At 42.7% G+C, this 70,589-nt stretch overlaps 3 protein-coding genes across 9 annotated transcripts in view; 2 read left to right on the forward strand and 1 right to left on the reverse strand.

Annotated features, from left to right (window-relative positions):
• The first annotated feature begins 16,383 nt into the window (after window positions 1-16,383).
• On the forward strand, window positions 16,384-50,623 carry ZNF318 (zinc finger protein 318). Of its 3 annotated transcripts, XM_032862114.1 has the most exons (10): window positions 16,388-16,949; window positions 19,848-19,999; window positions 25,662-26,301; window positions 27,277-28,719; window positions 30,919-31,018; window positions 33,593-33,897; window positions 38,884-39,087; window positions 39,544-39,643; window positions 40,632-40,750; window positions 41,040-45,481. In XM_032862114.1, the coding sequence occupies exons 1-10, from the start codon at window positions 16,494-16,496 to the stop codon at window positions 44,367-44,369; spliced, it is 6,849 nt and encodes a 2,282-aa protein (XP_032718005.1). In that variant the 5' UTR covers window positions 16,388-16,493; the 3' UTR covers window positions 44,370-45,481. The 3 variants fall into 3 exon arrangements, with proteins under 3 accessions (XP_032718006.1, XP_032718007.1, XP_032718005.1); XM_032862115.1 differs by lacking the exons at window positions 40,632-40,750; window positions 41,040-45,481 and adding an exon at window positions 39,197-39,294 and having other exon boundaries at window positions 16,384-16,949; window positions 39,544-39,636; XM_032862116.1 differs by lacking the exons at window positions 39,544-39,643; window positions 40,632-40,750; window positions 41,040-45,481 and adding an exon at window positions 49,687-50,623 and having other exon boundaries at window positions 16,384-16,949.
• A 14,779-nt stretch (window positions 50,624-65,402) lies between these two features.
• CRIP3 (cysteine rich protein 3) lies at window positions 65,403-68,162 on the forward strand. Of its 4 annotated transcripts, XM_032862117.1 has the most exons (8): window positions 65,479-65,599; window positions 65,854-65,948; window positions 66,359-66,416; window positions 66,513-66,644; window positions 67,399-67,470; window positions 67,594-67,688; window positions 67,788-67,845; window positions 68,008-68,162. In XM_032862117.1, the coding sequence occupies exons 1-8, from the start codon at window positions 65,557-65,559 to the stop codon at window positions 68,067-68,069; spliced, it is 615 nt and encodes a 204-aa protein (XP_032718008.1). In that variant the 5' UTR covers window positions 65,479-65,556; the 3' UTR covers window positions 68,070-68,162. The 4 variants fall into 4 exon arrangements, with proteins under 4 accessions (XP_032718009.1, XP_032718008.1, XP_032718011.1 ...); XM_032862118.1 differs by lacking the exon at window positions 67,788-67,845 and having other exon boundaries at window positions 65,403-65,599; window positions 68,008-68,145; XM_032862119.1 differs by lacking the exon at window positions 66,359-66,416 and having other exon boundaries at window positions 65,482-65,599; window positions 67,371-67,470.
• A 198-nt stretch (window positions 68,163-68,360) lies between these two features.
• SLC22A7 (solute carrier family 22 member 7) overlaps window positions 68,361-70,589 on the reverse strand; it is a 6,759-nt gene continuing 4,530 nt past the window's right edge. For both annotated transcript variants that reach the window (XM_032862122.1, XM_032862121.1), the window contains 2 exons: window positions 69,593-69,796; window positions 68,361-69,201 (listed from right to left, as the gene is read on the reverse strand). In XM_032862122.1, coding sequence (XP_032718013.1) covers window positions 69,147-69,201; window positions 69,593-69,796 — 259 coding nt within the window. In that variant the 3' untranslated portion in view covers window positions 68,361-69,146. The remainder of the gene's footprint in view (window positions 69,202-69,592; window positions 69,797-70,589) is intronic.

The raw sequence follows: 70,589 nt of genomic DNA on the forward strand, positions 1-70,589 counted from the left end.
TTCCTGAACTGATCATCTAATCATTTAAAGTTTTCTTTTTCCTCAATGTCCATCTCTTTGGCATTTATTCACTCTCTAAGAGATTTCCTTAAGTTCCACTCTTCAATTAAAATTTTTGTTTTTCCCATTATGGTTTTTTTGAATGGTTTATTTTATTTCTTTTTCAGAGAGAGAAAGAGAGTGCCCATGAGTGGGGAGAAGAGCAGAGGAAGAGAATCTTCAAACAAAGTCTCTGCTGAGCATAGCCCAGTGTGAGGCTCAATCTCATTCACAACCTTGAGATTATGACCTGAGCAAAACCAAGATTCAGAAGCTCAACCAACTGAGCCACCCAGGCACCCCATTGCCCATTATAGTTCTAATTTCCAAACAACCTTTCTGATTTCATTTTTATAGCCTATTTCTCTTGTTTCATGGTCAAAATACCATCTCATGTCTTTTTGAAGATATTTTTACTTTCATTTTTTATTTTTTAAAGATTTTATTTACTTATTTGAGAGAGAGAGAAACAGACCACAAGCAGGGGGAGCAGCAGAGGAAGAGGGAGAAGCAGACTCCCCACTAAGCAGGGAGCCTGATGAGGGGCTCAATCCCAGGACCCTGGGGTCATGACCTGAGCTGAAGGCAGACGTTTCATAGACTGAGCCACCCAGGCGCCCTGAGAATATTATTACTATTGGTTTTAATGTTATTTTGGCTTTCTTTCTTTGTTTCTCTGAGTTTCTTTTTCCTTTATTTTTCTTTTTAAGTATTTATTTATTTAAGTAATCTCAACACCCAATGTGAGGCTTGAACTCATGACCCCCAAGATCAAGAGTTGCACACTCTTCTGATTGAACAAGCTAGGTGACCCCCCCCCACACCATTTTAAAAATGTCTGATGTTCAGGTTACAGGCAGTTCTCAGCTGGTGATCCTTGGCTGTTACTTGTATTTAAAAAAAGAGGCACTAGGAAGCTGAGTAGCTCTAGGTGCATGGTTTGGGCTTGTGGGCAAGTGGGCATCATTGCAGAGTTCCCCAAATGTTGGTGTATATAGACCTTTTCTCTGGGGGGGGGGGGTGATTCTGTTTCTTCAAGGGAGAGTCTTTTCAGTCTCCTGACTAGGAATATAGGGTTGCCTGCCTGTATTCTAGAAGCAGGTTAAAAAAAGGATTGGACAGTCTTGCCAGACTGTTGTCCTGTTTTTTAGTATGATATCTCATCACCATGCTCTGCTGTGGAGACTGCTCTAGAAATAACCTCCCATCTGTTGGGGAAGGAATGGGGCAGTCATCTGGTTACATGGGCTAGAGGAAGAGGCCAAGGGGTCCAACTACTCCTTATACCAACTTAAAACCCAATTCTACTGTTTCAACACCACCTCCAGTCCCAATGTCAGAGGTACCTGGGGGTCTCTGAGCTCATCAGAGTTCTGTGTATGAATCATCTGGTCTCTTTTTGGCTACCTCCCTGCATGCCTGTTTCTGCTTTGCTGAGTCAGTTAAGCATCGCCATTTGCTTTCTGTTTTCCTGAATTTTGTCAGCATCTCTTGTCTGTTCTCATTATTCCTCTTACTTCCTTTGTCCTTGAATATTTGCCTTTTTTCTTGATCATCTTTTTTCTTTTTAAATTGAAGTAACATTGACATAACCAAAAAATTAACCATTTTATTTAATTTTTTTAAAGATTTTATTCATTTAGATAGAAACAGAGCATGAGTGGGGTGGAGGGGCAGAGGGAGAGGTAGAAGCATACTCCCCATTGAGCAGGGAGCCCAACACAGGGCTTGATCCCCAGATCCCGAGATCATGACCTGAGCCGAAAGCATCTGCCAACTGAGTCACCTAGGTGCCCCCAAATTAACCATTTTTTTAAAGATTTTATTTATTTATTTGACAAAGAGTGACAGTGAGAGAGGGAACACAAGCAGAGAGAGTAAGAGAGGGAGAAGCAGGCTTCCTGCTCAGCAGGAAGCCTGATGCAGGTGTCAATCCCAGAACTCTGGGATCATGCCCCAAGCCAAAGGCAGATGTTGAATGACTAAGCCACCCAGGCACCCCACAACCATTTTTTAAAAGATTTTATTTATTTATTTGACAGAGAGAGAGATCACAAGTAGGCAGAGAGGCAGGCAGAGAGAGGGGGGGAAGCAGGCTCCCTGATGAACAAACAGCCTGACGCGGAGCTTGATCCCAGGACCCTGAGATCATGACCTGAGCTGAAGGCAGAGGCTTAACCCACTGAGCCACCCAGGCACCCCAAGAATGTCATTTTTATTGTGGGAAAACACAGAATATTTAGCCTTTTAACCATTTTTTAAAAGATTTTATTTATTCATTTGACAGAGAGAGACACAGCAAGAGAGGGAACACAAGTAACAGTGGGAGAGGGAGAAGCAGCCTTCTCACCAAGTAGGAGCCCAATGTGGGGTTTGATCACAGGACCCCAAGATTGTAACCTGAGCCGATTGTAACCCACTGAGCCACCAAGGCACCCAGCCTTTTAACCATTTTTAAGTGTAGGATTCAGAGGCATTAAGTATACTCACATTGTTGTGCAACTATCACCACCATCCATTTCCAGAACTTTTTCTTTACCTGTCTTTTTGATGAACATATGTGCTTATTTTTGATGGGCATATATCTCAGAAAGGCTGGGTCATAGTATATGTTCAACTGCAGTGAATACTGCCAAACAGTTTTCCAAAGTGGTTGTACCAATTTATATGCCCACTAGCCCTATATGAGGGTTCTCATGGGTCTATGCCCTTGTTTACACTTGGTATTATTAATCTTTTAATTATTCTTTTTTCCCCCTTTCTCCTTCAGAGAGAAAGTGTGTGTGTGTGTGTGTGTGTGTGTGTGTGTGTGTGTGTGTATGCATGTGAGCAGAGGTGGGGAGAGTGGGGGTGGGGGTAGGGTAGAGAGGAGGGACAGAGGGAGAGGGAGAGAGAACACCATGTAGGCTCCATGCCCAATGCAGAGCCCAACTTCGGGCTCCATCTCACAACCTGAGATCATGATGCAAGCCAAAATCAAGTCAGAAACTTAACCCAGGCACCCTTGTCTATTAATTATTCTAGCAAATGTTTAGTGTAGTGTATCTTTTTCCATTTCTGTGATAACAAAGGTGATTTAGCACCTTTTAGCTTTTTTTTTTTTTAAGAGGGAGAAGGTGGGGAGGAGCAGAGGGAGAATCTTAAGCGGGTTCCTTGCCCAGTACAGAGCCAGACATGGCCTTGATCTCATAACCCTGAGATCATGACCCAAACCCAAATCAAGAGTTAAGCACTTAACTGACTAAGCCACCCAGGCATCCCATAACTTTTCACATATTTAATAGTCATTGGATAGCTGCTTTTGTTAAATGACTGTTCAAGTCCTTTGCCCATTTTTAATTGGATTGCCTATATTTTTCTTATTGATGTACAAGTTATATATTCTACTGCAAGCACTTTGTTGGTTAAATGTTTTGCAAATATCATCCCTCATTCCATGACTTATGTTTTCACCTCCTTAATGGTGCCTTTTGATAGATCAGTTTCTAATCTTGAATATAATATGTATTCATTTATTTTAGAGAGTTGGGGAGGGGCAGAGGGGGAGAGAGAGAGAGAGAGAATCCTGAGTGGGGAGCCCAACATGGGTCTCAATCCCAGGATCCTGAGATCATGACCTGAGCCAAAATCAAGAGTCAGCCACTTAACCAACTGGGCCATCCAGGTGCCCCCAAAGTTTCTAATTAATACAGTCTTATTTACCAGTTCTTTCATTTACAGTTAGTGTTTTTGTGTCCTATTTAAGAAATCTTTCTTATTGAAAGTATGAAGACTGTCTCTTATGTTAGCTTCCAGAAACTTAATTGTTTTATCTTTCACAATCTAAAATTTATATGTAGATAATCAATATGGAATTAATTTTTGTGTATGGTACTAGGTAAAGGTCAAGATTCATTTTTTTTTTCCCTGTAGTTATATGCCCAGTAAACCCCACACCATTCATTGAAAATATCTTCTGTTCCCCTGTGCACTGCAGTGTCACTTTTGTCTTAAATCAAGCATAGATTTGTTCCTGGACTCTGAATTGTACTCATTGGTCTGTTTGTCTCATTGTGCCAATGTCACATAGTTTTACTTTATAGCTTTCTAATAATCTTTTTCTTTCTTTCTTTCTTTCTCTCTCTCTTTCTCTCTTTTAGTAATTCTCCACATCCAATGTGGGGCTCAAACTCACAACCCCACATGCTCTACTGACTGAGCCATTCTGGTGCCCCCGTAGATTTCCAATAAGACTTAATAGCTGGTAGCATTCTTCTTGCAGAGTGCTTTTACTATTCTTAGACTTTTGCATTTCCATACACATTTTAGAATCAAGTTGTTGATTTCTATCAAAAAACACATTAGGATTACATTGACTCTATAGATCAGTTTGGGGGAAAATTAACATTTTTACAATATTGAGTCTTTCAGTCCATGAGTATGGTATATCCCTCCAGTTACTTAGATTTTCCATAATTAGTTTTGTTAATGTTTTATAGTTTTCTATTTAGAGATTTTATACTTCATTTATTAGATTTATTCTGAAGTATTTAGCATGGGCCTGTTTTTCCAATTTTCTTTTCTTTTCATAGATATATAGAAATACAACTGATTTTTGTATATTGACCTTACTTTCAATGACTTTGATAAATCCAACTAGTATTAAAATAATTTATTTGTATATTCTTTTTTTAATTATTTTTTTGTCCATGAGATTTTGCTCACCGTTTTATTCACTCAGTCTAGCACAGTGACTACAGATTGGTATTTCCCAATCCTTTTTTTTTTTTAAGATTTTATTTTATTTATTTGACATACAGAGATCACAAGAAGGCAGAGAGGCAGACAGAGAGAGAGAGAGAGAGGAGGAGGAAGCAGGCTGCTCACTGAGCAGAGAGCCCGATATGGGGCTTGATCCCAGGACCCTGAGATCATGACCTGAGCCGAAGACAGAGGCTTTAACCCACTGAGCCACCCAAGCACCCCTATTTGTTTGTTTGTTTGTTTGTTTAAGATTTTATTTATTTATTTGAGAGGGAGACAGCATGAGTTGGTGGAAGGGGCAGAGGGAGAGGGAGTGGGAGAAGCAGACTCTCTGCTGAGTGGGGAGCCAAACAGGGGCTTGATCCCAGGACCCTGAGATCATGACCTGAGCCAAAGGCAGATGCTCAGCTGACTGAGCCACCAAGGCACCCCTCCCAATCCTTATATATTTGAATTGCACCTTCATGATTTTTCCTATAAGAATACTACTGATACTATAGTTTCCTTAACATTATTAAAAGTCAACTTTAGGGGCACCTGACTGGCTCAGTTGGAAGAGCATGCTCTCTCTCTTGCTATCTCTGTCTCTGTCTCTGTCTCTCAAGTAAATAAATAAAAATATTTTTAGAAATGACTTGCAATATATAAATATATATATATACACATATGTGTGTATACATATACATATGTCTATATGTCTATATATATATATACATATATATATATATATATATATATATATATATATATATATCCCCAACATGGGTCTCGAGCTCACAATCCCAAGACTGAGAGTTGCATGCTTTACAGATTGAGCCAGCCAGGTACTCCTGTTAGTGTTAGTTTTTAAATTATTTTGTAAGCAGGGGTGCCTGGATGGCTCAATTGGTTAAAAGTCTGCCAGCTCAGGTCACGATCTCAGAGTCCTGGGATCAAGTCCCAGATTGGGCTCCTTGCTCAGCAGAGAGCCTGCTTCTCCCTCTGCCTGCTGCTCCCCCTGCTTGCGTGCTTGCTTTCTCTCTCTCTCTCTTTCTCTGGCAAATAAATAAATAAAGACTTTGAAAAATTATTTTATAAGCAGTCTTTTTTTTTCCTCATATAAGCAGTCTTTTCTATTGGTCACACAGACCAACCCTGCCACCATATAGGAAGGGACTATACAAGGGTGTGAATATCAAGAGACAGATCATAGGGGACATTTTGGGGGCTGGCTGCCATATCCTAGGAACATAAATTGCTTGCTAGCACACAAATAATGCCACCTGGATTTCAAATTTCATAGGCTTCCCTTACGTTATAAAAATTTAACCCTTTTATATTGTAAAAATGTTCATACCGTACATAAACGTGCTTAAAACATAAATGTGCAGTTTACTAGGTTATGAAAAAGCTGTTATCTGTGGACAGTCACCCAAGTAAAGATAGGGAACAATGTGAATACCCCAGAAACCCCTCCCCATTCTCCTGAATCACACCACCCTCCCTACCACACTTAGGATGATCACCATGCTGATTTTTATGGTTTTCAGGTTGATTTTCTTTATAATGTACCACCTAAGAATGTACTCCTAGTCACTACAGTTGGGTTTTGCCAGTTTAAAAATGTTTTATAAATGGAATCATGCAGTATGTAGTAGTTTTGTAACTATTTTCTTTGGCTCAGTGTTATGTTCTTTAGATTTATTTACGTTATTGAATTAAGCAGTTTGTTAATTTTCAACTCTGTACAGTATGCCATACTATAAACATGCGAAAATGTATCCATTTTACTGTTGAAGACTATGTGGACTGTTTGTCTATTACAAATAAAGTTTCTGTGAGCATTTTTAAAGATTTATTTATTTATTTATTTATTTGAGAGAGAGTGAGAGAATGTGCAAGCAGTGTGCAGGGGCAGAGAGAGAGCGAGAGAGAAAATCCCAAGTAGATTCCCCACTGAGCATGGAACCCAATCCCACAACTCTGAGATCATGACCTGAGCCGAAATCTAGAGTGGGACACTCAACTGTCTGAGCCCCCCAGGTGCCCCTTATGTGAGCATTCTTTTTTTTTTTTAAGATTTTATTTATTTATTTGACAGACAGAGATCACAAGTAGGTAGAGAGGCAGGCAGGAGAGAGAGGCGGGGTGGGGGGGGGAAGCAGGCTCCCGCTGAGCAGAGAGCCCGATGTGGGGCTCAATCCCAGGACCCTGGGACCATGACCTGAGCAGAAGGCAGAGGCTTATCCCACTGAGCCACCCAGGTGCCCCATTATGTGACCATTCTTGTATACATCTCCCAGTACAGACCTGCATATGCATTTCTTAGGATATATACTTAGAAAAAGGATTATATAGTCATTTTCAGCTTTAGTAGATAATGCCAAACTGTTTTCCAAAGTGGCTGTGCCAACTTACACTTCCATCTGCAGCATATGTGAATGTCACTTGTTCCACATCCTCCCCAACATCTGGAATTTAGCTCTGTAAGTATAAAGTGGTATTTTATTATGATTTACTTTGCAGTCTCATGATTATTTGTGAGCTTTTTCATGTTCACTCGCCATTTGGATTTCCACTTTTGGTCAGTTACTCAAGTATTTTGTCCATACTTTGATCAAAGTATCTGTCTTTTCCTTATATTACAATTGTTGTTTATATAGTGTGGCTATGAGTCCTTTTTATGTGCAGCATATCTTTTCTGACTCCATTCTCTTAATGGCGTCTTTTGAGAAGCAGGAATTCTTTTTTTTTTTTTTAAAGATTTTATTTATTTATTTGACAGACCGAGATCACAAGTAGGCAGAGAAGCAGGCAGAGAGAGAGAGAGAGAGAGAGGAGGAAGCAGGCCCCCTGCTGAGTAGAGAGCCCAACGTGGGGCTCGTCCCAGAACCCTGGGATCATGACCTGAGCCGAAGGCAGAGGCTTAACCCACTGAGCCACCCAGGCACCCCTAGAAGCAGGAATTCTTAATGGCAATGAAGTCAAATATATCAATCTTTTCCTTGTCAGTTGTGTTAGCCTGGTTCCCTAGAAACCAGAACCTCACTGTATTATTAGGGAGTCCAGGGAGCAGGTGTGAGGGACAAGGAGAGTGACGCAGGAAAGAAAGGAGAACCAACAGGAGGATGGTTTCACCAACTCGGCCACTAAATCAAAGTGATTGCTGGATCTGGGGACTGTGTCCTCAATAAATAAATTGCTTCTCAAGACCATCCTGGGAGAAGTGAGCTAATGGGAGAAGTGGAAGAAAATTACTCATTGGCTCTTGTCTTTCGCTGATCAAAATTTCACCACTGGGCATTATCTCCCTCACACTTACAGGTGGCATATATGAGGGTATGCCTTAAAAATCAGACAGGTGAAACCCTTTACTGTCATTTTAGAGGAGTTTAGGGACCTAACAGTGACAATGCATGGATTGAATCCACCATGCTTAACACAAAATCGTATTTTCTAATTAGCTATTGCTAATATATAGAAAGTAGTGATACTAAGGTCCTGCCATTCCATTCACTGAGCAGTGAGAGCCTAGGCTCAGTTCTCAGCTAAGGACTGTCAACATTTGTCCTCGCACCCACTTTGCACATAGCTTCCGATAAAGTTATAAACCCAAGCAGAAAATGGACAATAGTTGCGTTCAGCTTGCATGTCAGGGTGGGACTGTCCTTGGCTTCAAGCTGAAAACCTGTCCCAGGTCCTCCACCTCCCGGGAGGCACTTACATCTCCATACACAGGAGTGAAATCTCTGACTGCTACCCTTACTTCTAGACTTATCTCAATGCCTAGGGGGTCTGTGGGAATGGCACATAATCATAGGGGCTCATTGGGCAGATTTATCTTGTTTTAAAGCCGAGGTCTCTTTTCTTTTTCAAGTTTTGAAAAATTATTTATTTCTTTGAGAGAGAGTGGGGGAGAGGGGCAGAGGGAGAGAGAGAGTCTTTTTTTTTTTTTTTTTTTTGAGAGAGAAAAAGAAACTTAAGCAGACTCCACACTGAACACAGAACCTCATGGGGGACTTGATCTCACAACCATGAATCCTGACCTGAATGGAAACCAAGAGTTGGACACTTAACTGAATGAGCCAACCAGGTGCCCCTTCCCTTTTCAAATTTTTTCTGTCATTGCTATTTGTCTGCTACAGTGTGTGTGTGTGTGTGTGTGTGTGTGTGTAAACCCATCTCACCATTTTCATCAGAACTAAAGTTAGAGGAGCACCTGGGTGGCTCAGTTGGTTAAGCATCCAACTCTTAGTCTGGCTCAATTCTTGATCTCGGGGTCATGAGTTCAAATCCCACATTGGGCTCCACACTGGGCTTAGAGCCTAGTTGAGAAAAAAAAAAATGTCTAGTAAGAGTTTCTTGAATTGATGACAGACAACAATTGTGACAGGATGTTAATTAGATACTTCCTGTTGTCTTTGGAGTTTCAGCAAAGGCCTCAAAAGCAGAAAGAAACAACAGATGCCAGGTACCCCTCACCCCCACCTCAGAGATGGGAAGAGATTGTTACCAAGTGTTCCAGCTTTACTAATGTTCTACAGTTTGTATAAGAGAATGAGAATTGTGTTGCAGAGTTATGCATGTTTTGAATTTTCTCTTCTGGAGGGAGTGGGGTTGTTCCCTTTACCTAAAGCCAGGTGAGTTAGAAGCCTCCACTGGCACCTCTCAGAATGTTTGGCTTATATTTCCTGGGGTGGGGTTGGCAGTCCATAGGGACTGATATCCTAACTCCAACCTTATGAAGTGTGAAAGCAGGATGCAGGCTGACTGGCTTTCCTGGGATGGCAAGTAAGGTGTGTGGCATGAAGAATGAGCTGTATTGCTCTTGTCAGCAGGGCAAAGATGCAAAAGTTGTCCTGGGGGCCAAGTGCACCTAGAAGGAAACCAACCTAGAATCATTTTAAAAGGATCCTGTCAGGATGGCTAAAGTCAACCACATGAGAAACAACAGGTGTTAGTAAGGATGTGGAGAAAGGAGAACCCTCTTGAACTGTTAGTAGGAATGCAAACTGGTATAGCCACTGTGGATAAGAGTACAGAGTTTCCTCAGAAAGTTAAAAATAGAGCTACCCTATGACCCAACAATTGCACTACTAGGTATTTACTCAAAGAATACAAAAACTCTAATTCAAAGGGATACACGCACCCCAGTGTTTATAGCAACATTAGCAACAGTAGCCAAATTATGGAAACAGCCCAAATGTCCATCGACTGATGAATGGATAAAGAAGATGTGGTGTGAATATAAGTATATACAATGGAATATTACTCATCCATAAAAAAAGAATGAAATCTTGCCATTTGCAACAACGTGGATGGAGTTAGTATTATGCCAAGCAAAATCAGTCAGAGAAGGACAACCATATGATCTCACTCATATGTGGAATTTAAGAAACAAAACAAACGGGGTGCCTGGGTGGCTCAGTCAGTTAAGCATCTGCCTTTGGCTCATGTCGTGATCCCAGGGTACTGGGATTGAGCCCCACCTTGAGCTCCTGCTCAGCAGGGAGTCTGCTTCTCCCTTTCCCTCTGCCCCTCCCCTCCACTTGTGCTCTCTCTTGCTCTCTCTCTCAGATAAATAAGAGAAATCTTAAACACACACACACACAAGCAAAGAGGGGAAGAAGAGAGAGAGGCAAACCAAGAAACAGACTCTTAACTATAGACAACAAACTGATGGTTACCAGAGGGAAGGGGGTGGGGGGAATGGGGTGGGGGGAATGGGGGAAATAGGTGATGAGGATTAAGGAGGGCACGTACTGTGATGAGCACCAGGTGTTGTATGTAAATGCTGAAGCACTAAATTGTATGCCTGAAACTAATATCACACTATATGTTAACTAAGTGGAATTTAAATAAAAACTTAAAATCGATTGATCGATCAATCAAGCCTTCCCATGATGTATGCCTGGAGAGGAAAGGGACTCCAGCAGAATGAGTTTTATGTGGGCAGTCATCTAGAGAAGAGACATTATCTAGGTCCCAGCAGAAGAGTCATAAAAAAGCCCACAAATGTGACATAGGAGCAAAAGAGTCAACATTTGTGTATCCCCCATGTCCATAGGGAACCAACTTTTGAAGATGACAGTCTGCATCACCCAGGAAAGACTGCCCTTTCCCACTAATCCCTTCTTTTCCTGCACCAAATGCTGGGGGAGGACAGTTCAGAAATAGCAGCTGGCCAGCGAGAGAGGATGAATATACACTGAGGAGTAAAGGCTGGAATGTGGAGAAGCCTGGCACACCTCCCTTCAGCACAGTAAGTTTCACATTCGTAGCAGGCAAGAGCTGGGGAAGGAGAGAACCTTCAGCTTGAATGAAGTTTAGAGTTGAACTTGTTACCATGGACAAGGTATTTTCACTACTGCGGTAAGACTACTCTTGTGACTGAAAAATACTTAACAAGTGAAGGGATCCGCAAGAGGTTTCGTGCAGGGCATGGAAAGAACTACGCAGAAGGCAGATGTGAAGGGGAACTAGGAAAGTTTTCCAATTTTATCAGATGGAGGCCAAATCCCTTGATAAAAATCATTATTCCGTATTACAGAAGGATTGAAGAGGAGAGGTTTTTTTGTTAAGGGTTTATTTACTTATTCGACAGAGAGAGGACAGAGAGAGAGCACAGGCAAGGGGATCGGCAGGCAGAGGAAGAGGGAGAAGCAGGCTTCCCACTGAGTAGGAAGCCCAACCCTGGGATCACGACCAGAACCAAAGGCAGACATTTAACCATCTGAGCCACCCAGGTGCCCCGAGCACGCAGCTCTTGATCTCGGGGTTGTGAATTTGAGCCCCACATTGGATATAGAGGTTACTAAAAAATAAATAAATTTTTAAAAAATTTTTAAATGTATGGACCCCAAGTATCTGTAAATACCTATTAACATTTTCTTCAGCATGGGTAACCAAAATTCACATATAAGCTAATAAAAATAGGGTATACCCCTCTGGCAGATTTTTTATTTTTTAAAATTTTATTTTTTAAGTAATCTCTACACCCAACATGGGACATTGTTAGAGTACGGAGTCGACCACCCCTCAATTAGACAGAGAACACTCTCGATAATGCAAGTCACACAGCGAGGTTTATTTGACAAGCTTAAGCTTGGGCCCAAGTATACCCGACACAGCAGAGTAGGGACTTGGACCCCGACACTAGTTAAGGCAGGGGTTTTTATGGGTCATTACAAGAGGACGGGGCGGGGGGAGGAGGAGAAGTTCAGACTTTTCTGCAGTAAGCTGATTAGCTGTTGCTGGGGTGTTGCAGGGTGGGGTACTTTCTTGGAACTAAAGCAGGGTGGGGGTCCCTGGAACTAAAATAAAGTAGGGAAAAGTTCAGCCCTTGGTCACAGGGGCCTGAGATGGCTGCCGAAGCTAAGATGGCTGTACTTATGCTAAGGCTAAACCTGAGGTGGGATGACTTTAATTTTTCTCGGCCTCCACAACATGAACTCATGGAATGTGATCAAGAGTAGCATGAGCCAGCCAGGTGCCCCCATACTTTAAATTATTTTTTCATCAAAATAATTTAATGGGTTTTTTATTTTATATAAGATCTATAAATAACCCAAAAGTCAAAAAATACAAATAAGAAAAAAACAAAACCACCAAAAACACCTTCATAATAGTCACATTTGGGAGGTTTTACTATGGTAGGAAATTATCCGTCAAAATCTCAGTGTTTTACACAACAAAGCTTTATTTCATGCTCATGGTATATGTTCTACTCAACATAGCATGTGGTACTCTGCTCTACGCAGTCACTCAGGGACTCAAATTGATAGGCTGTACCATCTGGAAAATGTGGCTTCCTCAGTTGTCCCAGCAAGGGAGGAGAGAGCATGGAAGTCTTTTAACTGTTCTTTCCTGATTGGGCCTGGAAGTGCTTCCATTCACAGTCTGTAGTGGATAGAAATAGTCACATTCCTTTCTGAAAGAGGGAATGGAGTAGCCTTCTTTGTGCCCCAAATGAGAGGAAACACAGATGTCAATGTGCCTGGCTAAGGTCTGTCAGATTCCCAGATCTCCTGATCTCACTAAGCCAGAGATGACTAAAATCATCTTATCCAGACTATTTTATTATTTTGGATTTATTTATTTATTTGAGAGAGAGAGCAGCAGGAGGGGCAGAGGGAGAGGGAGAAGGAGTCTCAGGCAGATTCTGCTCTGAGCAGAGAGCCCCAGGCTGGGCTGGATCTCACCGTCCTGACCTAAAATCCAAAAGTCAGATGCTCAACCAAGTGCGCTACGCAGGCACTCCTAGACTATTTTATATGGCAGCTCAGCTTACATACACTGTGACCCTTTAATTGTTACTGTAAGGTTTTACAGGCGAGATATACACCACACCAGGCGAGATAGGCACAAGGCAAGGTTTATTAAAGGCGCCCTCGGGCGAGGTTCTCCCACTCAGGAGAAGAGAGTTGGGGAAGTCGTGCCCGGGAAGGGGTCGAGTGGGTCTGTTATTTGGGTTAAGACAGGGCATAGGTTCACAGCCATATAAAGTAAGGTATTCGGGGCGTTGGTTCACAACTATATATGGTAAGGTATTTGGTGGTTGGAGGGTAGGGGGAGTCCTGACGTTCCTGTTCCTTGCACAGGTATCGGTTTACTTACGGTGACGTGTCCTCGGCATATGTCCTTCTGGCGGGAGAGTCATAAGGGAAGAGGTCGGCCATTTTATTGTTCCTCCTGCATTCCCAGAGCCGCCGACCCAACAGTTACCTAACCAGGTTCATTTTGCCCCATGTACAGCAAGCCAATCACTGAGACTTGCAGGTAGATGGCAGAGAAAGGAATTTATTTGCAAGGCAGCCAAGCATGGAGATGGGAGAACCAGTCTCAAAGCTCCCTTCCTGTGCGAAGGAGTCTTGAGCATTTATGGGATTTTAGGGAGAACATGGGTGAATGGGATTGGAAGTTAGAAAGGGTGATTAAAGGTCAAGGAATTGTTGATCTACGCAGGCACAGTGCATCGTCATGCTTTTTCATTCGTTGCCTGTTCAGAGATGGTGTATTGACATGATCAGAGGGCGGAGATTTCCGTCTCTTCCATGTCAAAAGGTCACCTGTGGACATTTGCGCAGGCCCAGTAAGAAGTTCTTGACAACTGAAGCAACTATCATGTGACTTGTACATCAGGGAGCTTTCCTCATAGAAGCAGTCCTCCATCCTTACAATGTGTTCCGTGGGCTGCCTGCTGTTTGGAAGCAGGCAGTTAGAAAGTTCATTGTTTGAAAAAATGGGTCATAGGTGATGGTTTGACCAGGATTTTCCCCATTTCACTCTGACAGGCCTTTTAGAACGTGACTTAGCTTGTGTGCCGAGTGGAGGTCTCTGTTGCGTAGGACACATTATGAAATATGTTCTAAACTATACAGAAACCTTACATAAAACTCATATGTTCTGGTTAAGAGCCATCACTTTATCAGTGATCGATGTCCATCATTGATACTGGTATTTTATTTTTTCACAAAGAAATCCCATTAACAAAATCTCTTTTAAGATTTTATTTATTTATTTGACAGAGATCACAAGTAGGCAGAGAAGCAGGCAAACAGAGAGAGGGGGAAGCAGGCTCCCCACTGAGCAGAGAGCCTGATGCCAGGCTCAATCCCAGGACCCTGAGATCATGACCTGAGCAGAAGGCAGAGGCTTAACCCAGTGAACCACCCGGGCACCCCAACGAAATCTCTTTACTGTTAAATTACACAACTAAAAGAACAACAGAAGTGGACTGAGATGTGAATGATAAGCATTTGCCAAGTTTCTTTCATTCCCTCACTGTTGCAGTATACACTATACTGGTAATACCAATTCATGTTTGAACAAAATTGACTATCCATCCACGAAAAGTGATTTTAGATTTTAACTTAATAGAATGATTATGTAAGGATTCACACATAAATTCCAGATAAACTAACCTGGGAAAACAAAATCATTCAAGTGTTAAAACATACATGGAATATATTGATAATTTTGACATGATGAAGATTAAGACGTGAAACCCAAAAGTCAAGGATCAAAAATGCAAACGCTGGGGGTGCCTGGATGGATCAGTTAGTTGTCTGCCTTTGGATCAGGTCATGATCTTCCGGTCCTAGGATCCAGTCCTGCCTTTGGCTTCTTGCTCAGCAGGGATTCAGCGTCTCTGTCTGCCTGCTGCTCCCCCACTTGTCCTTTCTCTCTCTCTCTCTCTCTCTCTCTCTCTGGCAGATAAATAGATAAAATTTTTTTTAAAATGTACTTTGTTGTTACTGAGCTATGTTATAAGCAAATGTCATTATACAAACACATAATATTGGATATATTTCAGATTTAATATGGAAACATAAATTATGGGGCGCCTGGGTGGCTAAGTTGATTGGGCAACTGCCTTCAGCTCAGGTCATGAGCCCAGAGTCCCAGGATCAAGTCCCGCATGGGGCTCCCAGCTCCACTGGGAGGCTGCTGCTCCCTCTGACCTCCCCTCTCACACTCTCTCTTTCTCTCTCTCTCTCTCAAATAAATAGAAATTTTAAAAAGAAAAGAAACATAAATTAGAAAATGGAAATTTTGTGGTTAAAAAAAATTTGTTCTGCCTTTGCTTTGGAATTAGAAACTTTTCTTACCAATTTCGAATTTTGTGTTTCTAGTTGAGAGATGAAAATTATCAAGGGACTGTTTTGTTTGGAAGAGTTTGATTAGGGTCAACTTTTTTTCATGTTTTTGACCACTGTTTTTCTTCTTTCATGTGTTGACTTTTTCTTGACTTTTGCAGGCTAAAACTGGGGACTACTACAGCCAGGCGTCCAGGGAAATTCTGGTCATAGACTGAGGTTCCGAATCGCTCACAAAAACTCTCTAGGCCTCCTGTCATGCTACAGAGCCTTTGGCAGTGAGTGACTTCCCCCACGACCAGAAGTATTCTGGTTGAGAGAGCCAACAATTCACTCTGATGTCTGCTCTGGGTTTGACTCTTCGCCCCTCAACCCATCCCCATTCTGCATTATCCTGTCCTCGATTTCAGTCGCCAGAATTCAGGAGAAATGGAAAGTAAAATGATGGCTGAGGCTCCTGTGGGGGCCGAGGCGTTGGTGGTCATTCTTGCTATACTTGCGCCATACCTAATGTTTTGGGGGTTATTCGTATCCCATAACTTATAACCACTTATTGTCCCCACGTAAATTAGCAGGTTTAGGGGACAGGGACAGGGCGAAGATGCTCCCGCGACGTCCCCAGGCTTCGAGCACCCCCGGAAAAGACTGTTTAGCTCCCGCTAATCCCATCTCTTCCGCCAGGCCCTGCCCGCGCGGAGGCCCTCGAGGTCACGTGGCCACCGGGGGAGGGGAAGTGGGCGGCCTTCCCGCCGCCATCTTGCCGACTTGGGGCGGAGCGTGCGGGGTGCAGGTCGCGCGCTCCGCTTCCCCTCCCCTCGGCCTGCCTCGCTCCGGCTTCTGCGCTCCTCCCCACTTCTGGCTTCTGTGGCCGCTCCCTGAGTGGAGGAGCGGGGAGCCCCGGAGGGCGGGGGGGTGTGTCGGACGCGTGCTCGCGCGTCCAACCGCCAGCCGCGGCCGCGCGCTTGGCCGGGCCCCAGGGGCGGCGCGGGGCCGAGGGGAGGGGGCGGCTCCGGCTGCGGGGGCGGCGCGTGGCGGCCGTGGCCGCCGAGGCTGCAGCTGCAGCGGCGCGCTGGGGCCCCGCGTCCCGGGTGCCCCTGGGTCGGAGCTGCTGCCGTGGCCGCTGCTGCCGGAGCCATGTACCGCAGCGGCGCCCGCTCCTCCGTCTCTTCGCACCGGCCTAAAGAGAGCGGCGGGGGCGGCCCGCGCACCGGCCGCAGCTCCGGCTCCTCCTCAGGCCCGGCTCGCCGCACCTCGCCGCCGCCCTCCGGCTCCTCCTCGTCGCGGAACCCCGCTCGCCGGCCCCGCTCGCCTTCAGGGCACCGCGGCCGCCGGGCCTCTCCGTCCCCGCCGCGGGGTCGCCGCGGCTCTCCGTCCCCGCCCCGCGGCCGCCGGGCCTCGCCTTCCCCGCCGCGGGGTCGTCGCGTTTCCCCCTCCCCGCCGCGGGCCCGTCGTGGCTCCCCATCGCCGCCGCGGGGCCGACGACTCTTCCCGCCGGGCTCGGCCGGTTTCCGAGGCAGCAGCCGGGGGGAGTCCCGCGCCGAGTTCGCCCGGGACGGCCGCGGAGACCATCCAGGCGACAGCGGCAGCCGGGTAATCCCACCCCTCGACCGAGACTCCCTGTATACCCTAGCCCCCTCACCCGGGCTTCCCGCCTCCAGAAACGCCCGCAGCACAGGCGCCCCGAGGCCTCCAGGCCAGAGTCCCAGGATCGAGGGCCCTCCACCCCACCCCCCCGCCACGGGCTCCCTCAGCGACGCCCGAACCTGGAGGTTCCCTGTCAGCCCCGGGATCCCTTTTTGCACAATAACGGGCTCGGGACCCAAACGGGCGCCTGGTCGGAAGGCAGCGCACCGTTTCTGGAATAGGCTGTTTCTCTCACTCTAGGTGAGATGCGGAAAAGTTTGCCAGGGCGAGGGGAATGCCCTCCAAACCGTGTGCCTGGTACTTGTGCAGTTTCCTCAGAGTTCAGTGGTTTGGTATCCCCTTAGACCTGAGCTGCTCCAGAGGTCTTGGAAAAGAAGCTGGAATGTCTTTGTGGCCAGTTAGGGTTGCCTAAACCCCATCCGCATAGACCCCTCGGGTGTAAACTTAGCAAACGGGAGGTGCTTCTCCGAAATGAACTGTGCGTCCACAGTCATTGTAATAACTGCCACCACTTACTGAGTTATGTGGCAGGATTATAACTAGCCCTTCACTTTACACATTCTCTTTGAACAGTCACAGCCTTGTGAGCCGATGCAGTGAAAATCGCGTTATTGACTAGCTGAGGTATTCAGAGAGGTTTGAGCAACTTAATGTCACATGGCTAAGAAGTGGTGTAGCTGTGATTCAATCCATATCTACCTGGTTCCTGGCACCCGTGATTTTCACGGTTTTGTTCTCCTGCTCAAGGAACAGAACATGAGGTTAAGAAGTTTAGGGGGGCCTGTCCAGCTTAAGTTGGTAGACTGTGTGACTTTTGATCTCAGGATTGTGAGTTCAAGCCCCAGGTTGGGTGGAGAGATTACTTAAAACATGAAATCTTTCTTTTTTTCTGTGTTTCTCTCCCTCTTTCTGTTTGTCTTCCTGCCTGTCTTTCTTAGAAGTAGGCTCCATGCCTAGTGTGGGTCTTGAACTCATGACCATGAGATCAAGAGTTGCGTGCTCCATCAACTGAGCCATCTAGGTGCTCCCCCAAAATAAAATCTTAAAAAAAAAAATTAGATGTAATATTAACCTTTCCCCATAACCACCTCTGGCCTGGGGCTGGTGTTTTGGAATTTGTTTTTATTTTCAGTTCACCAATCTTTTTTTAAAAACCCAATGACAGAGTTTCTGTTTTCTTGGGTGGGGTGGCTTTCTAAAAATATTGGAGTCAAGGTATTCTAAGTACTCTGCTCATAGGTGAATTGACTTGTCACTATGCTAAGATTTTCATAGCTGAGCAGGTATAGTCTGAGGAATCAAGCACTTCTACAGAGGAAGCAAAGAAAGTTGAATACTAGTTTCCATAACCTCTCTCTTCTCCAGTGCTCTGGGCTTTTCTGTCTCAGTAAAAGACCTCATCCGTTGCTCGCCAGAAACAGTGATTGTCTCCCCTTTCCAAGTGCAGGCTGTCAATCACTTCATCTAATTTGTCAGCTCTCACTCCAGGATACATTCCCCAAACTGTCCTCCTACCATCTCTCTAGTCTAAGTCCTATTACTTCCCATCTGTTAGGATCCTTTATATTCTTGTTACCACCCAGTTTATTCTGCACCCATCAATCAAAATCATTTTTTAAATCGTCATTATATACATTTGAGAAGTATTTATTAAACGTCTAGCATTTATTAGGCACTGTTCTGGGCACTGGGGTTACAACATGAACAGTCAAAAAACCCCTGCCCTCATAGAGCTTATATTCTACCAGAGGGAGTCAGATAATGAATAAGATGGAGAAGTAAATTATTTTGGCATGTTAAATAGAACTAAGTACTAAGAACAAACAAGAACGGAGAAAGGAGTTAATACTTTTTAATAGGGTAGCCAGGGAAGGCCTGGGAAGGTGACTTTAACAAAGACCTGAAGGAGATGAGAGGATGGGCAATGCAAGCATCTAGAGGAAGAATGTAGTCAGATCATATCACTCTTGTGCTGGAAATCTTTCTGTGGCTTCTTACTGCAATAAGAATAAAATCCAAATTTCCTAACTGGCTTTTGCCTGTCTTCTGTCACTTTGCTGCCGTCACACTAGCTGCCTTTCTGTTACCCAGAACACACTAAGCGTATTACAGAGCTTGTTCTTTTTGCCTGAAACATCCTTCCATCTGTTTGCAAGGCTGACATCTCATCATTCAAGTGTAAAGTTAAATAGTATCACCTCAGGAAAGCCACCTTTAACCGTTCTCTCTGAAGTAGCTCCTTTTCCCTAATCTCTTTCATGTTATCATGTTTTAATAATTTTATAGCACTTTCCGCTATCAGAGGTACTTAAAAAAAAAAAGTTTTTTGCTTGCTTGCTTCGCTGTAATGAAGAGTGAGTGTATGTAGAGATTCTGAGAAGAGACTTAATTTACTCTTCTCGTCCCATGCCCAGTACTAGTAAATGAAAGAATGAAAGGGCACTGGTGGGGAGGGTTGGAAGTGTGGCCTTTCATCTAAGAAAATGATTTGTTGGGGCACCTGGGTGGCTCAGTTTTTAAGCATCTGCCTTAAGCTCGGGTCATGATTTCAAGGTCCTGGGATCAAGTCCCACATAGAACTCCCTGCTCAGCAGGAAGCTTCTTATCCCTTTCCCCATTCCTCCTGCTTGTGTTCCCTCTCTTGCTGTGTCTCTGTGTCAAATTTTAAAAATCTTTAAAAAAAAAAAAAAAGATTTTTTTAAAATGTGCTTTATTCTGGGGATAGGATCTTACCATAGCCATTTCTCTCCGTGTTGGGCTACTTTATAACTAAGGAGGAGTACATTTTTGGGTATAGGGATATCTTGATCTTATGGACTATTACATTATCTTTTACTTTTGTAGAGGCGCTCTCCTGGTCTGCGTTCTGACTCTTCTTTGGAACAGAGCTTAAGGATCACTGTTGGCAATGACCATTTCTGTGTTGGCATACCAGAACGGCGGCGGCTTAGTGATCGACTGGGGTCACCAGTGGATAATCTGGAAGACGTGGACAGGTAGGCTTCATTTGAGGAAGGTAGAAAAGTTGCTCTTTTCTGCATGATGTATTTGAAAGAGTGGTGCCAACACTGAAATTATGTCCTATATCCAGTACAAAGTACTGCATTGGAAAAGGCTTTCTGAGTGGGGGTAGTGTATTGATGTAGACTCTGTTGCTGAAAGAGTTATGTAGAAGACTTCAGAATGTCATCCTAGTCCATCTGGAAAGCTGAAGGGACATAAGCAGAGTTCCCCAGATTAAAAACAGTTGAGATGATAAGGATTCTAAGATACTGGAACTAGGATCCTTTCTACAAAGGAAAGTTCTGGACAAAATAGGAAATCTTTTAGTGGTGTTGTTTTTCAGCTTGATCAGGTTGAAATACAGGTTCAGAAAGGGCTTAGATAAATTTATGTCTAATGTATGCATCTAAATATGTAAACATTAATGGAAAGTTAAAGGTCTTTAAAAATGTTTAATTTCAGTTACTACTTTATAATTGTTGGAATGCTGAGAAAGGACAGACATACTCCACAGAGTGTAATAGGTCCCAGGTATTAGGAACTTAACTCTATATGGGAAGTAATCACATTAGGTATGTCTCACCTCAGGAAAGTAAATAAATAAGAATGGGAGTACAGGGAAAGCACTCTTTCTGAGAGCTGAGAGCCATGTCTCTTACAGTCTCTGCCCAGTATACTGGGAGTTTTCACAATGATTAGCAGTAGCAACAAATCAATGTGATAGTCTTACAAACCAAGACTGTTCATGCAGTGGTACACTGACCATAGGCAGACAGGTGGGGGACAACTGGGCAGGAAGTCTGAAGACCAGTGCTACACTTTGGTAACATTTTCTTCAAAGCCGTAGTGGCAATTTGATGTGGCAAAGCAAGGCAGGACTGTTGTAGGTCATACAACATAAGCTTCTGAAGATAGGGCTTCAAGGTATGTGACTGTGTCCCTTAATTGAGGCAAAAGCCCTTGCCCTTCTGACTGCTTCTATTTTGGGAGATGATTGAGTAGGTGGTGCATGGTGTGACTCTCTTCCTTCCTTGTTAAGGTTTTGAGGTAACTCGCATTTCCTCTTAGGTCTAGGCTTTCACCTCCCCTTTCCATAGCTTCGTTATGCACGTGTGCTTCAGAGAGCTAATTGTCTTTTTTTAAGTTGTAAAAATTAAAATTTTCCTTTTAGGGAGTTTGGGACACTAGTTTTCTTTCCAGAATCATGTGTTTCAGAGAGACAAGTCTATTTTAGAGAAAATGAGATTAAGGTTCTAAAAGGAGCTACCAGTGGGGCACGTGGCTGGGGCAGTTGGTAGAGCATACATCTCTTGATCTCATGGTTATGAGTTTGAGCCCCATGTTGGATATAAAGATTATTTAAGGAAGAAGAATAGAAGGAGGTACCAGTCCATTATTTTGATGTTTGTTCTGTGTACTTTTGCTCAATATGGTTTGTGTGGATAATTACGGTCTACTAAAATTGGGTCATAGGACCATTGGCATTCTCAGGATGTCACCTCACAGCGTGTCTAGTCTTCAGCCTGACCATTTCTAGGTCCAGGCCATTTTTGTACTTTGTATGTAGGTGTTTTACATTTTTTCCTGGGCACACCTGGCTGGCTCAGTCACTAGGGCATTTGACTCTTGTTCTTGAGGTTGTAAGTTCAAGCCCAATATGGGATATAGAGATTACCCAAAAATAAAATCTTTAGTTTTTTGGTTTTTTTTTTAAGATTTTATTTATTTATTTGTCAGAGAAAGAACAAGAGAGCAAGCACAAGCAGGGAGAGCAGCAGGCAGAGGCAGAGGCAATCTCCCTACTGAGCAAGGAGCCCAATGTGGGACTCCATCCAAGGACCCTGGGATCATGACCTGAGCCAAAGGCAGACACTTAACCGACTGAGCCACCCAGGCATCCAAAAATAAAATCTTTAAAAATAAATAAATAAATATTTTCCTGGGACCCTGGTATTCTTTCTCTTCCCTTATTGAATATATTAAACTTTATATCCAGTTTGGATTACAGCCAAATTGCCAGAGTTGTCTGTGTTCTCACCTTGGCATCCCTCTGGAAAGGGAACGTGAGCAGGTTGTATGAAAACAGTCAGCTTTTGAAGATTTGTGGACATGAGGTCAGTTTCCCGTGTTAACAAAGTACTCTGCACACACATTGTGTGTTCCATTCATGGAATTCTTAACCCTTCTTGCCTTAACATAGGTTGAAGGAGCAGGATTTTTTCCCTCCAGTTTGCCATAGGGAAAAGACAGAAGCACACAGTTTTCTTCCAGCATTTTGGGGAATCAGCAGAGGAAAAGAATGGGCTGTTTGGGCTCTGGAGGATCTTTTTCCTTTTTTTATCATATATATTTTTTAATAGCTTTATTGAGCCATAATTCACATACCATAAAATACACCCATGTAAAGTGTACAGTTCAGTGACTTTTAGTATATTCTTAGAGTTGTGAATTCACTACTATGATCAGTTTTAGAATAGTTTTATTACCTCTACTCTTAGCCATTTATTAGTTAACCCCACCACCTGCCCTAGTTTATCACTAATCTACTTTCTGTCTCTATAGATTTGCCTATTCTGGACATTTCATATGTGACTTGCCTCTTTCACTTAGCATAATAGTTTTCTTTTTTTTTTTTTTTTAAGATTTTATTTATTTATTTGACAGAGAGTGAGATCACAAGTAGGCAGAAAGGCAGGCAGAGAGAGAGGAGGAAGCAGGCTCCCTGCTGAGCAGAGATCCTGATGTGGGGTTCAATCCCAGAACCCTGGGATCATGACCTGAGCCAAAGGCAGAGGCTTTAACCCATTGAACCACCCAAGCGCCCCAGCATAATATTTTTCAAGACTCACTCATGTAGTAGCATATAATAGTACTTCTTTCCTTTTTACTGCCAGTAATACTTCATTGTGTGTGTTTTGTTTATCCATTTATCAGTGATGAATGGATAGATAAATTTGGGTTGTTTCCATGATTTGGCTATTGTGAATAATGCAGCTATGAACAATTGGTGTATAAACTTTAATTGGATATATGTTATATTTCTTTTGACTGATGTAATGCAATTCATAAATAGAAAAGTACTGAGAGGGAGCTCCCCTCTACTTGCTAGATGAGATGCAGCCCAATTCATGAATAGCTTAATAATGCTAATTAAATCTTAAAAAAAAAAAAAGTAGAATAGGACAGTGAGCCCTCATGTACTCATCACCTACATCCAACAGTCAATTTTTTAAATAGATAGACCTTATTTTAGAAAAGAGTTGGATTTAACTAAAGCTTTCAGAGAGAGTGGGTCCCTGGACTATTCTGAGCTACAGGGTATGGTTACCTTTTTAGGGCTTACTTTTACTGCAGCTAGTGCTTCCTCTTATCCTTTGGGAGACCTGGGAAAGGAGGACATGAGCTTCTAATAAGCAATTTAATTTCTGCCCTGTGTTTACATGATAGCTCATTCTTTAAGCTGTTAATGTGCATTTTTTCATTGTGGGTTTTTTTTTGTTTTGTTTTGGGGTTTTTTGTTTTGTTTTGTTTTTGTTTGCCTCCTTTTGCTGGAGATTACAAATCTGGACTGAGAGATTACAAGCCAAGACTGGGAGGAGTCATCTCATTATTTCTGACTTCTTGATATATAGGGCTGGATTAGATCTTGAGCTGGTATGTCATTTGGTAATATGTAATAGTTTTAGTGTGGAGCTGAACATGGAAGTATGGATGAATTTGTCATTACCTGTGGAGCCTGTATCTTTCCCCCCTAAACTAATACAATCAGAGTTTTCTATGGTAGATGGTAGCAATGGAGCAACTCATGGACATTCTTCCCTGGAAATAGGTATGTTCATGGCCAACAAACCTATAGAGCAAAATGTTTTACTCTGGTTTGATTTCAGAGTTTGTCCTTTGTTCAATCCCATTTTTTCCCCCTATTTTATGCTATATTGAAAGCTCAAAATTGTCCTGATTCTTGGGGAGCAGGTGAGTTATAGGAACGTGGATTCCCATGGGTGGCATTCTTTTAGTGGACTTGATAAAGTTTATCTTCAGTAGTCTTTCCTAAGGTTATTTATAGCTATTACCCAGGTCTAAAACAAAGGAAGGACTGGTGAATAAGAAAAGGCCACTCTTTGATGTTCTGCTAACTCAGTCCCAGAGAAAGCAACTAAAAAATCAAACAAAATGAAAGAAAAGCTAATTCTTAGAAACTTTCAAAAAATAAGGCTAGGTACTGGAAACTGTAGAAAACACCAGTGTGAATGGAATGTGAGTGACCTATAAATTTTTCATTCAGATTATTTAAAAGTTGTATGCTCAAAGTGCTGGAGGATCTTTATTTCCACCTGTGATTAAATCAGAGATTGTTTGGGGGGACAGTAGAAGCTCTGTGACTACAGTACCCAAAAAGATTAGGACTATTATGTGTAGTACAGAGCTCTGAACGGACAGGTGTTCCAGCCTATATTTTTATCTTCATGCCACAAAGGTCCAAGACTGTATTATTTTTTATGAAATAAAAATATATAGTGAGCCAAATGATCACATACTTTTTCCAGACCCAGGACTAGCAGGGTGCCTGTGGATATCCAAGCAAAGTAGAAAAGAGGGAATTAAACAGGCTGTGAAGGAATTTTATGGCTTTTAATATGCGAACTAGCAAAACAAAGCATTGGAGAACCTTCTAAAACTTGTGAGAAAATAAAGCCAGTTAGGTAGCTCAGTAGTTAAAAAAATTTTCCCTACAATGAAACTTCTTTTCTGAATGATATATAGAATTTTATCTCATAAACAGATAAAATTAGAGCTAGTACAGTTTAAGTGAGGTGGAAGACCCAGAGCCATGCAGGCTTTGCTTTTTTTCTTTCTTTCTTTTTTTTTTAAGATTTTATTCATTTATTAGAGTGAGCACAAGCAAGGGGCGGGGAAGAGGGCAAGGGTGAGAAGCAGACCCCCCTCTGAGCATGGAGCCCAATGTAGGGCTCCATCCCAGAACCCTGAGCTGAAGTCACACACTTAACTGACTGAGCCACCCAGGTGCTGCCCGGGTGTGCTTTCTTAACATGTCTTTTTTTTAGGTAGCTCCTGAGCAGTCTTCAGAATCTCTGTAAAACATAGCCTGAAAATCATTGATCTGGCCTGGTGTTCCTCAGATTTTAAAGTGCATACCTATTACCTGAAGATCCTATTAAAATGCAGATTCTGGTTCAGTAGGCCTGGATGGAGCCTGAGAGTCCACTTTTCTAAAAAGTTCCTGGGTAATACAGATGCTGCTGATTCACACCACACTTTTGGTAATAAAGAACTAGAATTTAAGCTAGTGTGGAGTTGTGTAATCCCAGGCTTTTTGTAGTCTGATAGTGGTATTTTCAGATCTCCCAAACCCTAGTGTGATAGTCTGCATCTCCGAAGTCTACTCAAAGAGATTAGCTTATGAGCTCTGTCCAGACAGACTAGTACTATCTCCCCTTGGTTAGAGGCTAAAGCTGCTTGTGTCCTGGAGAAAGGGAGAACAAATGTTCCATGGGTTTGGTCTTGGACTTCATGATTATTGTGTTTTGTCTTGAGTATTCTGTAGCCCATTGCTTGAATGTCAGGCTCTTAGTCTTGCCTGGTCTCGCTGTTTCCAAGTCCATTGTATTCAGTGACGCTTGTCTCTTTCCTCAGGGATGACCTGACTGATGATTCTGTCTTCACTCGAAGTTCCCAATGCTCTCGAGGTCTGGAACGATATATTTCCCGGGAGGAGGGACCTCTTAGTCCGTTCTTAGGACAACTTGATGAGGACTACCGGACAAGAGAAACTTTCTTGCATCGTTCTGATTATAGTCCCCATATCAGTTGTCATGATGAGCTGTTGCGGGGAACAGAAAGGAATAGAGATAAACTCAAAGGCTCCTACTCCATAAGACCCGAGGAAAGGAGTCGGGAGGCCAAACGGCCCCGTTATGATGACACAGAGAAGATGCACAGCATGGGAGGTGATCACTCAGGTTTTACATCAGGGACCCGCAACTATCGACAGCGTAGACGAAGCCCAAGCCCTAGGTTTCTAGATCCTGAGTTTCGAGAGCTGGACCTTGCCAGGCGAAAACGAGAGGAAGAGGAGGAACGAAGTAGGAGCTTGAGTCAGGAGCTGGTTGGAGTTGATGGTGGTGACAGTAGCTGTCCCATTCCCGGACTATCAGGTGTCCTAACAGCATCGGAGCCAGGATATTCTTTACATCGGCCTGAGGAAGTATCTGTGATGCCCAAGAAGTCAATTCTGAAGAAACGGATTGAGGTGGACATGGAGCCTTCCATTCAGGTCTCTGCTGCATTTCTAGGGTCTCTTGCTAGTCCCTCTAATATCTTAAAACTTGGTTACTTTCTCAGGGCTGTATGTTTCTAGTGATATCTTTGTAATATATCCTGGAACAACCTTGTTAGGCTTATGAGCTGTATCTTCCAGGATTCTCCAAAGGAAACTGTAGGCATAACAGTGCATCAGTAGAGGGCTTCTATTGTCATATATTAGGCTTTCTAAATAAACATTTTTGGGTATTTATTGTAAGTTTTTTCTCTAAATTGGATAGCCCTGTAGGAATCTTGGAATGTGGATATCTTCGAAATTAAGTTTAAAGGGCACAGATAGGAAATGATCTGAATTTTCCTCATTTCTCTTTAGAGAGAAGACAAGATTTATGAGTGGTAGGACACTAGACCAGAAATCAGGAGATTCTGATTCTGGTCCCACTGCTGCCACTTGCTGTGCGATTTTTAGGCAAGTCACCTCACCATTCTGGGCCTTGTTATTTTTTTTCATTTGTGAAATGATGATCAGGCATGAGCACTAGTTTTTAGCTATTCTTTTAGGAGTCAGAGGTTTCTGAAGAAGTACCTAAGGGGGCATAAGGAAGCAAGGGAAGGCTGATCAGTTAGGGTTTCACAGTTTCCTGATCCCACTTGAACCAAAGCAGCTCCATTTTTATATGCATTTATTTCCTCTTTGAGGAAATATGAATATGAATTCATATTCTTTGATAAGGATTACAACAAATGGGCAAAAGTGAGAATTCATGCTAGTCTGCCTTAATTCTTATTTCCCCTTGCTTCAGCAGAAGCATCTGGAGAGATGGAGACCCTAATCTTGAACCTGCCTAAGCATACTGCACCTCTCTTTCATTCATACTTATCATTCCCCTATTAATTCAAGAAGAACAAAGTATTTAAGTATCTATTTCAATTATTAGTTTTCTGAGATTCTGCATTGAGGCTAAATCACTTATGCTTGTCTTTGCAGCTTGAGAGTTTTTCCAGCAGTACCAGCTCCAGCCAGGATCACCCTGTCTACTCTGGTCACCCATCTCTTCCACTAAGTGGTGCTATTGCTGCTTTTGCCTCCGAGATTGAAAACAAGGGGGCTATGGTAGAGACTACCCTAAAGGAACCTCAGGGCAACCTCTACCAATGGGGTCCTCTCCCTGGGATACCCAAAGACAACAGTCCTCTCAGAGAAAAGTTTGGAAGTTTTCTGTGCCACAAGGAGAAATTGAATATGAAGGCTGAGGGGCCTGAGCGACACACAGACTTCTTGCTGCCCCATGAGAGGGCTAGCCAGGATGGCAGTGGTTTTTCCCGCATTTTGAGCATGTTGGCAGACTCTACCAGTACACAGGAAAAAAGGCGCCGTAGTTTCCCTGATATTGAGGATGAGGAGAAATTTCTCTATGGGGATGAAGAAGAGGATTTAAAGGCCGAATCTCCACCAAAGCCCCTTGGGGGCTCTGAGAGTGAAGTCTTGAGACAGAAGGCAAGCTCCCTGCCCTCTTCAGCTCCAGCTGTAAAACTAGAATCAATAGAAGAGACCAATCCAGAATACGCCAAGATTCATGACTTGCTTAAGACCATAGGGCTGGATATTGGGGTAGCAGAGATTAGTAAACTGGCTGCCCGCACCCAGGAACGACTTCATGGCAAGAAACCGTCACGTTCCTCAGCCGACCGCCGTTCATCAGTTGACCAGCACTTTTCAGCAGACCACTGTCCCTCAGTTGACCACCGTTTCTCAGCTGATCGGCACTCCTCAGATCCTCACAGACTGGAGAGCAGGGAGGCACACCATAGCAATACCCACTCCCCAGAGGTGTCCCATCCGCATCCAGTCTCCCCTGTAGATCCTTACCTGCTCACAAAAAACAGCCCCCCGTTTCTAAAGTCTGACCATTCAGTGGGTCATATTGCAGGGCCAGAGGTAGTTGGCAGTGGTTTTCAGTCCTCTGTGGCCGTCAGATGCATGTTACCATCAGCCCCGTCTGCCCCAATTAGACTTCCACATCCTGCTTCGTTATCTCAGTTTCATATGCCTAGGGCATCTCAGTTTGCTGCAGCTCGGATACCTCCAAACTACCAGGGACCTGCCATTCCGCCTGCTTCCTTCGATGCCTATAGGCATTACATGGCATATGCAGCCTCTAGGTGGCCCATGTACCCTGCTTCTCAGCCATCCAACCATTCTCTACCCGAACCACACAGAGTAATACCTGTTACCAAACAAGCTACTCGTAGCCGTCCCAATCTCCGTGTGATCCCCACTGTGACTCCTGATGAGCCCAAACAGGAGGAGTCAGTGCTAAGCTCAATTCCTACTGCTCAAGTGCCTGTCCAGGTGTCTATCCCATCACTCATAAGATACAATCCGGAGAAGATCTCTGATGAGAAGAACCGCGCTTCCCAGAAACAGAAGGTGAATATTAGCTTTGGCAACCTGTGCCTGGGCTTTCCTATTTTAATGTAAATTGGTATTTGTCTTTTAGAGGGAGTAAGGTCCTTGAAATTTTTGGAGGCTGCTGTCCTCACTCTAAGTAATGCATATACCTCCCCCACCCCCATTTTTCTCATTAGGACTAAACTGAATTCTGGCCCTAGGTCCCACTCTGATTTCTTGACTTCCTTTTTTTTTTTTTTAAGTGTCTCTATCAAAATTACTGGCCTTAGAACCCTATGGGTAGCACTTGAGAGCCTTGAAGTTTTCAATATGACCTCACCAGGGAGCGAGGAACCAAAATTGGATTGGGTGAAGCAGAATCAGTAGACCTGTTTTCACCTTAGTGAGTTTTGGATCTTTTTCCTATAGTGATTATGCAGGTTAAAAGCTAATACCTGGTTGTTGCTTGGTAATTAAACCCAACAAATAAGTTTTGCTTGTTCTGATTTGTTTTAGAGTCCGGGAATAACACCACTTTTTTTATGACACTTTAAAAAAAATAATCTTTATACTACAAAGTTCATTGTGTTCTCAAGTATAGGAAGGGAGCAGTGGCTGGGGTAATGATGTAACAATTCTAGGTGTTTGAAAACAGTAGGTAAAAATTACATAGGGATGAGGAATGCAGAATAGCAGAAATTCAAATGGAAAAATTAATGCATTCCCTTAGTAACTAATAACTCACTTTGTTTAGGAACATAAAAATGTAATATGTATAAATTTGTTTTGCTAGTAAAGTAATGAAAACCTGAGGAGGAAAAAAAAGGGAAAAAAATGAAGGGCCAGTCATTTTTTTTCTGTTTTTTTTTTTTTTTTTTAAAGATTTTATTTATTTGACAGCTAGAGATCACAAGTAGGCAGAGAGGCAGGCAGAGAGAGAGAGAGGAGGAAGCAGGGCAGAGAGCCCGACATGGGGCTCGATGCCAGGACCCTGGGATCATGACCTGAGCCGAAGGCAGAGGCTTTAACCCACTGAGCCACCCAGGCGCCCCTTTTTTCTGGTTTAAAGGAAATGTAACTAATTCTTGGGAAGACAGAAATTAATTCTTGAAACTCTAAACTCCAGAAAGAGGAGGATAGATTCAATACAGACAAAACCTGAGATTGCACAGACATTGTTTGTAGACTGAATGCTTTCCCTTTACTACTCCTTCAAGAACCTAGCACTAAGTCAGGGCTGATAATACATGGGTTTTCCACACTAATCCATTATAGACAAGCTGTATTTGTTTTTTCCATCAAGTAGTAGTAATACAGTTGAAACATTGTGGGCTTTTGGCTATATGTACCTGGATTTGATTTGACTTGATTTGATTTATATACCTGGATTTTAAATTTTTCTCTAAAAATTATTTATTTGAGAGAAAGAAAGAGAGACCATAAGCAGGGAGGAGGGGCAGAGGCAGAGGGAGAAGCAAGTTCCCCACTGAGCAGGAAGCCCGATGTGGGACTCAATTCCAGGACCCTAGGATCATGACCTTAGCCGAAGGTAGACACTTGGACAACTGAGCCACTCAGGTGCCCTGAATTTTACGTTTTCTTACTGTATGACCTTGGGTATGTTACTTAATCTTTCACAACCTCAGTTTTCTTACTGTAAAACAGATAATGTCATGAGGATTAAAGAAGATATATGTAATGCACCTAACACAGTGTATCCCCTATAACACTTATGAACTCCCTTCTTGATGGTTCCCTTTGAGCTCAGAACCCCTGTCGAATAGTTGCTATCAGTAGCTTTAGGTTACTATCAATAGTATAGCATTTCCTGGAGCACCTGGATGGCTCAGCCAGTTGAGCATCTGACTCTTGGTTTTGGGCCAGGTCATGATCTCAGGTGGTGGGATTGAGCCCCTTGTTGTGATCCATGCTGTGGAGCCCGCTTGAGATTTTCTGTCTCCACCTCTCCATCTGACCCCCCACCCCACCCCAGGAAAAAAAAATATATATAGTGCTTTGTGCATAAAAATAACCCTTTCTGGGCAATGTAGCTCTGAAAAGGATAATTTTATTCTGGAATTTGGGTCAGAATGAAATATCACCTTTGATATAAAGTCAGAACTTTTGTGTGCAGACATTTGGATCCTTGGATTCTGATACCATCTAGCATAAAGGCTGATGGAAGAGAGCAGTAGAAAAGGGAGGATGTTGGAGGCTGAAGGATGTTTTACTTTGCAGGTTATTGAAGAGAGGGAAAAGCTAAAGAGTGACCGGGAAGCTCGCCAGAAGAAGATGTACTACCTCAGGACTGAATTGGAGCGGCTTCATAAACAACAAGGTATCAGACACTCTTATGTGTGACTGCCTTTTTGGAGTAACTTGAGTAGGAAACCCAGTTGAGCTGTGAGGACTCTCAGGTTCAGTGACCTGAAGCCTTAATTTTTTAAAAATTTTGACTTAATTGGACTTACAGAGAAGTTGCAATAAAATGTTACAATAATAGTGTAAAGAATTCTCAGGTAGTCTCTATGATTATCAGCATATTTACCATAGTTACCATACCAATATACCATATTTTACCATACCAAAAGCTCCATCCCTTTTTCCCTTTCTTTTTTTTTTTTTTAAAGATTTTATTTATTTATTTGACAGAGAGCGATCACAAGTAGGCAGAGAGAGTGAGAGGGAAGCAGGCTGCCCGCCGGGCAGAGAGCCTGACGCGGGACTCGATCCCAGGACCCTGAGATCATGACCCGAGCCGAAGGCAGCGGCTTAACCCACTGAGCCACCCAGGCACCCCCCTTTTTCCCTTTCAATCTTTGTGTGTGGGGGGGGTGTGTGTGTGATTTTTCCTGAATTCCTTAAGAATAAGTTTTACATACGATACTCCTTTACTCCTAAATACTTCATTGTGAAGATGAAGTGAACATACCCCTAACAACAAAGAATTCACTTGCATAACCGCAGTACACTTTCCTAAATTAGGAAATTAACCGTAATGTAGTACTAGTCTATTGATCTTACTTCTATTTCACGGGTTCTCCTAATAATGCCCTAAAGCAAAAGAAACTGCAAGATTATGCACAGCATTCAGTTGTCATGTTCTTTTACTCTCCTTTTTCTGTAACAGTTCCTGAATCTTTGTTTCATGACATTGACGTTTTAGAAGAAAAGTCACGTATTTGTAGAATGTCCTTTAATTTTGGTTTGCGTGATGTTTCCTTACGATTAAATTTAGGTTATGCATTTTTGACAGGAACATCACAGAAGTGATGCTGTGTTCGTATCAGGTGTTGATTTCAGTCCCATTACTGGTGAGGTCAACTTTGATCATTTGGTTAAGGTGATGTCTTCAAAGGTGTCTTCACTGGAAAGTTATTATTTTATCCTCTATAATTAGTAAGTAACTTATGGGAGAGATATTTATAGGAATAAATATTCAGTTACTCCTCAAATTTCCTCTTAATAATTTTAGCATTCTTTGGTGATTCTCGCCTGAATCAGTTATTGTGATGGTTGTTAAATAGTGATTTTCTAATTTCATCATTCCTTCTACTTTCATGAGTTGGTTTTCTACCGTGATGTAGAGCTTCCTCTTCTCCCATTCATTGATCCATTTATGTTGGTGTGAGTGCATGGACTCTTCATTCAACAAGTTATAATAATTTACTGTCATTCATTTTCATGCCCAAATTGCCCCAGCTTTGGCCAATGGGAGCCCCTTTGAGTTGACTTCTGTGTCCTTTGATATGTCCCCATCATTTCTGAGTACTTCCTTTGGCACAAAAAGATGTTCCATGATGCCTCTTTGATTCCATCTCTTCATCTGTTCTTTTAGAAATTCACATACACACTGAGGAAAGAACATAACAAGGCTTCTAAATATTACAGCTTGATAGCATTGCAGAACACAGGGAAAAGATACAGTTTCTTCTATGTGGGTTTAGACTGTTTTGGGATGAGAAATTTAGTTAGTGATCTGGTGAGGATTATTTCATGAAGACCTGCAGTTTGGAATAGGAGATAACATGAGGTAAACCTGAGGCAAAACCCAACACTCAATGCAAGTACTGGTGAAGGGTCCTTAAATCACATAAAGTCAAAGATGTGACTGAATGGTTTTTGGCCTCTGAATAATACTTTGGTTTTCTGAAGAAGACTGCCACCGGATTCATAGTTTGGGTTTTTGGGGGTTTTTAAAGAGTGATTTATTTATTTTAGAGGAAGTGAGAACATGCCAGGGAGGGGCAAGGGAAGTGGGAGAGAGGTATTGAAGCAGACCGCAGACTGAGCAGGAAGCCCGATGCAGGGCTTGATCCCAGGACCCTGAGATCATGAACCAACCGAAACCAAGAGCCAGACATTTAACCAACTAACTCACCCAGGTATCCCTGGATTCATAGTTAACAACCTAAGGACAAATGCATACAAACTTTTATATACCATTTTGGGGATTCATGGAGTTCTTGAAGCCTGCCTGTAGATCCTTAGCTAATAACTCCTACATAAGAGATAATGTAGTCACTCATCCTTTACCTCCATAGAATCTTGACCTAGGGGTGCCTGACTAGCTCACTTGGTTAAATGTCTGCCTTTGGCTTAAGTCATGGTCCTGGGGTGGAACCCCAAGTCAGGCTCCCTCCTCAGAGGAGAGTCTGCTTCTCTCTCTCCCTCTGCTCCCTGCTCATGCTCACTCTCTCTCATAAATAAAATTTAAAAAGAAAAAAAGGGAGGAAAGAAACTTCACCTAAACTAGCCCATGTGGAAGGAGAGTCTCTCTTGCTTTTAGGAAGGAATGTTTTAATGGCAAAGATTTTGTCACCATAAACTCTTGGGAGATCACTACTTACAACAGAAAAATGACTTGTCTTAATTTCCTTGTGTTTGTTTCTTCTGACATTTGACTACTCAGGGGAAATGCTACGCAAGAAACGAAGGGAGAAGGATGGCCATAAAGACCCGCTCCTGGTGGAGGTGAGTCGGCTTCAAGATAACATTATGAAGGACATTGCAGAACTTCGACAAGAGGCAGAAGAGGCCGAGAAGAAGCAGTCTGAACTGGACAAAGTGGCTCAGATCTTGGGAATTAACATTTTGGATAAATCCCAAAAGTCTTCAAATGACTGTAAAGAGACTACAGAGAAGCCTGGAAAAGCGGAAAAATCTAGGAGCCCAGAAAAAGTGTCCTCATCCTCAAATTCCTCTTCCACCAGCAAGGTAACAACTCAGCTTTGCCGTTTCTATTATATCTTTTATTTCCATGGACTGCTAAAGAAGCCTTCTAACTAAGCATTTCCTTAGTTTCCTTTTCCAACCTGTTCTTAACTCATATTAGAGTTATGAGTTGTGAGTTAAAAGCATAACATGCTTTTGTAAAGCACAGATCAGATCTTAGGACTCTACTTCAGAATTTTAGTAGTTCCCATTGTCCCCAGAGTAGAATCACAAATCCTTAGCATTCAAGGCCTCCCATGTTTTTGTTCTAGCCTTTACTCCTTAACCCACACCAGCAAGGTTTTCTAATCTTCTTGTAGCTTCTATATACCATTTTGTGCACTCACAGTTAGCAACAGGGACACTGCCATGGTTCATGGCCAGTGAATACATGTAAGTTCTCAAATCAGTATTTGATACAGGAAACCACTGTTTCCTAAAAATGCTTTCTTCTCTTGGCTTCTCTCACATTTCTTTCCCTCCTAGTATGCTGGCTGCTGCTACTTAGTCTTCTTTACTGCCTGTTGTCTTATACCTAATCTTTAAATATTTTAGTTCTGCAGGACTTAGTCTTAACCCAGTTCTCCAGAATTATGCTCTCTCCCTAGGTCATTTCATCCAGGTCTATACTAAAATACCATGCTGACTACTTCCGGTTTTATATTCTAGCTCAAATGAGTCTGGCGAGGTCCAAATTTGAGTGTCCAACATTTTATTCACCATTTCCATTTCATTGTTTCATAGACACTTTAAAATCAACATAGCCTGGGGCATCTGGTTGGCTCAGTGGGTTGAGCGTCTGCCTTTGGCTCAGGTTATGATCTCAGGGTCCTGGGATTGAGCCCTGCATTGGGCTTTCTGCTTAGAGTGGAGCCTGCTTCTCCCTCTCCTACTCCCCATTTGTGTTCCCTCTCTACCTGTCTCTCCCTCTCTCAAATAAATAAATACAATCTTTTTAAAAAAATAAAATCAACATATCCTAATCTAAACTAATGATGTGCGCATCCTCCCTCTTTCCTGCCTTCAATGTTCTCCATCTCAGTGGCCCCACTGTCCCAACAGTTTTCATGCCAAAAACCTGAAAAGCTTTATCAGTGCTTCCCTCTCCCTAACTGCTCCATACTGAATCAATGACGGGTTCTTTCAGTTCTCCCTCTGACGTAAATCTTGGTTTCATCCGTCTCACCATCTTTATTGCCCTCCAAGTTCAAGCCACCTACAATTCCTGCTTGTATGACTACACTCTTAATCCTTTCTCCACATATAGCCAGTGATTGCAGTACTCCCTTGCCTGCCTCTTCAGCCTCATTTCATGCTTCTTTTCCCCCTTGCTCATTGTAATTTCATTATTGGCCTTTTCTTCATCCTTCCTTTTTTTTTTTTTTTTTTTTTTTTTCTTTTAAGTAATCTCTAGGGGCACCTGGGTGGCTTAGTTGTTAAGTGTCTGCCTTCAGCTCAGGTCATGATCCCAGGGTCCTGGGGTCAAGCCCCGCATCAGGAGCTCTGCTCAGCAGGGAGCCTGCTTCCCCCCCTCACCCTGCCCTGCCAGCCTGCCTCTCTCCCTACTTGTGATCTCTGTCAAATAAATAAATAAAATCTTTTAAAAAAAAAAAAGTTGCATTTTCTACCATCATAGCTGGCCAGGCACCCCTCATTATTGGCCTTTTTTTTTTTTTTTGAAGTTTTTATTTATTTGTTAGGGTGTGCAAGCACAAGCAGGGGGAGTGGCAGGCAGAGGGAGAAGCAGGCTCCCTGCTGAGCAGGGAGCCCAGCTGGGGGACAGGACATGATACCAGGACCCTGAGATCATGACCAGAGCTGAAGGGAGACGCTCAACCAACTAAGCCACCCAGGCATCCCGATTACTGGCTTTTTCATTCTTCAAATACATCACCCCCTCTAATGTCTATAGATCTTCTTTCTTTCTGGTTACTGTGCAGATCTGTCTTCTCTCCTAACTTATGTTCATCCTTCAGAGGGTAGCTTAGATTATTACCCTGCCTCTCTTCCTTGATTTCCCAGTCTGTTATATTTGCCTGATAGACACTCTCGTAATAATGTGTCATTTTTTTTTTCTTAGCATTTCTGACAGTTGTAATTATATAATTACATGGGTTCCCTCAGTTGGATTTTAAGGTTCAAATGGTTAAGGAAACTATCCATCTCATTCTCCAAATTGTCCTCAAATCATAGCTCAGTGCCTGGCACATAGTAAATGAGTAGTGTTTAGGAAATATTGCACTACCTCTTATACTCCTGTCACCTCAGAATGCTTGCACTTTTCCAAATGTGCAATTTGCTATTATGCCTCTCTGATTTTTCATTAATAATCCTCTTATCATTATCTTTCTTCCAGCCCTGCTCACCCCTAAGGCCCAATTTGAATACCATCCTACTCCATGAAAAATTCCTGAATTCTATCCCAATTAATCGGCCCTTCTTTAATATATTAAAGAATATATTCATATATAGTCAGCCCTCCCATAATATATTATGGTTTCTTTATAAGATTTATTTCATTCTGTCTTATTTAAAACTTGATTATGGGGGTGGCCTGGGTGGCTCAGTCAGTTAAGTGTCTGCCTTCAGCTCAGGCAGGTCATGATCCCAGGGTCCTTGGATCGAACCCCTACATTGGGCTTCATGCTCAGAGGGATGTCTGCTTCTCCCTCTCCCTCTGCTGCTACCCCTGCTTGTGTGTGCTTTCTCTCTCTCTTTTGTGCTCTCTGTCAAATAAAATCTTAAAAAAAAACTTGATTATGTCTGTTCTCATGCCCATCTCTTCCACTAAGTAAGAACTCCCTAATAATAAAAGGATAGAACTCATTTATCTTTGTGTTTCCAGTGGCATCCACTTTGTCTATTACATAGTAGATGCTCACTTAATGTTGGGGAGATAGAGAAGAGGATATTTTTTATTCCCTATCAACAAAGCTCTAATTTTTCCATTTTTCCTGAGAGAGTTCTCTTTTTCAATCTGGTAGGACTGTACTCTTTTTTATACCAGGGCACTGAGTTCAGGGCCTTTGACGGAAAAGAGCTTGAAAGTTCTGGCCCTTTATAGTTGACTTATACATTGTTTGGGGTCCATTTGTGCACAAGCCCCATAATGACCAATCACCTTGATTTGAATGAGGCTTCACATTCTCTGAGGCCAACATGGATATGTTACAATTCAGTATTCATTTCAATAGTAAGGAATGTTGTGTCTACAGCCTCTTTCCTACCTGGTTGGTATATCTTCTTTCTTTGCCTCTCTTTAAAATGCATCAGTGGTTTAAGGTTTCTTTCTTTTTCTATTCATTTCATAAAAATAAACACACATATACACAATTCCATAATTCATCTATCTGTAGACTACTGTCATTAATATCTTGGTATATATTATTCCAACTACTCATCTTTTGTTTATTAAACAGAAGATTGTATATTCAACAAATATTTATTAATCTCTAAAAAAGTGACAGGCACTATTTTAGACGGTGGGGAAGTATAGTAGGGAACTAAACAGAGGTTCTAACTCTTGTGAAATGTGGGAGAAAATAAATAATAAACAAGTACAGGTTAGGTAATGACAAGTGTCTAAAAAAAGAAAATGGGGTAAGGGATATAGAGTAGTTACAGAAAGTTACTTGGATAAGGTGACACTTGATATTCTATGCCTATTTACATATCTTTATTGATTATTCAAATGTATTTAGTTATTTGCTTTTTTCAGTATATCATGAACATTTTACCATGTTAATAGATTTCTCTAACATCATTTTTAATGACCTTGTTTTTTGTCACACAAATACCAACATTTATTTAACCAGTCAGATCATCTCCTCTTTGACATAATAATTTACTTCAGATAAATGTCAAGGAGTGGAATTGCTAGGTCAGGGCATAAAGAATTTTGAGGTGTGTAGTATGTATTCCTAGATTATCTTGCAGAAATGTGGTGCCAGTTAATACTTGCCCACGGTGTATACATGTGCCCATCCCTTTTCTGCTGGGTGTGATTTCTTTAGTGACTTTTAAACAAGACCCTAGTAAGGAAAGAGTATCTTTGAAGTTAAATTATTTCTCTTTCTCCAGCCTGTCTTCCTCTTCCCACCAGCCCATGTGCCCAGTTCTCTGATCTTTTCTCTTCTTTCATACTTACTTTCCTCTGTTCCAAATTATTTGTTTTCTGTGCCTCCCTCCTCAGCAGTACCAGAATTCTCACTTCCTAACTACCTTGTTCCCAGCTTGCTGACACATGAATTCATATTAAAGTATTTTTGTTAATAACTTAATATGAGGAGTTGATATGGGTTTTTTAGAGTTGATATATTTTAAAAGAGGATTCTTGTTAACTCAAAGGTGTTAAATTCTAATGATGGTTGGTATTTTAGGCAGCTCCAAATATTTTACCCAGATTCTTTAAAGTCATCCCACATAGATACCTGTCTGATTTATCTATGCACAACACCAGCCTTTCTCTCCAGTTTTGTATACCAGGATGTGTCTGTGAGAAGTGGATTCATTATTATGTGTTTTCTGTATTTGCTTAACCTGTCAGTTACCTCTTCCATATTGTCTTGTCTTTTCTTCTTGGGTGTCATTATGATTTCTAAATTTAACTAATGTATTTAATTGCATAGGGAACACATTCAACATCTACCAAAGGGTTTATAGTAAAAAGACTCCTGTCCATCCTTGTTCTCAGCTTCCCCCTCCAGAGGCCGCCATTATACTCATAATCTTGAGTATTTTTCTATTTTAAGATATATAAGTAAATATATTGCCATTATGATGTATTTTCCATGATAAGGTAGCACTATGGAGTCTAGTTCTGTTTGAGCCTTGTAGACATTTCTCATGACGTTTTCCCCAGTTTATATAGCTTTAGGCACTGGAAATATGGTCATGTGGCCCTGTATCAATTACTGCGGTAAGCTACCTGCTTTTTCTAAGAAAAGACAGATCTAGAATTCCTTCTGAGTGCAGGTGTTTTCCCTCTAGGAATCAAAGGTAAACAGTGAGAATTCCCATACTAAGAGCCCCAAGCCTGCTGAGAGCCCCCAGCCAGCTACTAAGCAGTCTGATCAGCCTATTGCTGCCTATGAGTATTATGATGCTGGCAATCACTGGTGCAAAGACTGCAACACCATCTGTGGAACCATGTTTGACTTCTTCACTCATATGCACAATAAGAAGCACGCACAGGTAGGTATCTTGCCCGCTATTATTTCCATTCTTGCCCTCCTTCCCTTCAAACTTCTGCACCCCCATCTGCATTACAAAGCTGGAAAATGAAACATTCTCATATGGGCAGAAGCCCCAATCTGAAGAGCCAAGAGATACCATCAAAGGAGACATCATCCCCAGGGCTCAGTCCAGGGGACCTACCTGTAACTAAACACCATGACAAGTGTAAGTGAGGCTTCTGCCTCTTTTGATTCCTTGAGTACCTGATTATTTGTTTCATTTTATCCATTGCTAGTACTTGCTCTAACATGTGTTTACCTTTTCCACAGGTGATTTCCGTTTAAACAGTTGGCAGAGAGGGTGGGGGTGGGTAGCTGGGGGTTTCTGGTCCCCCTGGTGTGGGAGAAAAAAAGAGAAAAGTGGGTCATTGAATTTTAGTGCTGTTGTGTGAGCGCCTCTGCCTCTTGCAAATAGACACTGGATCCCTACAACAGACCTTGGGCTTCAAAGACCCAGAGTGAGGCCAAGCAAGATTCTGTAAAGCGTACTGACAAGATAACTGTTCCTGCAAAAGGTATGTTCCCCCCCTGTCTCCTCTGTGGTTTTCTTACATTTAGCCAAATAAGAGATGTCCCTGAATTAAGGTGCTAGGAAGCAGCATAGGGTGAGAAATAACCATTTTGTTAACAAAGGTGTAAGGATTCCTTCTGTGTGCAAAATAGTGTGCCCGAGCCTGAAGAAATAAAGAGATCTATACAACAAAAATGATCTCTACCCATATGGCCAAAATTCTAACAAATGTTAAACATACACATACCTACTTTAAAATATAACTGAGGGGTGCCTGGCTGGCCCAGCTGGCAGAGCATGCAACTCTTGATTTTGGGGTCATGAGTTCAAGCCCCATACTGGGCGTGGAGCCTACATTAAAAAAAAAAAAATTTTTTTTTTAATGCACATATAACTTTTTTTTCACTGACTTATGTACCAAAATCTTACTTATTTGAAATTCAGGTAAAAGAACAGTAAAAGGTGTAGTAGTTTAACTGCTTTTTCGACTGAGAGCTATAAAATATTTTTGAATAGTTGTTATTGGAGGTAGGTTGAAAAGTAGAAAGTTTCTTTGTCTTTATACTTCTCAGATTCTTACCTTCATAAGTAGTGCTAATCTACAGAAGGTAGATTCCTGAGTAATTCATACCAGCATGAGAGACCCTCATACAAATGGTGCTGAGCTGTTTGGGAGTATAGTTTTTAAATTTCCTACAGTGCTTAGTGGTAGTTGGAGTTTGAGGGGCATCAACAACAGAAATGAGTTTGAAACAGAAAACCCTGAATTAACTAATTAGTGTTTCCAAGAGGGAGAAGGGCCAAAGGTCCTGAGTTCAAGCTTTAAATTGGAAAGACTGTACCATTTGGAGTCATCTAAATGGTACTTCTGACTTGAAAATGGGTAAGGTCCTATATACCATTAACTTTTTTATTACAAAGGGGAAGTGGGATTTCCTTTAATGACATCCTGGGTGAAAATGACTTATTTTCTTGACTTCTACTTCTTCCAGGTTCTGAGTTTCTGATTCCCATCACTGGATATTACTGCCAGCTCTGTGAGGAATTTTTGGGGGATCCAATTTCTGGAGAGCAACATGTGAAAGGTCACCAGCACAATGAGAAATATAAGGTTGGTCTTTGTAGTAGTTGTGGAGTTTCCCACTTTCTACAGTAATCCTTTTGACTTTGTCAGACTTCAGAGTCAGGAAAAGTCATTAATACTTTAAATTCCATGTAATTACTAGGAAGTTTTCTTCAATCCTATTAAGAGATGCTGACTTGGTAGAACCATCTGTATCCTTGAAGATGACTCTTCTTCAGGAGTTTCTACCAGTTGAATTCCAACAGTAACAGAGCCAAGATTTTATTTCTAACTGTATTTTGACCAGTTGTTGAGCTTCTATTTTTTCTCTTCCCAGAAATATGTGGTTGAAAACCCATTGTATGAGGAGCGACGGAATCTGGACCGCCAAGCTGGTTTAGCTGTGGTCCTGGAGACAGAACGGCGACGACAGAGTGAACTAAAGCGTAAACTTAGTGAGAAACCAAAGGAAGAGAAGAAAGAAAAAAAGGCAAAGGTCATGAAGGAAGTAAAAGAGGATGACAAAGTCTCTGAGGAACTAGAGGACCAACTCTCTGAGAGTGGGAACTCCCCTGAAAAGGCTGAAAGTAAAAGGAAAGCTAGCATCAAACTCCAGTTAAAGGAAGAGGTAAAGAAAGAATCACCAACATCTTCCTCTTTTGGGAAATTCAGCTGGAAGAAGGCAGAGAAAGAGGAGGAAAAAGGTTCAATGGCCACAAGTATTCACAAGGAAGAGGTTATGGAAAACAGTAAAGACAAAGAGGATGGCAAAGCCGAGGCTGGGAAGGCAAAGCCCATCAAAATCAAGCTCTCTGGGAAAACGGTTGTCGCACACACTAGCCCGTGGATGCCTGTTGTTACAACTTCAACCCAAACTAAGATCCGACCCAACCTGCCCATCCCATCTACAGTACTCCGCAAATCAGGTTCAGCCACAGTGAGCAAGCCAGCGCCTCTTAACACCTTTCTATCCATCAAGTCTTCTGGAACTACTGCTAAGCCTCTGCCAGTGGTTAAAGAGTCTTCAGCTGATCTCCTCTTGCCTCCTGACATCATCTCCAAAGCATTTGGAGGGGAAGAGGTGATTCTGAAAGGGTCTCCAGAGGAAAAAATGGTACTGGCTGAAAAGAATGAGCCATCCCATATACCTGAACAAATGCTGCCACCCCCTCCACCACCCCCTCCACCACCACCTCCGCCACCCCCAGTTATACCTCATCTAGCTTCCCCATCTCCTACTCAAACAAATGCCATCTTGGCACCGGTCAAATCAAACCCACCTGTATCTCACACTCTCAGCCCCAGCTTCCTGGGTCCTAACATTTTGAATCCTGTGTTGCCAATAGCCATCATGGCCTCAGCACAGCCAGCTGCCATCCCTTCTGATGAGACGGCTCCTGGGGTGAGTGAGAGTGACAGGGACCAAACCTTTTTCTCTGTGTTAGTGCGTCCTCCACCTCCCCTCTCAAGTATATTCAGTGAACAAGCCAAAAAATTGGAAAAGCGAAATTCATGCTTAGCCACAGCCAATGCTAAGGACCTGTATGATATATTCTACAGTAGTGGTGGAAAGGGGACACCTGAAACTAAGCTGAGTGGTGGTCTATTGGCCAATGGGGAAAATAGCCATCTTTCTAAAGTGGAAAGTTCAGATACCTCTTCCACTTCTACTTTGAACAACAGTGCATCCCAAGAGGAGTTGCCTCCAGATAAAAGTTTGATCTCTGCTCCTTTAGTCAGCAACCCTGAAAAGCCCGTTCCAAAACCTCTGGTGTCTCTAGGGAAATGGTCAGTGGTAGAACGCACAGACTCAAAGAGTAGAGGCAGTAGCTATGGCTTCCTACAACCTCTGACGAGGTTGTGCCAAAGTAGGCCTTATGAAACTGTTACCCCAAAGACAGACACTTTGGCCATGTGGACTTGTAGCTCCTTCCAGAGTGATGCTAATAGGGATATATCTCCAGGCGGAAAAATCGAACTTGACCTGGGAGAGCCGGGGCCACCAGGTGTAGAGCCACGCCCTCAATTGTCAGATACACACTGTCAGATCATGGAATCTCAGAAGTTGGTAGAAACCAACCTTATGGAATCTGGTAACCAGGATGAGGAAAGCCAAGAGCTCCACAAATCTAAAGGTTGTGGGGAAAGTGAGGGAGAGGGAAATACTGAACTAAAAGAAAAGAGACCAAAGCTTTCTGAGGTGATGGTAGAAGAGGGAACAGGTATCTGTGTTGGGCTCAATAGCATAGAGGATTCTAATTTGAACTGTGGGAACAGATGTGCATGGGTGGGTGAAATAGAACAGCCCAAGTTACAAATGACTGACAAAAAACCTGAACAGTCCAAGAAATTGATGACAAGAAGTGAAACTCAAGGTAAAGTAGTGATCGACTTGAGTGCACAGGCCCTTTCTTCCACAAAGGCAAAAATAGACTCCTTTCCATCAGAGGCTAGATCTTTACTCCAGAACCCACAAGATGTACATGTGAAAATTTCTGCCCCAGAATTGCTTCTCCAGTCCCCAGCCAGATCAGATATGTGTTTAACAGATAGTGCACAGGAGCAAGGAGTTTCAACTGATAGTAAAGAGTGGCAAGAAAATTCAGCTGCAGAATCAGCTTCCAGAACTAGTTACAGAAGCCTCAAACTCAAGAGAGAAAGATCAAAAGACTTTCAAGGTAAAAGGATTTATGAACTGGCTGTTTGGGATGAAAATACGAAGTCAGAGACCTGGGAGAGCCCAAAGAAACCAGAAACAGAAGCCCTGGAGCTACGAGATGTCCATCCAGAATTGACCGTGACAAGAGGAAGCAAAGCCTTAGAAGACTTTGAAGTTACAGACTTAAAAGTAGAAGAGCTTGCTGCCCTGGGGAACCTGGGGAATATAAGTATTGATTTCTGCAATCCTCGGGTAGACCAAGCACATAGATCCCCAACTGCCCTGTCTCAGAAACTACGTGAAAAAAATTCTATGTCACCTATAGGACGTAATCCCTCCACTCTCAGTGACTTGGAACCAGTCCCATCCTTCTCTGAGTTTCCGTTAGATTCTCCCAAAACCCTGGTGCTTAGCTTTGGAGCAGAGGGTGAACAAAATTCATCTAATCCCAGAAGTGGAAGGATCACTCCTAACATTTTGAAAACTGGACTTCCTATAGAAAATGTTGACCTTGGCTTAGGGAACCTAGAGGGAACACACCAAGCACTTGACCTGTTAGCAGGAGGAATGATGCCTGAGGAAGTAGAAGAAACTTCTCAATTAGAGAAACAAGGTTCACTCAGATTGGAATCAGAACCAATTAATCCTGCAGGCCTTGGGCCGTCTCCTTGCCTTCCAGACCTTGTTGAATTTGTTACACGGACACCCGGAGTTCAAAAAGAGAAGTTATGTTCTCCTCTGTCTGAGCCAGGTGACGCTCCTGAGTGTAGTTCCCTGGAGATGGGTCCACTACAGCTAGAAATACCGAAAGTGTCCATGACACAGCTAACAGTTCCTCAAGCGGATGAGGACAGTGACCATCCTTTGAATTTGGTAAAATCTCTGGCTTCAGGGTCCCCTACAAGGGAGCAAGTAGTTGGAGGCAATATGGTCCCTCAGGAAACACCCGCACAAGAAGCTCCAGTTGCTGCCATCCAGGACCAAACAGCATCCAGTGTTCATGACTAAGAATACACATCGAGAGCTTCTTGCGGATGAATCAAATTGGCTTCTAAATATCAGGTGCCCAGATGATCCAGGACTAGTTGGCTGTCTCATCTGGAATCTACACCAAGAGATGCAGTCAGCATCTTACAGTAAATGTTCATGGAAGCCAAAAAATTTACCTCTTTTCTGTTTTTTTTTTTCCTTAAGATACCAGATGAATCAATCATAATTTCTATACATATCTGTAAAAAAGTATTTTCTGTTATTATTATTATTATTATTATTATTATTTTGCCAATTTACTTCCTCCTACTTTGTCATTAAAATCAAATGTCTGTCTGGCTCACCACAGTGTGCTTTGATTGTATTTTGGCTTTGACTCTGCCATTTCTGGAATATGGGGGAGGAGGGAGACAGAGCTGACTTCTGCAATTGCTATGTTGTATTCCTACCCAATTTCCTGGGCAGCTGATGGATCTCTGGGAGAAACACCAGAAAGCCTGCTGAAGTGGAAAACTACTAATGAAGGAAGGATTGTTCATCTCTTAGGCTTCCATTTGGATGCGCCTGCCTTAACATTGTTTGAAATGCAGCGTGAGTAGCTCTTTTGTTTACTGTTTACTTCCTTGTGCCATGTCAACCCAATACTTCCTTTCTTCTGTTGCCTTTGCTTGAGATGGTCCTGCTAACCCACAAACCTGTTTGGAAATGGCCTCAATAAACGTGGAAGAAAATCTAGCAGGTTCACTTTTGGAAGACGACAAATCGGTAAGGCTGATTCATGGCTGAATGCCAGATGCAGATACACTTTTTGGGTCACTTTTATTTTTGAAATGGCCTTTTGTTCATTGTATTGTGATCCAGTAACACTTTGTGTTAAATTGTTTAGCAGCCATTTCTGTTCTGAAGAGGTAGAAGAGCTGAAACTTGTTTTGGGATTGGACTCATTCTCTGTTCCTCAATACATATGTATTCCTTCCTCTACCTCTCCCTTTCCCAAGTTATTTCCACCATAGTGTGATGTTTTGGGTTGTACATTTTGTTCAAAAGATTAAAGAATTTATGAGTTGGCTTGGACAAGTTTAATTTTATTTTTAATGTGTTAATTACTTGGAATAAATGCATTAACCTCATGTTTCTTTCTTGATTTTTGTTTTGAACCACACACATTTGAACTCCACAGGAAAACTAGAAAAGTGAACTCCTGCTATCCTGTTGTCTATCTCCTCCCTCCCAGTTTCTTTTTCCCCACCTGTTGGGGCTGTTGTCTTCATGTGAGATTGTGAAATTATGTAATCTATGCCCCAGTGCTGCCTGGGTGGGTAGTGAGTAGGCAACAATGGTCTGGTTTTGGCATCTCCCTATTGTGAAGCCTTTCATATACCCTTATGTTGGCTCTCCCTATGCTACTCTGGAAGCTGAACTCCCCCAAGAACATTCGTGTTCTTGCTGAGGGCATTCTTAGGGACCAGAGAGCTTAGTCCTCAGATTTCCTAATCTCTGTCCCAGTTTCCTTTTGACATCCTTGTTGTCAGAAATTTATAACCTGGCTCAACAGAGGCATCAGAGTCTTATCTTCTATCCACTCAAAAATAATGCGAAGTTGACCTTTTCCCCTCAGAATGCTTTTTTCCCTGTTAACTTGTATGCAGAGGTGCAGAATCCTATGTTGACTCTGGGGATGCTAGTTTTTCTTGAGTAATGTCTATTTAGAAGATGTCCTGGCCTCTGTTGTTCATCATGTTGTGGAAAGAGCACATATTTGGGAGATTCCAGTCTGTGATTGTCCCTCAGCCATTTGCCTTGCTGTGATTTTGGACAAGTTACTTCACCTCACTGTTCCATAGGGATTTTTTTTTCCTTCTTTAAAATGAGGATCATTGTCTTCCATCTCAGCCCCAAATATGTCCAGGGTCATGCCATCCTGAGTAGTCCTCCTAGGCCTGCTATTTAGGCACTTTTCTGGCCCAGAAACCATAGAGTGACTCAGAAGGTACCCTTTAGACAAACGTAAACCCAGATGAGCTTCAGAAATATATTTGTTTTTCTGGAGAACTACTCCCTCCCTATTCTACCAGCCTATCTACAGGAATTCAGAGAACGTACAAGTTAAAATGCCAGTTGTTACTGATTTTCTGGCCTCTTCACTTAGTAAATTCATCTCCCTTTGGGGAGAGATGGGTGGGTTTAGAGTGGGGAGGGGTAAATCAAAATCTTATTCTTTGGATTAGGAGGGGGACTCATGGGAAGGATAAGGTAGGGAAGAGAAGAGAGGCAAAATCTACGACGTACAGAACTAATTCAAGTAGCTGGGACTGGAGTACTTTGAGCTATTACTGTTGTATTCTTTTGATAACTTCAGCCTTTTTCTAGAATAATGAATGCCTGCTTGTAAGAAGCAATGTCAGTCTTCATATCTGCCTTGAACTAGCAAAGGGAGAGCCTTTAGTCTAGGCCAGAAGTGTGATTCCTCTTCGATCGTTGGGGTCTAGTTTTGTAGCCCATCCAGAGAAGCCCTGTGAAAGCCCTGTGAAAGGAAAGGCAGAACTCTAACCCAGTTGCCAGAACCTAAAGGTAGGACCTACTTCTTTTTATTCAGTACTATGACAGCACTGAATAAATGTTCACCTTTGGAGACAAAGGCACATGCAAGGAGGGGGCCCTAATCTTTACATGTCGTTTATGGTAACATCTATAACTACTTTAAAATTCCACAGACACCAGAAAGTTTTTATTAGACTCCCTCGACTGTGAGAATACATCATCAGCAGTTAGGTTTAAATTTGGACAAACACCTAATTTTACTTAAGTTGTGTAAATAATCCCCCAGAAATCCCCTTGGCTTTGTGAATGGAGACCTCTTGCTTCATGAGCCATCTTTCTCCTATTTACAGCTAGCTTCAGGGCATATAAGACTCTTAAACCTTTCAGGTAAGTATTCCCATTGTACCTAATAAAGTTCCATCTCTAAAAAAAAGTGTAAAAGTCAAAAAGTTAGCTAAATGCTTTGGTATCAAAGCATGCCAGGCCATATGTTCATTTATCAGGCTGCCAGGTTCAGGGACTAAAGAATGGTAAGGTGTTGGACAGGGAAGCTTGGACATAGAGATACAGGCATCCAACAGGGACATTAAGTGTATTTTTAAAAAAAGAAGAAGGTGGAGACAGGTTCAGAGAGGAGATAGCCTACAAAAGAAAGTGAGATGGGTTTTTAAAATTATATTCCTAGGGTGCCTGGCTGGCTCAGTTGGTAGAGCATATGACTCTTGATATTGGGGTCATGAGTTCAAGCCCCATGTTGGGCCTAGAGCTTACTTAATATATTTTCCTAAACCTTGGGTCTCACATTAACAAAACAAACCTACCAACCCTGGGGCAAGAAATGTATTGCTTAGATAATTAATTAATTAATTAATAAAATTAAATAAACTATTAACAGTTTTATGAGAACATGGACAAATGAAAAGAGTTTGTGATTGTGAACACATTTCTTTATAGAGTTGAATTTTATGATAATTTTTATTATTTATAATACATAATTTTTAACCAAAAAAACTATGTATACACTCACAGTGTTCATTGATATAAGCCAAGCAGTTGAACTGATAATGAAAATCTATCATTAAAAAAAAAAACACTGCCATGATGATTTGCCCATAACCCTTATATACTTTCAAAGGGCTGTGTACGTTTTCACTGTAGCAATGTGGTTTTAATTTTACATTTATGTGTTTAAAAACTCTCCTAAGCAGGAAGTCTGCCTTTGCTTACTTTTTTTCCATTGTATTCCCAGTGCACAGTTGCCTGACACAAAGAGTACTCAATAAAAATTTGTTAAAAGAATCAGTGTGGTAATAGTAGCTATTTTTTATTAACTGATTGTAAATATTGAGCAATTTATAAGTGGGTGAAAGCTACAAACTGCTTTTGTATTTGTTGGGTACTTAGCACTCCAGAAACCAGCTACCCTGCTTCTGTCCTGGATCTTTGTATACAAAGCACTGTCTGTGGCAATGAATGCATATCAAGGCTGTCAGTGGCCTTCATTTCAGCAGCATTCTGAAATAGTGGTGTTAGGCCAGGAGGGGGACACATTGCCCCTGAAGCTCCTGGAAGAAAAACTGAGGTTGGGAATGGGGGTAAACTGATCGTAGTGTTAGCAATCAAAGGCTTTGGGTACTTTGATATTCAGATGGCTAACTTTCTCCTTCCAGCCGTATTTCATAGGCATGTTGAAATCAGTCAGTCAAACCCCAGATCTCTGATTTGGTCCAACATCCTCTTGTCACCTCATCAGAACCAGAACCCAAAATCAAGCTGCCAGTTTGATTTCTGGAAGGAAACAATAACAACAACAAAAAAGTTACCATTAACTTTTATGGGTAGAAGGAGAAGGAACACTTTCTTTTTTTATTCTCTATTTTTTATTCTCTATTTTTTGTTTCAACATCCTGGCCATAAAATGCATTTTATATAAAACACAAATATTTCATGCACATATAAAATAGGTACACACATGTAAAATATGTAATTTTATGTCAGTAAGGGTTATTTGATGCTGTGGAATTATAAACCAGGGTTAATTTTTTTCCTTTTGTGTACTTTTATGTATTAAAAAACAGTGTTTTGTTTTTAAAGTATGTGTCTCCTACTCAGTACATCCCTGTCGTCATTCCTCTCAATAGTTTTCTATCATTACAAATAGTTTCCTGCTACTTTTCCCACAAGACTCCCTAAATTCCTCTATTCCCTTCAAGGCTGGCTGGGCAACATTCATTCAGTCTCCATTCTTGAAGAATATTAGTCTTTTCTTTTTTTCCTCTTCCCTTTCTCTTGCTCCTACTTCTGTTTGGCTGGTTATGCATTTCCAAGTGTACAAGCATTTGGACATGAAATTCTATAAATCAAACTGCCTGTCTTTAAGAGCTTTACCTGTTATGCAGGTACACAAAAATATATCACAAAGTCTTTGTTGCATGCAAGAGAATAGAAGATAATTTGTATCTAGATGTATAGATTAATCGCTTGATTAATGAAGGGGCTTTTGTTCATTCCACTTGTGGAGGATCAGGAGAGGAAGTATTTTGTAGAAAGCAATGGAAATGAGCATGTTTAAGGGAAGTGAATAAGCAGGGTGAAAGTAGAGGCAGTTACATGATAGAGGGTACAGAGAAAGATTGCAAAGAGGTAAAAAAGCATATTGAGGTATTATTTCTTTCATCTTCTCTCTGATGTTCTGTCCCTGCTAAACTACCCAGCTCTCCTATAGCCTACCTATATGAGGTTGACTATGAAGACATTTACTCACTCTTGCCTACCTTTCTTCCTTTCTTTTCAGGAGCAGTTGCCAAAGTCCAGATTTCTAGAAAGAAGAACTCCAAAAGACATCTTTGCCTCAGAGAGGCAGGGATAGAAGTCACAGAGACCAAAGAAATGATGAGCACCCTTGGGGTCAGTAGGCAGTCACCTCTAGGGTCTGACTTCCAGAAGGTAGGTATGACTGCTGGGACAGACATGGGTTGTGGAGAAGGCCCTCAGCTGCCAGGAAATGGTGAGTTGGGTGAGCAAATATGTTGTGTATGTATGTCTGTATCATTATCAAAGAGGAATAAGATAAGAGGCATAGAGATACATATTTTAAACTTGCCACTCATCTCAGTTTATCTCCTAACTTCCATGTCTCATTTTGTGCCCTGATACTTACGTTAAAGTTGTGACTTTCAGATCTTCTCATCCCTCCTGGAGCCTGGGTCCCAGTGTTCCTAGCAAGTAGAACATCTACTATTTCAGCTTCATTACTGGTCCATTTAAGAATCAAGGTATAAATTGGGTATGTCCTTAGAGGAGTGGGGTATGTATAGACAAAAGAAGTGGGAAGATGGGGAGAAAATCACAAAGGTGGTATTTGAAAAATCCTGGGATTTTAGACTTCAGGGCAGCTGTCAACTAGTTTCCATTCAGTCTCACTATCTCTCCTATACCCACTGAAACTTCTGGCACACAGAAGCAGGCAAGCATCATTTCAGACTACCAAGGAAACCCCTTCCTCTCCATCTAAAATGCCCGTAGGTAATTCATTTTCTCCTTTTTTGCACTTCGGGTCTGTGGAGGATGAGAACCAAAAGCAAATAAAATTTAGCTGACCTAAAAGTCCTTTAAACTCTGAGATTCATTTAAATCTGAGCTGCCTCTGATCCAGATTTACCCTTAAAACTGTTAGCTTACTTTTGTTCCTGATTTGTAAATCCCAGCATTTTTAGAATCCTAGAGGTCTAGTTTACTACCCAAATAAATCTTTTTGTGTAGTTTGTGTAGGTTTGGGGAATACTCATAACACTAGAAGTATAAAGAACTGTGTAATATCCAACCAGAGCCATCAAGAGTAAGAAGTAAGGAGTAAGGGGTACGAAATATCTCAGGGTTTCTGGCTATTGAGGCTGAAATCAGTTAAAGACTACTCATTCCTAAGGCATCCACCCTGTGGATGAAGCAATGGAAATGCTCTGGTGCCAGGGCTGCCAACACTTTGTCACCACCACCTTTAACTTTCTTTCCCTTGCTCCAGCCCAAGATCTGTTTCGCATCAGCTACCACATTCCTCTGCTCAGGGACAATCAGGGCTCTTGGTCACAGTTTTTATTCCTAACTGCAACTGATCTACCTCCATTCTCCATTGGTATCTGAGGTCCACCTCTAAGAGGTGCTGATCTGAAGGATGGGCAGGGGGAAGGGAACACTTCCAGAGTAACATTTTCCCTTTGAACTTCTTTTCCTTAATATGCTAGAGTTCACATACATTGTGAAAATATAATATTAAATCTCTTGTAACATAAAATTCACCATTTTACAGTGTCAAATCCAGGGCGCCTGGGTGGCTCAGTCAATTAAGCATCTGCCTTCAGCTCAGGTCATGATCCCAGCTTTCTGGGATAGAGTCCCACATGGGGCTTCCTGCTCAGTGGGGAGCATGCTTCTCCTCCTTCTGCCCCTCCCCTGCTTTTGCTCTCTTTCTCTCACTCTCTCAAATAAAATCTTTTTTTTTTTTTTTTAAGTATAAAATCCAGTGGTTTTTAGTATCTTCAAGATTATGCAACTATGGGGTGCCTGGGTGGCTCAGTCAGTTAAGCATCTGCCTTCAGCTCAGGTCATGATCCCAGGGTCCTGGGATGGAGCCCTACATCAGGCTTCCTACTCTGTGGGAGCCTGCTTCTCCCTCTCCCTGCCACTCCCCCTGCTTGTACATTCACTAACACACACTCTCTCTCTCTCTCTCTCTCTCTCTCTCTCTCATTCTGTCAAATAAATAAAATCTTAAAAGAAAAAAAAATCATGCAGCTATCACCACTATCCAATTCCAGAATGTATCTACCACCCCTCCTAAAGAAACATACCCATGAACAGACACTCCCCAATTCTTCCCTGCCCCAAAGCTGTTGGCAGTTACCAATCTGCTTTCCATCTCCGTGAATTTACCTGTTGGCAGTTCGTGTAAAGGGAGTCATAGAGTGTGCGCTCTTTTGTGTCTGGCTCCTTTCGTTTAACATTGTTTTCAAGGTTCATTCATCATGTTGTACCATGTGTCAGTACTTCACTGTATTTTATAGTTGAATAATATTCTGCATGAATATACCACATTTTGTGTCTCTACTAGTTGATGGGATTTTGAGTTATTTCCACTTTGGGGCTATTATGAATAATGCTGCTATGAAAGTGAACATTTGTATACAAGTGTTTGTGTGGACATGTTTTTCAGTTCTCTTGGGTATATCCTGGGTCATGGTAACTCTAACTTTTTTTTTAAAGTTTTATGTTAAAGTACAAGATGCACATAAAAAACAAAAGTACATGGGGCTGCCAGGGTGGCTCAGTGGTTAAGCCTCTACCTTCAGCTCAGGTCATGATCTTAAGAGTCCTGGGATCAAGTCCCGCATTGGGCTCTCTGCTAGGCAGGGAGCCTGCTTCCTCCTTTCTCTCTCTCTCTCTCTCTGCTTGCCTCTCTGCCTACTTGTGATCTCTCTCTGTCAAATAAATCTTTAAAAAAAAAAAAAAAGTACACACATCACAATTGCTAAGCCCCAAAATTTTAAGATAATGACCACAACTGGGTAACCAACACCCAAATCAAAAAATAAAATATGGGGGCGCCTGGGTGGCTCAGTGGGTTAAAGCCTCTGCCTTTGGCTCAGGTCATGATCCCGGCGTCCTGGGATCGAGCCCCGCGTCGGGCTCTCTGCTCAGCGGGGAGCCTGCTTCTCCCCTCTCTCTCTCTGCCTGCCTCTCTGCCTACTTGTGATCTCTGTCTGTCAAATAAATAAATAAAATCTTGAAAAAAATAAAATAAAATAAAATATGACCAACATCCCAGAAGCCCTCTCATGTCCTCTTCCAGTCACTACTTTTCTGAAATGTAACCACTTTTCAGACTGCTGTCTCAGGTATTGTGTTTGTTTATTTGTTTTATGGAGGTGAAATTCACATAACTAAATAACCACTTTAAAATAAACAAGTGGCATTTAGTCCATTCACAGTGTTGTATAACCATCACCTCTGTCTAGTTCCAAAACCGTTTCATCACCCCAAAATAAAACCTTGTGTCTATTAAGCAGTTAGTTCTCATTCCTACCTCCCTGCAGCCCCTGGCAATTGCCAATCTGCTTTCTGTCACTATGATGTACGTATTCTGGTTATTTCACAAAAATGGAGTCATAGGATATGTGACCTACTCTGTCTGGCTTCTTTCATTTAGCATAATGTTTTTGAGGTTAGTCTATGTTGTAGCATGTATCAGTAGTTCATTATCTTTTATGGCTGAATAATATTGCATTGTATGTGTATACCATAATTTGTTTATCCGTTCATTCACTGATGGACATTTGGGTTATTTCCACCTTTTAGCTATTGTGAGTAGTACTGCTGTGAACATTCCTGAATGAGTATATGTTTGAGTACCTGTTTTCACATGAATAAGTACGTGTTTGAGTACCTGTTTTCACTTCTTTTCAGAATATAACTAGAAGTGGAATTGCTGAGTCATTTGATTATTTTGTTTAACTTTTTGAGAAACTGCCAAACTTTTCCACAGCACCTGAATCATTTTACATCCCTTTCAGGAATGTACAGTGGTTCTAATTTCTCCATATTGATAACACTTGTTAATTTCTTTTTATATATATATTATAGCCATCCTAGTGTTTCATTGTGGTTTAATTTACCTTTCCTTGATAACTAATGATATTGAGCATCTTTTCATGTGTTTTTTGGCCTTTTATATACCTTCTTTAGAGAAATGCCTACTCAAGTCCTTTGCCCATTTTTTAAATTGGGTTGTTTGTCTCTTCATTCTAGAATTGTAAGGATTCTTTATATATTCTGGATACTAGACCTTTATCAGATATATAATTTGCAGGTATTTTCTCCCATGCTATATGTTGTCTTTTCACATTCTTCATAATACCTGTTGATGCACAAAAGATTTTAATTTTAATCAAATCTAGTTTATCCATTTTCTCTTTTATTACTTTTGGTTCCAGCATAATATTTAAGAATTCATTGCCAAGTCCAAGACCACGAAGATTTACCCCTATGTTTTCTTCTAAGAATTTTTTAGTTTTAGCACTTATGTTTAGGTTGTTGATCTGTTTTGAGTTAATTTTTGTATATAGTGTGAGGTAGGGTCCAACTGCATTCTTTTGTATGTGGAAGTACAGTTGTTCCAGCAGATTGTTAAAGAGATTATTTTTTCTACTTTGAATGGTCTAGGCATTCTTGTTGGAAATTGATTGGCTGTAGATGTATAGATTTATTTCTGGAGTCTCAATTCTATTCCATTGGTTTATATGTCATCTTGATGCCAGTACTCTATTTTGATCACTGTAGTTCTGTAGCAAGTTTTGAAATTGAGAAGTATAAGACTTCCAACTTTGTTCTTAAGATTATTTTGCTGTTCATGGGGGCGCCTGGGTGGCTCAGTGGGTTAAAGCCTCCGCCTTCAGCTCAGGTCATGATCCCAGGGTTCTGGGATCGAGCCCCACATCGGGCTCTCTGCTCAGCAGGGAGCCTGCTTCCCCCCACCCCCCGCTCTCTCTGCCTGTCGCTCTTCCTACTTGTGATCTCTGTCTGTCAAATAAATAAATAAAATCTTAAAAAAAAAAAAAAAAGATTATTTTGCTGCTCGGGCCACCTTGCGGTTTCATATGAATTTAAAGATTGGCTTTTCATTTCTGCAAAAAGGGTCATTGGAAATTTGATAGGGATTGTTTTAGACCTATAGATCACTTTGGATAGCATTACCATTTTGACAATATTAGATCTTCCAGTCCATGAACATAGATGGGATACCTTTTTATTAGGTCTTCTTCAATATCTTTCAGCAGTATTTTATAGTTTTTGTGTATGTCTTTCATGTCCTGGCTAAATTTATTTTTATGTATTTTATTCTTTTGTATGCTATTGTAAATGGAATTGTTTCTTAATTTCCTTTTGGACTATTTATTGCAGGTGTACAGAAACACAATGTACTTTAATGTGTTGATCTTATACCTTGAAACTTTGCTGAACTTGTTCATTTCTTCTAGTTTTGTGTGTGTATGTGGATTCTTTAATATAATATATAATGTATGTATAGTGTATATTATAAGATCATGTCATTTGAGAATAGAGATAGTTTTACTTCCTCCTTCCCAATTTGGATACCTTTTATTTCTTTTTCTTCCCTAATTGCTTTAGCTAGAACTTCCAGTACAATGTTTAAAAGCAGCAGTAAAAGTGACATCCTTGTCTGGTTCCTACTTAATCATACAGCTGTTCATAGTATTATCTTATAATGCTTTTTTTATTTCGTAAGGTCAGTACTAATGCCCTACTTTCATTTCTGATTTTAGTTACTTGCATCTTCTCTTTTTTTTCTAAGTAAATTTAGCTAAAGCTTTTTTTTTTTTTAATTCAGCTAAAGTTTTGCCAATTTTGTCTTTTCAAAGTATCAACTCTTGGTTGCTTTGATTCTGTTGTTCTTTTTCCCTATTTCATTCATCCCTGCTGTAATCTTTATGATTTCTTTCCTCCTACTATCTTTTAGTTTAGTTGGCTCTTGTTTTCCTAGTTCCTCAAAATATAAAGTTAGGTTATTGATTTGAGATATTCTTTTTTAAAATGTTCATAGCTATAATTTCCCTCTTAGCACTGTTTTCACTGCATCCCATGTGTTTTGATATGTTGTGTTTTCATTTTCATCCATCTCAAAGTATTTTATCATTTTCCTGTGAGTTCTTCTTTGACCCTTTGGTTACTTAAGAGCGTGTTGTTTAATTAACACATTTTGTGAATTTTCCAGATTTCCTTCTCTTGTTGATTTTTAACTTTACTCTGGTTGGAGAAGATACTTTGTATGATTTAAATCTTTTTAAATGTATTGAGTTTTGTGGACTAACATATGACCTATTCTGGAGAATTTTCATTTAGTTCTTATATGATATAATAATAAATGTCTATAAATTTAATAATAAATAATGTATATATCTATGGATATTCTTTATTTGTTCATTTCTTCATTCTCCTAGTTTCCTTTAGTTTTTTTTTTTTTTGTCTGTTGTTTTCTTTAGCTCTTTGAGCACATTTAAGACATTTGATTTAAAATATTTGCCAAGGAGCCGCCTGCGTGACTCAGTGGGTTAAAGCCTCTGCCTTCAGCTCGGGTCATGATCCCAGGGTCCTGGGATCAATCCCCACATGGGGCTTTCTTCTCAGCAGGGAGCCTGCTTCCCTGCCCCTCTTTCTCTCTCTGCCTGCCTCTCTGCCTACTTGTGATCTCTGTCTGTCAAATAAATAAATAAAATATTTAAAATAATAAAAATAAAATAAAATAAAATAAAATAAAATAAAGTATTTGTCAAATGGGGTGCCTGGCTGGCTCAGTGGTTAGAACATGCAATTCTTGATCTTAGGGTTGTGAGTTTGAATCCCATGTTGGGTGTAGAGATTACTTAAAATAAAAAATCTTTTAAAAAAAATAAAATATTTGCCTGGTAAGTGCAGTGTTTGGGTTTCCTTGGTGATGATTTCTGTAAACTTCTCTTTTTTTTCTGTGAATGAACCATATTTTCTTTATTCTTTATATATCTTGTGATTTTTTGTTTAAAAATGAACATTTTGAATATTAAACTGTGTCAGTCTGGGAATCAGATACCCTGATTATTGAAGACTATTGTCATCCATTTGTTGTTTCTGGTTATTGAAGACTATTGTCATCCGTTTGTTCATTGATTTTCCTAAACTATTTTTGTTAAGACTGCATTTCTTTTGTGTGTGATCACTGAAACTCTGTTCCATTATTTCAGCAGTCAGTCAGTGACCTGACAGAGGTTTCCTTAAGTGGCTGGACCAAAAACACCACGAGCACCTCTCCAGGCTTTTGTAGCTTGGCTCTGAGCTGGGGCACTTCTTCAATGCTAAGCCAATTTGCCTGAAACTCTGCCTTAGCCTTCACCTCCTGATTGCATGGAACCCAAAGATCAGCTAAAGGTGCAAGCCTAGGATATTCTCAGGTCTTTTCTGAACATGCATCTGTCCCTGGGCATGCACTTTGTTTGATGGATTTCCCCAATCACACAGTAGCCCTTCAGAGTCCTTATTTCCCCATGTAGCTTCCTCCTCAGTCTTCTACTTCCCAGGATTTTAGATTCATCTGCTGCTTTTTCAGTTCTCTGTCTCTTGCTCTAGGCAGTCACCAGTAGCACGGGTCTTTAAGTACTTTGAACAGATGCTATTTGGAAAGCTCTCCAGGCTGGGGAGGCAAAAAAAAAAAAAAAAAGTCAGACTCAGCATGCATCCCTCAGGGAAGCACCAGACAGGGCACAATTGACAGCCACAGTCTTTTGCAAATAGGGTGTATCTCTCCTCCCCTGGCACTAGCAAGCCACACCAGGAATGTGGACTACTGTTCCACAGCCACCACCAAACTGGGGAATGGGGAATGGTAGACGGGTAAACAAAAATGCCATAACATTTAACAGCTACTTTTTTTATTAAGCACACCACTGGTTGGACTCCACTCTAAGTTTTATTAGATTCCAGAGTTCTGAAAAAGTTCCTTCTATCCGTTTTTGCCAGCTTAATGATAGCTTTAGTGGAGGACTGATTCTTGTAACTCTGTCTGCCATTTCTGTGAAATTACAATATATTTAACTTTTTGAGGAACTGTCAAACTGTTTTCCACAGAAGTTGCATCACTTTACCCTCCTACCAGGAATATGAGGGTTTCGTTTTCTCCACATCTTTTCCAATGCTTGTTATTTTCTCTTTTTCTTTTTTGATTATAGCCATCCTAGTGGATGTAAAATAGTATAGTATGTCCTTCTGGTTTTGATTTATATTTCTTTAATGACTAATGATGTCAAGCATGTTTTTCATGTGCTAATTGGCCATTTGGAAAACTATCCAAATTCTTTGCCTGTTGTTTAATTGGATAACTTGTCCAATTTTTTACATATCATTTTCTAGTCTTTTTTCTTACATGGTTATCCTAAAAATCATGCATTAAGAAAATATGTATTTGAAGCAATTCACAGTGTCAGAACTTTATACACCATGATGTAATTCTTAAATACAAAAAGAAGCACAAGAACTGTATAAAGATGCACGTTGTATTAATTAGGACTCTTGGTTCTAACAGAAATCTAACTCAAACAAGCCTAAGAAAAAAATGGATAAGGGATAATTTATTGCTTGATACCGGGAAACTGCGGCAGAGTTAGATTCTGGAGGTCAGAGATGTCATTAGGACCCTCCCTTCCTATTTCTCTCAGCTTTGCTTGGCCTCATTTTCTCTTCACTCAGGGGCAAAATAGCCCCTGCAGTCTTGAGCCTGCTATGGTCCTTACAAGGTTTCTGTCTAGGAAATGAGAGAGTATTTTTCCTGATAACACCAAAAAGTCTTATGGAAAAGTCTCAGGGAAAAGGATGAGTGCGATTTGAGCCACACTTCTATCCCTAAAAAATTCCTGTGGCCAGGTGGATAAAGTACTCAGACCAGGCCCTGGTCAGAAGCTCATCATGGAAGAACAAGATCTACCCTACTGAACAATCTATAATGGGGGAAGATGAGGTTCTTCAAAGGAAATGCTTCTAAGTAGAAAATAAAATGTCCCCTATAGAGCTGCAAAGATTCAGTGCCGCCTTGGTTTTTATAGCCTTCCTCTTTGTGGCTTTTTATCACAAGATGGATGCATAAATTCTTGTCTCCACAAGATACTGGTAATTGATGCCCTGTTTTTGGTGGTCGTGGTGGGGTGGTAGTAAGAGATTATGAGTAAAGATATTATAGCTCTGCCTCTTCCAAAAGCTCCAGAGAAGAGGAAAAAGCTCAGTCATTTTGGAGTTGGGAAGAGCCTGGAACTTGACTCCTGGTTCTGTGATTTTGAGTTTCAGAAACTCCTGTATAAAAAGGTAAGCTTTTGCATTTTTCTGAATTCATAAAATTAAACTGTTTTAGTTTCCTTAACATAGTCTCATGACCTAGAAGGACTATTCTTTTATATTATAAAAAATGGGATGTGGAAGTTGCTGACAGTTCACATCACGGAGTATTGTCACCATCTGTCAGATCTATAAGCAAGCTGACCACCAAGTTTCACTCCTCTTGTTCTCAGTTTCCAGCAGCATATGGATACATTTTTCATGCTGCAAATTATCTGGATATAGTTATTTTCATATATTTTTAGATAAAATACACATTTCCAAGTGATATTTGAGAAACCAAGCCCATCTTTGTATGAAAACCACTATTTAAAGCTGTTGTTGATTTCTTCATGAGTGTGAGTTGAAGGCAACCACGGTGAGGGATCAGAGTGTCATTTCCTGCAGTCTTGATTCTGAATTAGCCCAGCTGATGCCACTCAGTCACAAAATATAGCCCAGTCAATAACCCCAAGCAGCTAACTAACCACAAGTAGCTATATACAGAATGCTCTCAGCAGGTTCATGTAATGGCAGCAAGCGGATGCTGGAAAACAAGGGAAAAAGTCAAACAGACTTGCTAGTGTGGTTTTAAGAAAACATTTCAGTCTGTTTTTGTCTTGTGTGTATGTTTCTATTTTTATTGTTTTAAGTAACATAAGCGGTAGAAAGTAAAGCTTTCTAGTTAGAGGAGATACTCAGAAGATGGAATGAGAAAGCACACAGGTTATGGGTAGTAAAGGTTAAGTGACACAGTGATCAAGAGGTAAGACTAATTTTTCATTAACATACCAGAGCTTAGTGAAACCTTTCAAGAGCCATTAAGGAACAAAGTTTTTGATAATGCCTTAAAAGTTTAAGCATATGCCCATATACTTGAACAAGTCTACAAAGTTAAAAATAAGTGGACTTTATAGTTGTAATCAAAACTCAGTGCTAACCTGACACATTAGAGCAGTCATATTTGTAAGGTGCTTTACAGTTTACATAACACCTTCCCACATTCTCTCATTTGCCATGTATTTAATGATAGACATAATTGTGCCACATGCTAATTAAGCTTAATTAGTAAGTTCTTGTGAATGACTGCAATTAGGGGAACTGGTTTGCTGCCAGAGCCGATTTTCAGTACTCTTTTCATTATCTAGTGTTTATAACCAGGATCAGTTTAAGTCATATTCTGGTTTACTTCATACATGCTGATCCTCATGGGTATGAAGAAACGCACTCCTGTGTTCTTACTCCTAGGCACCTAAGCTTCCCTTACTCCGGGGCTTTTGTTGTAATGATACTCTCAACTCCTACCAGTCCCCTCCTAACTCCACATCTCCTCACTAGCCCTCATCTACTCACATTAGAGGGAGACTTGTGTATAACATTTAACATTCTTTCACCAATAAGTATTTCTTGAGCACTATGTATCAGAGATTAAGCAAGGCATTGGAAGCATACACAGTGTTTGGCAAAGCATTCCTGGTCCCTGCCCTCATGGAGCTCACAGACTAATGGGGTAGATAAAACCCAGGTTCCTGGGTAGGAGCAGGTAGGGCAGGAAGTTGGCAGACCTCTTTTATTCTCCCACTAAGCTACAAATGTAACCTTTATCATGAGTCTCCATTTGCCTTTTTCCCCTTGTTCGGTTGAGCTGTCAAGTAGGGAAAAAACAGTTGTCATTGATTGTACCCCCTTGGCCCTCCAGCACAGGATGCTATGGGAGAGAATGCCTGGGCCCAATAGCCTGATATTGAGTGGGTGAGGGGGACCTGAAGTTAGGCAGGAATTAGTGAGGTGAAGATATTCAGGAAGCAAGTTCCCAGAAGGGAGGTAGCATTTGCAAAGGTCCTGAGGCAGAAAAGGATTTGGCAGGTTTAAGAAGCTCATTTAGCGGTTGGAGGGAGAAACAGGAGGAATGGCTAGAACTGGAAAGGTGAGGTACTTAGAGCCAAGTTAAAAACTTTACCTTGAGGGCACTGAGAAGCCATGGAAAAGCTTTAATGACATTCCCGTCTCTTGCAACCCATTCATTATTTACTTGGAGAGGTTCTCTTACCTTTGGGCGCAGAGGTGCTGTGTAGACAAGGATAGTATCCTTTCAGACTCAAACACATGGGCAGCTTAGCAGAAACCATGCTTAGGAGCAGGGAGTGGAAAGCGTATGAACTTGAGAATCCTGAGTCTGTATGATTTGAACAAATCTCTTAACCTCTCCAAGCCAGTTTGCTTTTATGTGCAATTGATGATTAGCATTTTTCATTTATTTATTTATTATTTGAGAGAGAGCACACAAGCAGGGGCAGAGAGAGAGGGAAAAGCAGACTCCCCTGCTGAGCTGGGATCATGACCTGAGCCAAAGCAGACATTTAACCAACTGAGCTACCCAGGCGCCCCGATAATGTAGCATTTAAACCCCTCACCTGGGTGTTATAGGATCATAAATAACAAGTACAGTGACTGTGACTGGTGCTCCATGGGTGGTAGCTGTCACTGTTCTGTTTTGTTTTTAAGATTTTTTTTATTATCTGACAGAGATCACTAGTAGGTAAAGAGGCAGGCGGAGGGGGGAAGGAAGCTCTGCTGAGCAGAGAGCCAGATGCGGGGCTCCATTCCAGGACCCTGAGACCATGACCTGAGCAGAAGGCAGAGGCTCAACCCACTGAGCCACCCAGGCGCCCCTAGCTGTCACTGTTTTAACAGTGCTCTCTTGCTAACACGAATTTGAAACTCTTCTTTGGTAATAGAATCACAGAATCATATACTGCCAAATTGTGAGGAAAACTCAAAGATCTGTCTGTGTATGATGCTTGCATCCCTTCGGCAACACTAGTGATCGGTTGGTTTGTTCTCCAGTGTTATTTATGACATCCAGAGATAGGAAGCTCCTACTATCTGAAGCAGCCACTCCGTGTTTGGGCTCTGTAAAAACGTTCTTTCCTTGGACAGAATCCCAATCTGCTTCTCTGTGACCTCTCTCCAGGGGTCTCAGTAGTGCCCTAAGGCCTCATCCATGTGACAGCCCTCAGGTGTTTGGGGTCATTATTTCACCACCACTCATCTTGTTGGAAAGCTTATTTCTTCAGCTTCATAACAATAAAAGTGTCAATTCATCAAAAACTACCAACAGTCTGAAAACAAATGTACCTAACAATAGAGCCTAAAAACCTGAAGTAAAAAGTGTAAGGGATGGATTTCATTAATAATAAAAATAGGGGCACCCAGCTGGCTCAGTCAGTGGAGCAAGTGACTCGATCTCAGGGTTGTGAGTTCGAGCCCCATGTTGGGCATACGAATTACCTAAAAAGTCTATTTTTTTAAAAGATTTTATTTATTTAACAGAGATCATAAGTAGGCAGAAAGGCAGAGAGAGAGGGGGAAGCAGGCTCCATGCTGAGCAGAGAGCCTGATGCGGGGCTCGATCCCAGGACCCTGGGACCATGACCTGAGCCGAAGGCAGAGGCTTTAACCCACTGAGCCACCCAGGTGCCCCAAAAATAAAAGTCTTTTAAAAATAATAACTATCATACTGAGCACCCCCACTGTACTTGGTGCTATAGGTACACAGATAAGAATCAGTCATGTTGGTTGAAGAAAGCCCGACAAGTAATTAAGTGTAACACAACTATACAGATACTGTGACAGGTCTGTGCAGGAAAAAGTAGGGGGTATTTGAGGGGCACCAAGGGAACAATCATCTTTATGAAAGAGGGATCTGCTGTTCAGAACAGCCACTGTCAGTAACTACAAGTGCATTCCTACAAGAAGTGTTCATTTTCCCTGTTAGCAATCTTTACAAAGCCTCTTTTAGAGACAGAATAATAGAAGCCAGTCAAGGAAGAGTGGAATACTATGATTTGCTGTACTTGCAACTGGATGGCCAATATTTGGAAAGGAGGCACCTCAACTAGCCTTTCCTAAGCACTGAAAGAGAAGAGAGAAGGCATACTGTGTTTGTCATGGCCATGCAATGCAGGAAGGCCCCAGAAGACAGGAGCAGTAAAGCACTTGCCCCACTGACTCAGTGCAAGTTGTGTGAAGGCAACATGGTGCTCACACTCCGACACCTGTTTATGTGGGGTCCTGTGCTGGATGCTCTGGTAAAGATGACCTCTCTACGGGGCTGAGGTATGTGTCCAAGGTGACCCAACACAGAAAGAGCTGCAGAGCCTCAGCGAAAGATTATTTGATATGCCCCAGAAATTCTAAGGATAGTTCTGTGGGCCAATGAAGCTAACCTTTCTAAAGGACAGTAAATACAGTGTCTATGAATAACTACAATGAAGTCCTCCCAACCTCCTGAAGTAAGAGCTTCTCCATGAGAGCCATAGAGAGCAAAAAACAGTGAACCTCAAGCTGCCTTCTGGAAGAAGAAATGAACGAGAGAAGCAGAAACACAAAAGTAAAATATTGGTGGAGACTGAGACTAATGTTTTTCAAGTTTGTTAAAGAAGCCCATCAAGAAACAGGTATAAAACTAAGGATCTTGAAATAGTTCCCAAAACGAGAAACAGATAATGAGAAAATATAGACAAATTTGTTTCATGGTATGCAGGCTTCTACCTTTAGAGGTCAACAAGGAGGATAAAACAAGTGTTATAAGAAGAAAGTATGGATGGAGACAACTGAGAAAACAGGAATGTTGAGTGGAAATTCATAGACACCATTCCTATCCCATTGCCCAGGGAGGGAACCGAAGTCCAGAGAGGCTCTTGAACTCCTGAGACACAGACAGGACCCCTTCGCCCAGCAGGACACAGGACTGCAGCTGAAGGCTAAGCTCAGCACCCATGCCCCCTTGAGCTGTTTCTGGGCTGATATGACAAAACAAAGGAATTTACCCCAGAAAATTCTTCATTTCACCACCTAATACTTCATCAAGGGATTGTTTTCTCTGCTGGGGCACTGACACACAGTAATTAGTTCTCTTCCCTGACCCTCATTTCCTGAGCTGCCTTTTTAAAAAAATAAGTTATCTTTGGCCATTATTATTATTATTGAGGAATTATTCACATATAAAATTCACCCTTCTAAGATACACAATTCATTAATTTTTAGTATATTCATGAGGTTGTCCAACTATCATCACTCATTCCAGACCATTCTCATCTCCCCACAAAGAGATCTATCTAATACCCCCTCAGCAGATATGCCCAGTTGCCCCTCCTCCACACTCCTAGGAATGACTAATCCACTTTTCTGTCTTTATGGATTTCCCTTTTCTGGACATTTCATATAAATGGAATCCTACAGTATATGGTGTTGTATGTCTGGCTTCTTTCATTTAGCATGTTTTTATGGCTCATTCAGGTTGTAGTGTGCATCAGTACTCCATTCCTTTTTATGGCTGAGTCCTGTTCTAGCACAGATAAGCCACGTTGCTCATCTGTTTATCAGCTGATGGACTTTCAGCTGTTGTGAATAGCAGTACTATGAACATTCATGTGCAAGTTTTCATGTGGACATATGCTTTCATTTCTCTTCAGTATATACCCAGGATTGCAATTGCTGGATCATACAGCAACTCTTTTTAACCTTTTGAGGAATTACCAGGATGTTTTTCAAAGGGCTGCACTATTTTACATTCTCATCAGTAGCATATGAGGAATCCAATTTTGACACATCCTAATACTTGTTATTACTCATCTTTTTTATTATAGCCATTCTAATACTTCTAAAATGGTATCTCATTGTGATCCTGATTTTCCTTTTCCCTAAATGACTAATGATGTTGAGCACCTTTTCACGTGCTTGTTGGCCATGTGTATATCTTCTTTAGAAAAATGTCTATTCAAATTCTTTGCCTGTTTTTAAATTGGGTTGTCTTTGTTGACGTGTAAGAGTCCTTTATATATTCTTATTACTAGATCCTTATCAGATACTATGTTTGCAAATATTTTCTTCCTTTCTCTGTGTGTTTTCTTGAAGTGTCCTTTGAAACACTCTCGGGCTACTTGTAACAAATATTAAAACCTTGAAACTAAATTAGGAATATGTAATTGTGTTGTGTCTGAGTTATATATTTAAATTTAACATGCTTTGTAATTTCACAAGAAAACCATTGTATCCAGACCACACTTTGAGGCTACCAAAGAGTCTTTTGAGTTCATTATGGGATCCATCTTAATGATAGATATCGCTTTTATAGCAGCTATGTGCCAAGCACTGGGCCCTTTATGCCTACTAGCTTCATTCCCACAACAATCCTATGAGGTAGAGATTAATCATCATACTCATTGTGCAAACAAAATGGATGCAGAGGAAATTTGCCTGAAGCCAGAGAGTAAGTGGCAGAGATACGCTCCAGATTCTGACGCTTTTAACCTCCTGAGACGGTCAAGGCGGAGTTAAGCCATTTCAAAGAAGGCTGACCCTTAGCTTTGAGGAAATTACAGTGTTTTCATGAAGTCCGCCCTCTGGACAGTTTTCCCCTTTGTTCGAAGACAGAAACTAGTGCCCTCCCCTGCCCACGCCCCCCCCCCCCCCCCCCCGGCGTCTTCACTGCTCTCTTCCTTTCCCGTTTGGCCACAAGTCCCTCTGTCACCTCCACGGGTCCCAGGCTTTTGCTTTTGGAAGTAACTGCGAAATCGCCGGCGTCTCCCAGGTGGAATTGGTCTAAATTTCTGACGGCCAATAGGCGGCGAGGAGCTACTGTTTCAGCCCAATGAGGCTCCCAGCGGAGCCATGGGCGGGGCCGGCAGGGGGGCGGGACCGAAGCCCCCAGCCCTGGTGCCTACTGTGTGAGGCGCAGGCTGCGCTGAGCGGAGCCATGAGCTGGACCTGCCCGCGTTGCCAGCAACCCGTTTTCTTCGGTGAGGCCCGGGCTGAGGAGGGGGAGATGATGGGGCGAGTGTGAGCCGGGGCGTTGGAGGAGTTTACGACAGTGTGGCCTCAGACCCTCTTTCCACCTCTGGGGCGCAGGGCACTCGGGCGGGTTCGAGCTGAACTTCCCGGGACACTCCCCACAGTCTCTAGAAAGCAGGCGGGCGGGGCTAAGGAGGGAAAAGGGGGCCCACCGCTGCGTGGCCTATCTCCCCACTGCCCGGTTCCACCTTGTCCCCCACAGCGGAGAAGGTGAGCTCCCTGGGCAAGAACTGGCACCGCTTCTGCCTGAAATGTGAGCGCTGCCACAGCGTCCTGTCCCCAGGAGGGCATGCAGAGGTGAGGCCTGGCCAGGGCTATCTGTCACTGTCCCCTAAGCACCAGCCCCCAGTTTCGACTCAGGAGGCTCACTAAAGGCAACCTCAGCAAATACCAAGACCACCTACTCGGAGGGCCCCGCACCAGCCAGGATTTGGGATACCTGAGTTGTGCCGGTGGACCCCATTCCTTTTGGTGGGGAGGGGAGGGAAGCCACGGTTTTCTGACCTGCTCTTGCTCATTCTCCTGACCACAGTGGCAATTCTGACATGCTCACCCTACACCTCTCCCGGCCCCACAAGCCCAGGCCAATGGACAGACACACCTGGCAGTCTGTCCTGAGAGAAGGCCTGTGGGACACAGGAGACCCCCCCCCACCCTACCCCAGGCCTTTAGTCCTGAGCAGCCCTCTTTCCTCTGCTTGTGCCTAGCACAACGGGAGGCCATATTGCCACAAGCCATGCTATGGGGCTCTCTTCGGACCCAGGGGTAAGTACCAGCCTAGAAGAGGCCAGGGGACAGCAGGACCCTCTTTGTGGCCGGGAACTGGAGGTTCAAGCCTGACAGCCACTATTTTCTCTGCAGGGGTGAACATTGGTGGTGTGGGCTCCTACCTCTACAACCCTCCCACTCCCACCCCAGCCAGCACCACTCCCCTCAGCCCCAGCAGTTTCAGCCCCCCCAGGCCCAGGACTGGCCTCCCCCAGGGCAAGAAAAGTAAGTGAAGTTGGGCCTCAGCTACTCCTCATCCCCAGGCTGGAACAGGTCTCCCACTTAGTCCTCTGCTTCACATTCCTATAACTTCGTTTGTGGCAAAGTCTTCTCTTACTCGTGGCCCTTTTTTGGGGGGTTCTCTGATGTCAGCTGCTGAGTTAAGAGGTAAATTGGGTAGATGGCATTATCACCTGCATTTTACAGGTGAGGAAACCAAGGTTTGGAGAGAGCAAGTGGCATTATGCAGTCACACAGCGAGTCAGGCAAAGCTGGCCTGGAATTCAGGCCTCTCCCAAGCCAAGGCCATGGAAGGAATGACCTAGGAGCGAGAGGTCATTGAGACAGGGTCAGCCCCTCTTATTCTTCCACTTCTCTCCTCTCCCTGTACCTTCCTCCCATTCCCTAGAGTGGGCAATGACGCCGTGCTCCCCAACACCTGACACCCATGCCCTGGCCTGCTCCTGTATCAGCTCAGGTTTCCTGAGGATAGAGTTGCTGACCAGGGTTGAGCTAGTGGGCACCTGAACCCCTGCGAGGAGAAGGAAGCAGGGGGCCCCTTCTGCAGAAAGGTTGGGGACAGGAGGTGGGGGTCATAGGAGACTCAGCTCTGCCGAAGAAAGCAGATCTATGGCGAGCTGGGTGGAGTGCTCCGGGATGAGCACGGCTTTTGAAGAAGCCATGTGCAGGCTGGTGCTGATGGGCCCTGCTTAGGCCTGGCCCCCACCTCAGCCCTAGCCAGGGCCTCTTCCCCTTAAAGGCCCTCCCCACATGAAGACATTCACTGGGGAGACTTCACTGTGCCCTGGCTGCGAGGAACCTGTCTATTTTGGTAAGTGACAATGGGAAGCTTGGGGAGGAGGGAAGAGGATGGGCATCAAAGAGTAGGGAGGTGGTGCAAAGCAGGTAGGTCTCATTGCCCTGCCCTAGAATTACCAGTTCTCTCCACCACCAGCTGAGAAGGTGATGTCTTTGGGTAGAAACTGGCACCGACCCTGTCTGAGGTGCCAGCGCTGCCGGAAGACCCTGACTGCTGGGAGTCATGCTGAGGTGAACGGGGCAGGGATGGGTACTTATGTCGGGAGGAGGTAGGCTGGAGATGGGAAGAGAGCCAAGCTGAGATGGCTCTCTTTTCTCTCTATGTCCCAGCATGACGGCGTCCCCTACTGCCACATCCCCTGCTACGGCTACCTGTTTGGCCCCAAAGGTGGGCAGCCCCACCCCAGACAGCGGGCCTATATGGCATGTGGGGATGTGTGGACAACTTCCCCTGTGGTCAAACACACCCAGGCCCCTCCCGATTCCCTTCATCCCTCAGCCCAACAACCCCCACCCCCAAGGCCCTTGGTGACGGGGCTCTCTCCCTCAGGTGTGAACATTGGTGATGTGGGCTGCTACATCTATGACCCCGTGGAGATAAAATCCAAATGAGACACTCACAGGAGAGGTCACTCTAACTCAGGCCTCATACCATCCCCTCCATGGTTGAGTGGGAGCTACAGAATTCTCCAGTCCCATGGGGCGGCGGGGGCGGTGGGGAGGGGGGCGGAGATGGTCTTCCAGTGGCCTGGGCCTAGGCTCCATGGTAGACCGGGGAGCCTAGACCTTGCTGATTCCTCACTTCGTTCCTGTCTGGCCAGGAGGACATAGACCACCACATTTTAAAGGGTGTCCTCCCGTTCTTCCCAGTCCCTTTTCCTAGCAAATTCTGTAATTTCAAGGTACTTAAGAAACGTGTTTATTCTGGCTTCTCCAATAAAATGTTGGCTCCCATGCCTTCAACTCTTCTTTGGACATGAGGCCTAAACAATGGGGTGGAAGATGGGAGGCGTGGGGTGGGGGATGCATCACCCTGCAAAGTGCCTGGGAGGTATAGGGCCAATCATGGGAACAAAGAGCTCTGTTCTCCTGGTTACCCTCGACCCGGGAAGCTCCCAGTACCACACAGTGGACAGCATGCCCACAAGCCTGTTGGCGCTAGAAGTCATCATAGGGCAGTCCCTTCTTTAGCACCATCTCTAGAGGAAGCACGTTATTCGGCATCTCGTTTGAGCCTGACAAAAGATAGATCCTGTGGTGAGGTCTACTAAGAGCCTTCATTATCCATTCGAGAGATGAACAGACTGCAGCCTTGGGAGGGAAAGCCACATGCCGAAGGTCACACAGCAAATCAGTGGCAAAGTTGGGATCAGATCGCAGGGGCAGACTGGCTTCCCATCCAGGGCTCATCCATGCTGCCCCAAACCCTTGGGGCACCTTCATTTCTAGAACTCCCCCCAGCCATGACAAGGGTACCAGAATTATTCAGCAGCCGACTGCATTCTAGGAAGTCACCCAGCTGCTGGAGGCCAAATAGTCGAGGCTGAATGAGCACAGAGAGGGGGCACTGTTGGCCACCCCAGCCCTGGGGATGGGGCTTGATGCCTCCAGCCCCAGCCACAGGGCCTGCCCTTCTGGTCTTCCAGCCCCTGCTGCAGAACTTCTGTGGAGAGCCTGTCCCGATACCACTCAGTCCTGGACCCGCTTCATGGGCATCTCTTCCTCCTGAAGGCTGGATGGGGCACTGGGGAGGAAGGAGTCATGAGCAGTGGTGGGGTTTAGCCCCTGGGCCTCCCATCAGGGCTGGCCTACACCTCCCCCCATCTGCTGGTATACAAACATGGGTACTCCCGCAGGTGACTCCCACACATGCTTGCACACATCCCTGATGCACAGGCATACCTGAGTGTGCACACATCCACCTCTTCCTGGACAATCTTGGATATCCATGTACACACACATATGGACTCGTGTACTTTTACATACCTCAAGTCATAGGCCCATGCACACTTGCATAGAAGCACCAGATACACAACATGCAGACACGTCCTCTCTGCATCCTACCTAAGGCGTCAGGTGCTTGAGCACTCATTCCCACATGCATGTGCTCACACAAACAGTCGTTCTGTGCACACCTCCTCTCCACGTCCTGGATGGTCTCTGGCAGCTGTGCTTGCCTCGTCTCTGGTAGCAGGAGGGCAGTGCAGGCAGCCAGCAGGGCGATTCCCCCATAAGCGAGCTTGGGCAGTGACAGCCATACTCCATCCAGCAAAGCTGCCAGTGGGGCCAGAGAGCCCCCCAGCCGGCCCACCAGTGAAGTCAGCCCCATCCCTGTCTGTCTGTTCAGAGAGAGGATGGGGGAATGGGTGGGTGTTCACATCTACTTAGGGTCATGCCTCAGAGGGCTCCCATCCTGGGCTGGCATGTCCTGAGCCCCCTTCTCCCTAGATGGCTAAGAAATCTGAGGCTTCTTCCAGGTGGTCTTCCCATCTGTCCCCAGGCCAGGGACCCCAAGCCAGTATGCACCAGAGGATGGGACCCCCATTCTGACAGAATCAATCAGGTACTGCTGAAGGAAAAGAAAAGTCATCAGAAAGGGGGTAGGGAAAGCGTAGTGTGGAAGGAAGAAGGTCCCAGCTCCTAGAGACCCTGCCATGTTGGTAGAGGAGGAACAAGGCTTTCTAAATTTACCCAGTCCCTACCTGCCAATAGCTAGTTGAAAGGATACCAAGGAGTGCCTGGGTGGCTAAATTGGTTGGTCATGGCCACTCTGGATTTTGGTTCAGGTCATGATCTGGGGGTTGAGGGATGAAGCCCCACCTCAGCTCTGTGGGAGTCTGCTTGAGATTCTCTCCCTTTCCCTCTCCCTGTCTGCCCCTCTCCCCACTTCATGTTCTCTCTCTCTCTCTCTCATCTCTCTCTCAAATGAATACAGTCTTTAAAAAGGTAAAAAAAAAAAAAAAGGGGGGGGTGCAGGCCTTAAGTCCAGAGACAACCCCCTAAGCAGCACTGCCTGGGGCTGTAGTGAATGGGAAGGGAAGGGCAGATAGTGCTTTTTGTGACTTTTCTTTTAAAGAGGCCTAGAGAAGTGTGACCTCGCTCAGCGTCACTTAGTAACAATAAAATGCTCTG

The sequence above is a fragment of the Lontra canadensis genome, unplaced genomic scaffold (genome assembly GCF_010015895.1).
Source record: "Lontra canadensis isolate GAN:19392208 unplaced genomic scaffold, GSC_riverotter_1.0 scaffold23, whole genome shotgun sequence".
Taxonomy (NCBI): Eukaryota; Metazoa; Chordata; class Mammalia; order Carnivora; family Mustelidae; genus Lontra; species Lontra canadensis.

Coding starts and splice junctions, on each gene's coding strand:
- ZNF318 (XM_032862114.1), top strand. CDS start 16,494: ATGTACCGCAGCGGCGCCCGCTCCTCCGTCTCTTCGCACCGGCCTAAA. Junction 26,302..27,276: donor ACATGGAGCCTTCCATTCAG/GTCTCTGCTGCA, acceptor TTGTCTTTGCAG/CTTGAGAGTTTTTCCAGCAG. Junction 40,751..41,039: donor AGCACAATGAGAAATATAAG/GTTGGTCTTTGT, acceptor TTCTCTTCCCAG/AAATATGTGGTTGAAAACCC.
- CRIP3 (XM_032862117.1), top strand. CDS start 65,557: ATGAGCTGGACCTGCCCGCGTTGCCAGCAACCCGTTTTCTTCG. Junction 67,689..67,787: donor CTGCTGGGAGTCATGCTGAG/GTGAACGGGGCA, acceptor TCTATGTCCCAG/CATGACGGCGTCCCCTACTG. Junction 67,846..68,007: donor CTACCTGTTTGGCCCCAAAG/GTGGGCAGCCCC, acceptor TCTCTCCCTCAG/GTGTGAACATTGGTGATGTG.